The following is a 72,089-nucleotide window of genomic DNA, read 5'->3' as shown; positions in this document are numbered from 1 at the left end:
TATAGATAGATTACGACCATATACTGTCAGTGAAGTCCGGCTTCCAACACACGTTTTTGACGCGGATTTCGGGCTAAAATTTACCAACTTTCTAAGCAGTTCGTTTGTGCGGCGCGCAACATATGCGGCCTATAGTTAACGGCGCAATTTCTGTGTAACCGAGGGTCTCAGCAGCAACGTAATTAAGCTAAGCAGTCTTATTCGTTAGAGAAAGTAAATTTTGCACCTGACTAAGCCGCGCGCTTGCTCAGTGGCGCCATGTTAATGCGGCACACCGTCGAATTTTGTCAAGAATGAGAAAACGATTTTCTCTCATTTCCGGGAGGTACCGCGATGAACTTTTGCTGCTTGGTAACAGAACGCATATATGCACTTAATACAGAGCACCAAAGGCATCAAACACATCAATAGAAACAACTGACTTTCGAACCCGTGGCCACACGATGTGAACCGAGCACTCTTTCCACAAAACCAAAACATCAATAGAAACAACATGAATAGACATCAACAGAAACAACTGACTTTCGAACCCGTGGCCACACGGTGTGAAGCGAGCACTTTTACCACAAAACCAGAAACCGACACGTTGAAGAGCGATATTTATTTCAAATATGTAATCTAGGGCCAAACATTGATCGGACAGGAATGCCAAATAGAAACAACTGACTTTCGAACCCGTGGCCACACGCTGTAAAGCGAGCACTCTTTCCACAAAACCGGAAACCGACATGTTGAAGAGCGATATTTATTTTAAATATGTAATCTAGGGCCGAACATTGAACGGACAGGAATGACAGTGTCACTGTGAAATAGGCCAACATAGAATAATTACAGATAAGACACTGCAGAGAGCCATTGAAGTTCATGTATTTGCTCTGTGATGAGAAATTGGGAACAGAGAAGAATAAGAAAATTGAATCACTCATCAGACGTCCAACACGATCACGTCTTTCAAAAAAAAAATTTAAGCTTCTCGGTCCTGTCATTTTGCGGTTTATACCCCTTCTACACGGGCGTTTCGAATGCTTCCCAACCCTATGTCATTCGACTCGACTGCCGGGCTAACGCTGCTACACGAAGTTTTTCGACGGCATTCGGTTCAGGTGACATTCGCGTCGTGGAGCTCCGCGGAGACATTCCAGATTTTGAAATGCCTTCGAAACGCGAACGCAGCCCTAACCGACCAATAGCCTTCGCCGCAGCCGTCGCTTCGCCCCGCCCACAGACGCGCGACTGCTTTCGGCTCTGTGGCTGTTCATGTCGATACCCGTGGCTCGCTTTTTCTTCTTTTTGTTTAGCAAATAGCTCGTTTTCTGTCTGAAGGAGTGCTTGAGGATAATAGTACACCAATGAACATTTACCGCATGAACATAAAACTTCCACATGAGTGCGCCGATGAGGACAACTGGGGCGCTATGCCGGAAGGCCCGAGTTTGGCGCTCGTCCGAGTTTCATCCGAGTTTGCGATGACGGCAGTCAGTGAACGAAGATAGCGCGGAACGTGCGCAGGCAGCGGACAAAAAAATGTAGAGATAAAGCCGCGTAAAAGCGATTCAAGCGCACCCTGCGCGCCTGTGTCACACTTCAAACACAATATACTGCGCAATACCAGGCCGCAGCGCTATCTGAAGTTATCAGCGCCGTAACAGCAATCGCGAAATCGTGACTTCGCTTCTATCTATCTGCACACTCGCCGCTAGCTGTTTGACACGCCTTTTCGGGCGCGTCAAAGGCGTGTCTTCTCTTTCAGGCTCTATCTGTCTCTCCATTTCCGAAGACGAACAGTGCGCACTATGTGCACTCTTGTATCAACCCTTTCTCTGCTCTCGAATACGTTAAAAAGCAACAAATAATATTATGAACATTTTGTGCATTTCCAAATGTATTTTAAAATTGAATCCAATGAAGCGTTGTTGAAAAGAATAGCTTTAGGAAATTAACAAAGATTTGACACTTTCTGCCGCTAGTGGCGATAGTGAGGCCATTGCTTGCAGCGTGGCTTGCATACGAACTAGAGTGGCAGCCCACCGTGCCGAAAATGAGAGCTCCTGCGCTGACACGCCGCCGGTAGCGCTGCCTTCGACTGGAAAGATTGGGCAACTACTACACGCTGAATCTGTCTTATTTTTCGGCCATTGCCATAATATATTTTATTGTGTCGTATATCAAAATATAACAGTCATGCATCTTCTGGCTTGCATAATACACAACAGCACTGCACTGAACTGCACTGCACCCCCCCCCCCCCCCCGCGTCACTGCTGCTCTCTGCAGTGACCTCAGGTGGAGTTCTCCGCTGCTACGGCCAATGCCGCACCCCGCTATGGCCAACCATTGCTTTTAGTACGCTCTTGGCGAATCTCGGCGGTAGAAATTGGCCGTGCGAGCGGCTGTGATGCGGTGTGAGAAAAAAATTGCTGTTTGGCTGTATTCAATAATTCATTACGTATGCCTGTTGTGTGTGACGCCTCTTTAGTGCACTGCGGATGCGAAGAGCGTGCTACCCAGCGACACAACTCATCCTATGTCATCAGACGCTGACTAAAAGCTGTGAAGGTGGTGGCGCGCGTATCTGCGTAGTATTGGTTTACGTCGCGCACTTCAAGGTTTTGCGGACTGGTTTTGTCACTAACGTCGATCGCCGTTGTATACTGCAGTAACATCACAATAATATCGTTCGGGCCAGTGAGGGATCCTGTTTCTAATAATGGAATCGGACTTATAACAGAGAAAGGTGTTACGCTTGTGAAGTACGCAGTGCTTGCGTGCTGGAAATTACAAACTCTTTATTGCACTGGGTCTAGAGCAGCGACCGTTTGTCGATCCCGGATGTGTTTGACACATTGATGCTGAGCTTTATCACCGATGAAAGCACGGCCATGTTGTTGGAGTGCGACGTGCTCCAAGCACCGTTTCGTCGTCGTGGTCCGTGTTTGACGCCTTGCAAACAGGCGTGACGCGCCGTCAGCGTTGTGCTGTGTCTTAGGTGGTTGCAACAGGCTATAGTGTTGTGCAATCTTGGTATGCGAGCGAAGAAATCGGCGGCTGTCGCCATGTTGCGTGTCCTTCGCAGAGGTGCTTAGATCAATCAGCGATGACGTCCGTTTTGTCTGTTATATTTCGATGGTCAACATCGTCGATGTCTGTCAGAAATCAGCACAGCCGCGCAGCATACCTGTAGCCGGCAGGGATTTTGGGAGTGGCCCACCCATAGCGCGTACGCCTATAATTTATGTACGGCACGCCGGGGGCGTGAACAATAGTTTTGATTGACAGTTGAACTCGGAGCTAAACTCGTGAACGGTGAAGTGCCCCGAATTCATCTCGGGACTGTCATGGCGGCAATAGCAGCAGCCTGGGTCATCGCTTCCTCGGATGGCAAATGTCAGTACGGCCGGCTGGACCCGTTTACTGCCATGGCCGACGACGAATTCCAGCGACATTTTCGCCTCTCCAAAACATCGGTACGATGGTTGTGTAAAGAGTTAGGCGACGACCCACGCCTGCGGATAGTGCGTACCGGGCCTCATTCGCTTTCGGTCGAAGAGCAAGTCCTCCGCGCCCTCCGGTTGTTCGCGACCGGCAGCTTCCAGGGGAGCGTCGGCGCAGACCGCTTTATTGGACGCCACCAAAGCGCTGTGAGCCGCTGTGTGAGGGACGTCTCCGACGCGCTTATCGACGCGGCTGTGCAGAAGCGGTGGCTAGCTTTCCCCACGACTGCGGCCGAGCGTGCGTATGTTAATTAAGGAGCGTTTCCTTCTGCGCGGGGGCATCACAGACGTCGTGGGATGCGTCGACGGGATCTACATTGGCGTAAAGGCTCCTTCAAAGTCCAGCCCTGACGTGGCGAAGGCCAACTATTTCACGAGGAAGGCACATTATTTATTTATTTATTTAGAACATACTGCAGGCCTACAGTAGGCCCAAGCAGGAGGGGCGAATACATAATATATGCAAAAAAGAACAGGTTTAGCAAAATTGAAAAATGTTAAATACAAGTTGTAACACAAAATACAAAATAACACAAAAAAATTATGTATTGAACACAATGGTTCTAAGAATGCTCTGTTTTTGCTTTCATGCATGTCACAGTTAATGGTGTGTTCTCCCATTTATTAGTGATAGTGGTCCGTGTACTGTGCAGTGTCAGTGGATGGTAAGGAACCCCATGTGGTTGAAGTTATTGGTAGCCCTTACCATGGCATGCCTCATCGCTTGAGTTACTTTGGGGCATTAAACCTCAAAAACAGCTTCTGTTTATCTGTAACTGAGCAGTTTTACACAGTGTGTAGATAATTGTTTGTTTTACCTCATGTTTACGCACGTAATAGGTGCATGGATTTTTCCAGCAATTTCATGCATGCATTTTAATGGGTTTTTAAACGGTAGCATTTCTGTCATTTGGAAGATTGCATTCGTATGCAATATTCATAGTCGCAAGTCGCAATAAATGTTTCACTTTTTCTGAAATGGAAAAGCTCCTACCGTAAGCACTGGCGTCTGTAAGCCAGGAAAACTGGCAAAACTCTTGTGTTCATTTGGAGCAAGTTGAGGCTGAAGCATGGCAAAGCGATATGATTGTTGACGCTGAAATTGAACCGGTTGTCTTGACTTGAGTGGCATCGAGGAACTTGTCTGACTTCGAATTGGTGTGTAATACACATGCTACCGAGGAAAAAGAGAGGACTCATCGGCTTGCTGTGATAACCTTTGTGCGTGTGCGGGTGGAAATTTGAAATATGTGTGCATGTGGGTGTGTGTGTTGATCCGTCTACCGAGGAAATTGTAACATTTCCATCACAAATTGTAACATTTCCATCAAATCATGGCATCAAATTGTATCGGGCAGTAACTTGTAGTGTAGGTGGTGAGGTGGTCGTGTTAATAGTGTCTGTATAGAAGTAGAATTTTTAAGGGAGTGCAAATAGTACTTTTTCCAGTTAGAATACGTGTACTGGTACACGTCTTCAATGTGTGCAGTTTTTCGAAGATTAATTGCAGAAAAATACAGTGGAGCTTAATCAAGCATTGTGTCAATTATTCGAAAAGTATCTGAAAATATGAGAGCAAATTGCATTCATTTAAAATAATTTTGAACATATAATGTTTGATTCGTTGGACTAACTGAACAAAAATTTATTCAATTATGCTGTCCAAAAAGTTGGAACCTTCACAAACCCCTAAGCATTGTCCTCATTTTGTGTGTGAGGGTTGGGAATGGTATGTATGGGTGTTTGATCTTCATGTCCTGAAAAGGGATTCCTGGTTTGGTGTTGGCTTGCATTACTGTCAATCTCTGGTCGTTTTGGCATGTTATGCAGTGCCAGTGTTGAGGTAGCCAGTACTGTATGTTTTGTCCTTAATTTTTCGGAGGTGTGAATGATTTCAAGCTGGCTCTTGCTCAGATGAGTGTGAATTTGTTTCCAGTCATGTCTTTGTTAGTACATTGGTCAGGTTTTCGTTTTGTCAAATAGTGTTGTTCGATGGCTCCACATTTTTTTTTTTCAATTTTGGAGCACTTGACTGATTGTGTTGCTGTACACCCACTGCACGTGTCCTCTAATTTGTATGCACTGTGATGCATGCCACTGGCTGTTTCCAGAAAAACACATTTCTCACAAACACTGCCGGGTCAGCATTCTGTATTGTCCTGTCTCATTTATTGTTTGCTCTTTCTAAATATTTTCTCCTAGCTTTGTACAACTTTTTCTGCATTCTAACTTGACGCTCGCACAGCTTGGAACTCTTTTTACCTGGCTGCGTGAAAACCCTGCGTGAGCAGCTTCTGCTCTTCTAAGAGAGCAGGGAAATCGAGCCAAGCTGATTCTTGAGGCAGTACTATTTTCTGTCACTGTATGAATCAACACTATGTTCAAAATTTAACACTTAACACGGGAAAACAGGCCATATCGAGGTGGTGTGTGTAAAAATAATTTGACCAATCAGTTTAAATATACTGCTCTTTTGCTGCATATAAAAGCCAAGTTATAGAGCTCTCTTCAATGACAAAGGAAAACGCGCTTTGCTTAAGAACGAAAGATATCTCAACAAAAACAAAAGAATTGCCGATATGCACAAGAATGTGACACATATACAGTGAGAAAATAGGCGATTAAGAAGTCTAGAACATGTTTTCTGCGCTCTTGCACGATAAACCAGCATTCTAAATTAACAGACATCTTGCTTCTGAACTTTGCGATCAGTAAAAAATAATTGTTCTCGCCAAGTCCTTTGGGCTACTCTACAGCACAGTGCCAAAGTCGGTCCCAGACTCTTTTGGCGAAGACCGGATTAGCCGCTAACCGGTTGCACAGAACAATTCATAACATGCCAGGTACCTGAAGAGAGGCCCAGAAAAATTTGAGCTCCTCGGCAGCGGCGAAATCGAAAGTTGCAGACGGCCACTTGCTAATCGGGCCACTGCAGAGCACTCACCACTGTGCTAATTAATTAAGCCCGACGAATGAATGTCATCTTTCGCACAAACCTCTCGCTTGCATCTAAAAAGTATAATCGCAATGCTGCAGAATCGGAAAGAAAACCGCCACTGCTGACCAAAAGCGGTGCGAGCGAGCTCATTGACAACGAATTTCAGACAGCTCACATATACGCGGTATGCATCAAATGAACAGATGCATGCAGTTCATTTCAGAACACGGCATAATATTGTCACGAATATCACACAGCACACAGAGACACAAGAACTGCTCCAGTCTGCCGAGCGGTCACCAGCAAGAAGACGAACCACTTCTTCTTCCTCGTCACAAGCGAGATGGCGAAGCACTTCTTCTTCGTCCACTTCTGAGCTGTATCATTGCTCCCTCCCCTGCAGCATCGCCTCGATGCGGGCCGCTTTCACAGAGGGGAGAATGGGTTAGACACGGAAAGTGAGACACAGCTATCACGACACACAACCGGCGGCACTCAGCGTCAAGTACAATCAGCAGGACGGTCGTGGTACGGCTTCATACGAACGACGTGCACAACATCCGGATGCGGTGGTCTGCGCGAAGGGCGGCCTGGGGTTGCCGGTGAAACTTCGTACGTCACGTCGCTAATGCGGCGGAGAACTCGGTAAGGTCCGAAGTATCGGCGCAGTAATTTTTCGGACAACCCACGGCGACGAACTGGTGTCCAAACCCACACGTGGTCGCCTGGTTCGTACGTAACAAATCGCCGTCCGAGATTGTAGCGGTCAGCGTCGGCGTGCTGTTGACGGTGTATTCGCTGCCTGGCCAGTTGACGTGCTTCTTCAGCCCGCTGAACGAAAGTGGCGACGTCAAGATCTGGCTCTAGGTCACACTGAGGGTCGACGGGCAACATGGCATCCAAAGAAGTAACAACTGGACGACCGAAGACAAGCTGGAAGGGCGTGAGCCGCGTTGTCTCTTGCAGGGCCGTATTGTAAGCGAACGTTACGTATGGGAGAATTTGGTCCCATGTTTTATGCTCCACATCCACATACATGGAGAGCATGTCGGCCAGGGTTCTGTTAAGGCGCTCTACCAAACCATTTGTCTGTGGGTGGTACGCTGTTGTACGCCTATGGCTGGTGTGGGTCAGATCTAGGACTGCCTGAGTCAAGCGGGCTGTGAAAGCAGCTCCACGGTCAGTAATTATAACCGCAGGAGCGCCATGACGCAGCACGATGTTGTGTACAAAAAACGTAGCCACTTCGACAGCAGTTCCGTTTGCAAGCGCCGTTGTCTCAGCGTACCGCGTCAAATAATCCGTCGCGACAGCAATCCAACGTTTTCCAGTGGATGACTTCGGGAAAAGGCCGAGTAGGTCCATTCCCACTTGTTGGAAAGGCATCTTCGGAGGCGCTATGGGATGAAGAAATCCTGCGGGTTTGAAGGGAGGAGACTTACGGCGCTGGCAGTCGCGACAGGTTTTGACGTATGTCCGCACTGATGGAAGTAATCTTGGCCAGTAGTACCTCTGCCGAATCCTCGCTAAGGTACGACTGACCCCCAGGTGGCCGGCAGATGGTTCGTCGTGGCAAGCGCTCAAGATATCAGGTCGCAACTCGGACGGGACTACGAGCAGAAATGTTGCAGTGTTGCTCTCAAAGTTGCGCTTGTAGAGGACGCCGTTCTGCAGAGTGAAGGATTTGAGTCCACGAAGAAAAACACGAGGAATGCGGGGACCGTCGCAGCCTTCCAGGTACGCGATGAGCGGCGCTAACTCTGGGTCTTCCCTTTGAAGCTGCGCCATATCGGTTGCGCTAACAGCACCAAGGAAAGAGAAGTCTTCGGTGATTTCCGGGGAAGCAAGGTCCACTGGCGCGCGTGATAAACAATCCGCATCTTGGTGCTTCCGCCCCGACTTGTACACGACCGTTACGTCGTACTCCTGCAAACGGAGGCTCCACCTCGCCAACCGCCCAGATGGATCTTTGAGGCTGGCCAGCCAGCATAACGAGTGGTGATCACTGACAACGCGAAATGGTCTTCCGTATAGGTATGGGCGGAACTTACTGATGGCCCATACTACCGCAAGACATTCTTTCTCAGTCGTTGAATAGTTGCATTCCGAGCGCGAAAGTGTATGGCTTGCGTATGCGATGACTCGTTCGGCGCCATCCTGCCACTGTACCAGGACCGCCCCAAGGCCTACGTTGCTAGCATCAGTGTGTATGTCAGTTGCTGCGGCGTCATCGAAATGGGCGAGTATCGGTGGACGTTGCAGGCGGTGGCGGAGCTCCACGAAAGCATCCTCTTGGTCGCTTCCCCACAAGAAGGTTGTGTCGTCTCTGGTCAGCGCTGTTAAGGGTTCAGCTATTTTGGAAAAATCTTGGACGAATCGTCGATAGTAAGAGCACAGTCCCAAAAAACGTCGAAGGGTCTTTTTGTCAGTGGGACGCGGGAAACTGGAGACAGCAGCGGTCTTGTCGGGATCTGGGAGAACACCGCGCGACAACATGGTGTCCCGGTGTCGCGCGAACACCGCGCGACACCGGGAGACAACATGGCCGAGGAAACGAAGCTCCTCAAAACCGAAATAGCATTTCTCGGGCTTGATCGTAAGTTGCGCACATTGGAGCGCCCGGAGCACTGTGCGCAGCCGCTCCAAGTGTTGCTCGAAGGTGGGCGAGAAAATGACGACATCGTCCAGGTATACGAGGCACGTCTGCCACTTGAGCCCAGACAAGACAGTGTCCATCATGCGTTGGAAAGTGGCCGGCGCTGAGCATAGTCCAAACGGGAGCACCTTAAATTCGTATAGACCATCAGGCGTCACAAAAGCAGTTTTCTCGCGGTCTCGCTCGTCCACCTCTATCTGCCAGTAGCCGCTTTTGAGATCCAATGAGGAAAAGAACCTGGCATCACGTAGTCTGTCGAGTGCATCGTCAATCCTGGGGAGCGGGTAAACGTCCTTTTTCGTCACGTTGTTCAGTTTGCGGTAATCGACACAAAATCTCAGGGTGTTGTCTTTCTTTTTCACGAGGACTACCGGTGACGCCCATGGACTTGTCGACGGTTGAATGACATCGTCGGCGAGCATTTCGTCCACTTGCCTTTTAATGGCTTCGCGTTCCGTCGAAGAAACGCGGTATGGGCGTTGGCATACGGGTGGTGTAGTCTCGTTGGTGATAATGCGATGCTTTGCGACAGGCGTACGACCGACCCTGGAGCTTGTGGCAAAACAACCCGCCAAGTCGGTTAGAAGCGCCGAGAGAAGAGCCTTCTGCTCAGGCGCCAAATCGGGATTGATTCTGACGGACGGAAGGACAGGGCATGGTGGGGCCTGGTCTTCAGGGCTTGTCTCCAGGGCGCACACTTGAGGCACCACAGCGAAGTCATGCAGGAAGGCGACAGCCGTGCCCTTGGCGAGGTGCTGCAACTCGTTGGCAAAAATTTGTAAGGAGCACACTAGCACAACCGTCTTGTAGTTGGACGAGCCCGCGAGCGATGGCTACTCCTTTCTCGAGCAGCAGGGGTACGTGGCTATCAGCGACACCTTCGTAGTCGTGGAATAAATCATTCCTCACGAGAACTAGCACACTGGACCGGGGTGGCACCATTACGTCGTCGTCAACAAGTCGCAGAGCAGTGAAGCGTGAATCGTCTGTGTCAGTGCGTGCCACGGCCCGTTTCGTCGAGAACGTGACCCGTGATTCGTGGAGGTCAATGACAGCACCGTTCGTGTGGAGAAAGTCAAGACCGAGGATCAAGTCCCTCGAACACTCACGGAGGACTACAAACTCGCCGACGTACACAAAACCACGGATATCGACACGAGCTGTGCACCTGCCGGCAGGGATAATCAGGTGACCCCCAGCAGTGCGAATGCTAGGCCCCGACCACCCCGTCAATACTTTCTTCAGTTGTACGGCAAGGGCCAGGCACATGACAGAATAGTCGGCACCAGTATCCAGCAAAGCGGTCACGTCGATTCCGTCAATTTTGACGCACAAATCGGAGGTAGTGCGTCGGATGCTGTCGCTACTCGCTCCCGGAGAAACATCGTCGCATGGTAGTGGCGCAGCAGGATCTTCGCAAGTCCCGGCATCAGCGGCCTTGCCTCCAGAGGCCGCTGGAATCAGTTTTCCCGGCGTGGACTGGGAGAACGGCGTCCGGAGTAGCCTGCGGCTTGACGGGGGCTTGGAGAACGGTAGCGTCGCGGCGACGGTGATCGAGCCTCCTGGTGGCCTGACGTGATGTGGTTCTGGCGCGACGACAGATGGAATGCTATCTCCTGCGGTCGTTCCCCGTTCTGAGGGCACGGGTCGTCCGGCGCGAAACCACGCAGGCCCACGCGGCGGTATGGGCACGCCCTGTAGAGGTGACCCGCCTCGCCACAGTGATAGCAGAGGGGCCGACGATCCGGGGCACGCCACACTTCACTCATTCGCGGCCGCTGATAGGCTGGCGGAGCGTCACCACGAGGGGAGCTCGACAAGAGCACTGCTGGAGTCGCGGCAGTGACGTCGTACCCAGGGGCCTGGCGCAGGACGGACGCATACGTGGGCCTTGCATCAGGCTGGCGAGGAGCCTCGGAAATCTGGTGCTGTTGTGCTGCCAGGCGCACCTCGTCCCGGATGACTTCGCTCAGTGGCGTGAAAGATGGCGTCTCGGACGGCGTACGGAAGGCCTGCAGTTCCTCTCTGACGACGGATCGGACCAGCTCGCGTAGAAAGGCCGCGTCGATACCGGGAGGCATGGAGATGGGATCAGGCCCGAAGGTGTTGACGTCGCGATTGTACTGGCGGGCTCGCTGTTCCAGTGTCTTCTCCATAGTTGCCGCCTCGGTGAGGAACTCTGCCACAGTGCTTGGTGGGCTGCGCACGAGTCCTGCGAAGAGCTCTTGCTTGACACCCCGCATGAGGTGGCGAAGCTTCTTGTCTTCTGTCATGTTGGGATCCGCGCGCTTAAAAAGGCGAGTCATGTCCTCGTAGTACATGCGTACACTCTCGTTGTGGCGCTGGTTGCGCGAGTGTAACGCAGCTTCTGCTCGCTCTCGACGGTCTGCATTCGGAAAAGTGACTAAGATTGCGGCAGAAAGCTTCCCAGGACGTAAACGAAGCTTCATGATTTTCGAACCATGTCCGAGCCGACTCTTCAAGTGCAAAATAGACATTGTGGAGCTTACGGTTGTCACTCCAGCCGTTGTAACGGGCAACCCGTTCGAATATCTCGAGCCAATCCTCGGCGTCCTCGAACACGTCGCCATGAAACGACGGGGGTGTTCGTGGCTGATGACAGAGGATGTGCGCCGGGAGCGTGGTCTCAGTTGCCATGGCAGCTGGTGCCTCCGAAGGCCGGGGTTGCGTCGCCCTGGTTGCAGCCGGAAGGAGTCCAAATTCAGGGGACGCTCCACGGAGGCGGCGGCCGCGGCGCTGGTGAACTGGGGTGAGATCCGTATTGGTCGGTAGCCTACGCGGGTCTGGAAGCGTACCCAGCACCTCCACCAGATTTGTCACGAATATCACACAGCACACAGAGACACAAGAACTGCTCCAGTCTGCCGAGCGGTCACCAGCAAGAAGACGAACCACTTCTTCTTCCTCGTCACAAGCGAGATGGCGAAGCACTTCTTCTTCGTCCACTTCTGAGCTGTATCAATATTCAAGCGATTCTGAACAAAACGAGTTTTCTCATTCAATTCACGCGAAATTCAAGTTGCGATGAAAAAAAAACGTGCAGAAAAAAAAGTTTCACTATGTGGGATTTGAACCCACGCGCTCCCATTGCCTGTCGACTCTCCGAAGCGACGCGTTAGACCACACGGCCACAGAACAGCGCGGAGTGATACACCTCTCTTTGTTTTTTTTTTGCGGACTACTTCCGTAGCCTTCACAGCGTTGCACATGTAACTAGTCGCCATTGGCAGTCAGCTGATGAGGGGACCGTAGCGTTGGTAGCGTTCCCTCGCGGTACAAAGCAAAATTTAATAATGCATGAATCACTCTAAAGCGCTTTAAATTCAAATCTTGCAAACTATAAAATGCTTATAAAGGTGTACTAAGTGCATTATAAAATTCTACAAACCCCGTTTGTCTAATTGCACACGCAATGCACTTGGTGGAGCGACACACAAATGAAAAGTGCACCGGCGGTTGGCTCACGTGACCCGTTCTTTGTAGACCGCCCAAGAAGCCCATGAGGTGGCGCCGATGTGATGATAAAGCACGGAATATATCCAGATAACCCAATGAAGTTGGAGGCGTGACGAGGGTGGGATTTTGTCTTGCTACCATTAGTTCACTCCTCTGAGGGCGTCGCCAGAGCTCGGGAAGATTCCGAGTTTCAGCAAACTCGGGCCTTCCAGCATAGCACCCCTGCGCTCATACTGTTGTTTACATCACTACGTACGAGCAAGCTGCTCATTTGGATCACATAAAACGCAACCTGCGTTTCAGTTTTAATTTGTTCTTTTTTGCAACGTTTGTACTCGTGGTTGTCTACGCAGTGCGACAATCTGTGGGAAGCGCCGATACGATCGCTCGCCTGAGAAACACTTGATAGCTGGGTTGTTGATATAGCGTAGGACCGGCGCTTCTCGCTAATTGTCCCGGCTTCCGCCGACGTCACAAGTACTTTATTTTAAACTACTTTATACGGAAGTATGTTTAGTGACCGTTAACTAAAATGGCGCTACTTGTTATCGACAAGCTAGCTACGGCGACAACTGCTACCGGCCGTAAAGCCCGTAAAGGACTGCTCGGCAGTCTGGGTAACATCGGCGCTTCCCGTTCACGACATGCGCGTTCTACGATGTAAGCAATAGTTGATTTCAGGTCGCTGTTGTCAAAACTATACACACTCGTTGACCATTTGCATTTGCTGAAACTTGTGAATTCGTTCTTCACAACCGCCGAAATCACAGTCCGAACCCTCCGGACTCGCTAGGCCTATATTATAGCCGTCTCAGAAGGGAAGAGAGTCGTCGTTGATTAAAATTAATTTAGCACGCGCTTATTGCTGGTGAGTTTTCAAGTGCGCACTTGCGAAATGTGAAATACAGCCATTCGTTTCGCTTATTTTCAATACAGATAAGGTACAAGCCCGAATAATTCTCACCGTCGCATCATCAGCGTGTTTTCGCTCAGCCGCCGGCATGCCGAGGACATGAAGGCTGGCCGTCCGCCGATCGGGTTCGTCGGTGTCGTTGGCCGAAAAACTTCGTCCCACTGCAATCATATTACACTGCACTAGATAGTTCACTACAAACACATGCTGCTGTTGACAGTGACAGTGTCGTTGTCGGACTAGTGCGATCGCAGTGACCGCCGTCGTCGTCGTTGTAAACTGGAAACAAGCTGAGGCTTTCGAATGCGTTTAAAGTGACGTGCAGCACCGCGGGAATCCGACGAGTCCGAATGTCATTCCAAATCTCGAACGCCATTCGACTCAGATGTCAATCGAACGTACCCGTGTACCACAGGTATTACTCAAGCAATACTCGAACAAGTAAAATAGCTATCTGCAGTTGCTCAAGAGTATCACGTAGTACACTTCTTCGTTTGCGGCGGTGGTGTGCATTACCACGGATTTCTTTCCATTTTTGTATGCGCGACGTGCGTTGAGAATGTATTGTCATTTGTTTATACTATGCTCTGTTTGAGTTTTTTTACACCCCCCCCCCCTCCTGCCTAAGGCCTTAAATTAATGACTGTAGTATCTTTGACATGAATGCATAAAATGAATGAATGTGTGAAATGGAACTTCGTCAGCATGTTTCATGCGCTTCCACAAATCTGATCTCATGACGCCAGTGACGTCGTGTGTCAGGCTCCATCCATCGGAAAATTTGATAGTACAAACATGGTAGTTGACGCCGATCGCTCGCTTTTCTACAGGCTGGTGTTCAAAACATGCAATAGCGGCCAACTACTTTCCACTGCTCAGTTCGCCGGTTCATACGGAAGCATAAATGGCATGAAAACTGGAGCCGTACCAAATGCGTATTTCACACGCGAGTTGCCTGAAAAACGCGGATCATAGTTATTTAGCGCAATCACTTCCGTCCTATACGCTTCATTAGGGAGCGACACTGCCTACATATTGTGTTTATAGATGAGCGCACTGCGAAAGTCAATAATATAATTACTTTCATAAAACTGATTTGCAAATACCATACCAATGAAAGAAAATGCAATATTAATAGCTGGAGTGGCGCCATGGGGAGTGGCCGCTTTTGCCGATATAAATTGCAGACGTGGGCGTTTTGGAGCGAAAACTTTAATGGACGACTGCTTTGAAATGGTGACGGCACCTACGTTGTAATTCGCAGTTTTCCACGCTTCTAGCTTGGTAAGTAATGACGCTGTCAGGCTCTCGTTAAAACAGCATCTAAGGCCGTCTTCGTTGTTGCAGGGTGCGTCGCAGAACTCCAGCTGTAACACTGCGAAAGCGCTGCAGCATAAGCGGCATAAAAGAAGTGCTCCGGTCTTGGACTGTTCTCTTAGGTGATCAGTGGGTCCCCGAAGCTACAGTCTTTGTAAAAAAAATGGCTGAGGCTTAACTTGGTTAAGCCTGGAGAATGCGAAGCATCATCGTGTCGCGTAATTTGGAGGCGCACAACCACAGCGACGGCGCGAGGTGGGCCCCCGTTTCTCCACTGTCGTGACGTCATCAAGTCACGTGGTGTGACGTCATGTATCACGTGATTTGGAGGCGCACAACCACAGCGACGCCGCGAGGTGGACCCCCGTTTCTCCACTGTCGTGATGTCATCGTGTCACGTGGTGTGACGTCATGTATCACGTGATTTGGAGGCGCACAACCACAGCGACGGCGCGAGGTGTGCCCCCGTTTCTCCACTGCCGTGACGTCATCGTGTCACGTGATTTGGAGGCGCACAACCACAGCGACGGCGCGAGGTGGGCCCCCGTTTCTCCACTGTCGTGACGTCATCGTGTCACGTGGTGTGACGTCATGTATCACGTGATTTGGAGGCGCATAACCACGGTGAAGGGCTGAAGTGGTAGCTAAAGTAGTATGCTTCGCATAAAAGTAACCAGGCTGCATGGTTTGCTTCAAGCTCGTACAGTGGAACCCGTACAGCTTCCCTGAAGCTGAAATGGTTGTTAGAGGTAAGAACTGGAGGTCTTCTTAGCTTCCAACAACTTTTGATATTTAGGAAAGTCACAAGGGCTCCACTATACAAGCTAGAAGCAAGCCATGCAGCCTGGTTATTTTGACAAAGACTGTAAATCAGTGGCTGTAGCGTTCTACTGCTGAGCATGACTTAAACAATTCTGGTCGAGGCGCCATGCAAAAATTCTGATTCAAGCAACAGAAGAAAATATTTCTAAACTTGAGTTTTGGGACTTACAAAAAAAGCATAAGTAGTCGAAAGTAATTTACAGACATCTACACACAAATTAAATTGAAATTTTTGTGTGATACTCGTAATAGTCATGTTGAGTGCTCACGTGCATCCAGTGGCGGTCGCAGAGCGTAGTTTTAGGGGGGGGGGCGGAGGGGGGGACACATTTTCGTACTTCAAAAAAGAAAAAATTGAAATGACGATTTTTTATTTATTTTATTTACAAAAAAGTTTGTGCGCTTTGTGCTGAGAAAATATATGGCGAACGGTATAGATATTATACCATTACTCAATATTTGAATAATAACGTTTACGCGAGCAATATTCATTTGGATACCAGGGGAAACAAGCCGACGGCTGGGATATCCCGCCACGGCATGCCCACGAAGGTCAAAGCACCTGCCTGGACATTTCACCAGTGGGATTAGCGGCCTTCATTACTCAGTTCTGGGAAGTGACTTTGTTCCGCCCTCATTACTCCTCCTTCAAGGCGGCTGGTCGGCGCTCCTTGTCAAGCAAAAAAGGGATGATCCCCTCGCTGGCGTTGCTGTGTCCCATAGTGGGATAAAAACATGAATGGGTGGCTCTTCGCCGCCCGACGAGGTTGCTGGCCACCGCAACCGCAGGTGAATGGCACCGGCGTCGTCGCCGTGCCGGCGGCATGGCAAGACAACGGTGGGGGCACGGTAGGGCCACGATACTTCGACAACAGAGAGTTTGATAATTGGGGCCCAAGCGGCTTGTGGTCCCAAGCACATTGCCGGCCGCAAGTGCGCATACGCAGAACCCAAGCCAGTCTTGGACTGTTGCGTTCGTGTTAACCCGAGGCACAAAAATCGAAAACTAGCGTGGGCCCCCAAGCCGTCTTGGGTCACCCTCGCGAGTAACGAGAAATCGCGAAATCTCTGTACAGCAGATGATCGCAGAGGAAACTTGCTGTCCTTAGACTGATTTTTGCCATTTTACACAGGTGAACTCGCAGTTTTAAAGAGAATAACAAAAAAAAACACTATTTAAGAGCACTGGCTCCGATTGGCTTTGCTTGATTTAAAATCGTTTACTTAATTCGTAGTACTGAGAAAACGATTACGTTTGTGAGATTTTATTTCTCGTTCTTCTTGCTCAAAAATAAGTTCTGTTTGTTTTCACTTGCAAGAAAAGCTTTTCTTTTTTGTTGTTTTCAAGCACCTTTTTATTTTCCCCACTGCGGCGCAACGAGCGCTCGACCCAACGCTGTCTGCGTTTTACCCAATTCTCAAACTCTGCTGTTCGTCTAAACTCAAGAGCAACAACGCAACGCGGCTTGGGGGCCCAGTGCATTGGGTCTCCAATTCTAAAACTCTCTAATCACTGTGAATTGTGCTCAAGGAACTACCAACGTATAGAACGTGGAATTGAGTGAAATAAGGCAGCCGCTAACACGGTGAACGTACAAAGTAGGGGACTACTTGACGCGTCACGGAGGAAAAAGCTTTCCAGTTCTACGTCAAAAATCACATTTCGCCCTATGAGAACCCGAAAACGGACGTTCGGAAAAATGTGAAAAGGCTTTTGGGGGGGGGGGGGAACCGCCCCCCCCCCCCCCTTAGGACCGCCACTGCGTGCATCCAGGAGTGTATGATCATCATCATCATTTATTTACCCTTAAGGGTCCTTGGCTTAGGGCATTACATAAGGGGGGAAATGTCGTTTCATAATCAGTGGTCAGTAAAATCAACAAGAAATACAAAGTACAGGATACATGGTCAATATTAACATTATCAAAATATTAACATGAGAAAGACACAGCAGCTCAAGAACAACTTGAGATAAGAAAAAAAAACAAAAAAACACATGCACACACTCAAAAACACGACAAAATAACTCAGCCCTTGAAATGTGATGATAATAACTGCCTGAATTTAATGGGTTCTGTTTCATTAACTATGAAATCGGGTAAGTCATTCCACAGTGTAATGGAGCTAGGTAAAAAAGATTTATTAAATGAGTTTGTGGAGCCGTGTATGCGCTGCAGACTTAAAGAGTTAAAAAGTCGTCGTGAGGTGCGAAGCGGCGGGTGCAATACAGAGTTTCTTAGCTGTGGGAAGGTGTCGTACAATTTGTGAAACAAAAGGAGCTGTGAAATTTTTTACGCCGGAGTGCCAGGGGTTGCAAATCAAGGGATGCCTTGATAAGAGTTACACTGTGTTGTCTGCCGTACTGCGATATGATAAAACGGGCCGCGCGATTTTGGATGGCTTCAAGCATCTGATCGATTAGATATTTTTGATGGGGATTCCAGATCGCCGAGGCATGTTCGAGTTTGGAACGGATGAATGTTACGTATGCGAGTTGTCGGACAGAATGGGGTGAAAAAGCAAGGGACCGTCTGATAAACCCAAGCATTTTGGAAGCGTCTGTACAAATTTTTGCAATGTGCTCAGACCAGGTTAGTTTGTTGTTTATGATGACTCCAAGATACCTGTATGATTCAGTTTCGGAGAGTGGTGTGGAACTTAATGAATACTGATAGCTGAGGTTAATTCGCTTTCTCGATACATGCATGAACTTGCATTTCGAAATGTTCAGTTGCATGAGCCATGATGTACACCAGGTTTTTATGAGGTTTAAGTCGCGTTGAAGCAGAGTCTGATCATCGGGAGTAGATATGCGGCGGTAGAGGACACAATCGTCTGCGAAGAGACGGATACGAGATGATACGGCATTGGGAAGATCATTTATAAATATGAGAAAAAGGAGTGGTCCTAGCACCGATCCCCGAGGGACACCAGAGAGGACTGTGGTATTTGACGATCTATGGTTGCCTATTACTGTATATTGTGAGCGGTCGCGGAGAAAGCAGTCGATCCATGATAGGATTAAAGGGTCGATGTGGAGGCAGGAGAGTTTTGTCATTAAACGCCGGTGTGGAACGCGATCGAAGGCTTTGGAGAAATCCAGGTAAATGACGTCGGTTTGAAAAGAAGAATCTAAGTTTAAGTGAAGGTCTGTAGTGAATTCGAAGAGCTGGGACTCGCAAGAATGGCCTGACCTAAAACCGCGCTGTTTTTCATAAAAGAAAGCGTTATTGTCGAGGTGTGATGTGATCTGCGAATATAATATGTGCTCCAGTAGCTTGCATGGAATGGATGTTAATGAAATTGGGCGGTAATTAGAGGGGTCGGATCGGTTGCCTGCCTTAAATACTGGAGTTACTTTACTAGTTTTCCAGTCATTTGGTATTTCACCATTTGAAACCGACTGCTGAAAAATAATTTGCAAAATACGGCTAGAAATGCTCACAGTTCCCTTTAATATTTTTGCAGTTATGTTGTCTGGCCCAGGGGCGCTTGACACTTTAAGGTTGTCGATGAGTTTAGTGATGCCCTCATGGGTTATAAAAGCTGGTGGCATTTGGGAAAAACTAGTGGCAGGTATTGATGGAATATGGAGAGCAGGTTCATGCGTGAATACGGAGGAAAAATATGAATTCATGACATCTGCGCGCTCATTCTCAGGGACATGTAAGCCGTCTTGGTTAATCAACGAAATGTTTTGAGTACGGTTTTTGCAAGGAGTGACCAGATTCCAGAATTTTTTCGGGTTGACGCGCATTATGTTTCCAAGATCTTCGTGAAAAAAATTCTTTTTAGAACGCCGTAGTAAGGTAATATATTCATGTAGGCACCTGCAGTATATTTCCCATTTTTCAGCTGAATTCGTATGCTTGGCCGCACGATAGAGGCGCTTCTTTTTGTTTTCTAACTGTCGTAAGGCATTGCTATACCAGGGCTTGTTACAATCACCACGTATGCAGATAAGAGGGACATGTGTTTCGACAAGGGATAAGATTTTGTTCTTGTAGAGCAACCAGTTTTGTTCTACTGATCTAGAGGGTGCGGCTTGGTGGAAAAGGTGGAAAAAAGTTTCTAACTCGAAGTTAATAGCCCGAAAATCTGCTTTACTGTAGTCGCGAATGTACTTTAAGAAGCGTTGCTTGGTGTGGATGGGAACGGCAAAATTGAATACAAGCACCTCGTGATCGCTTAGACCGGTGATGCTTGCTAATGACTCAATTAACTCAGGTTTCGAAGCGAAAACAAGATCGAGAATGTTGTCACCACGAGTAGGCACTTTAACTGTCTGGGTAAAGTTAAACGTGAGCACTAAGTCAATAAAATTGTTCGACGGACCGGAGGGTGCTGACAAGGTTTCCCAGTCAATATCGGGAAAGTTAAAGTCTCCACAAAGTAGGAAGTTGGCATGAACAAAGCGGCAGTGCAGATCAAGTAGGACGGAGTGAAGGTCGGTAAGAAAGGAGGAGTCGCAATTAGGAGCCCGATAACATGCAACAATAATATTTGTACAGGTAGGTAGGGATAGTTTAACGCAAAGTATCTCGTGGGAGGAACTAACATGGACGGGAGATGTATGCAATTCGGATTTCGTGAGAACAAGGACACCACCACCCCTTCTTCCCTCTCTGTCGCGCCTGTAAGCAATAAAAGATTTCGTTTCGGAAAGAAGCTCTGTGTCCTCGGTATCTGAAGTCAGCCAAGATTCGGTAAAAATAGCAATATCCGCAGTGCTATCTTCAAGAAGGGATCCTACTGCTTCTTTCTTTGGGAGGTAACTGCGGATATTTGTCAGTAATAGGGTCATTTTCTTAGAAGCCCGTGCATCTCTGTTTGCTAATGACGATTGATGAGGACTGGCACGTAGACGGCGGAAAGGAGGTGTTGATGATGGCTATGACGACGACAGCTGTGTTACAGAATCGGTTGTGTCATTGTACACGTACTGCTTGCTACCAATAACAAGCTTGTTGAAACGGATCTTGAACGATGACTGAAACAGGTGAAAAAGATATAACTGGCGTGTAAGAAGGCATGCATTTTCCCCTTCATCTCAAAGCGGCCACATTTAGAATGCTATTATCTCTTAACTGCGAGAGGCCATAAAACGTTCCAGCATCCTAAGGTTATATAGGCTGTACATGCCACAGTAACGTGCAGGCATGTTGGCTGCAGAAATAAATTAATTCATATACAGACACCCTGCCGCCCTCCATACTATGCCAAAACGCCGCATATACAGCACGCCATGCATGCTTTGCTCTGCGGCTCTTATGGTTTTCTTATATCCTGAGTGGTAATTTCTCCGATTTCATTGTACTCGAAGCTTAAAGTTACTTTACAGACAACGACCTCACCGCATTAAGGAAACACTGCCCCTTAATCATATGCAGACTTTTCCAGTGTTCACTGAATGAAACACAGGACTCATTCAGATAGGTAAGGCTTGGTTACAAATATTATGCTTCAATAAGCTCACCGAAGGAAACACAGGACTCATTCAGATTGTTAACGCTTCGTCACAAATATTTTGCTTCAATATGCTGTCACCAGTATATAGCTTCTACAAAGCGTCTATGAATACGCAGAGTCGCAAATGAGCTAATTAAAAACTCAGTACAGTGTATCGATGGGCGACGTAAATGCCGAGGCAGGGAGGAAGCAGGCTGGAGCTTACGCAAGACGAGACTAAGGTATAGACATTAGGAATAGCAGGTAGGTGTACGGAGTAAAGTCCGCCGAAAGACATAATTTGCGGATCAGGAATACTTTATTCCGCAAAGGATGAACAGGAAGTGAATGTGGATTCGCCATAATGGTGAGAGTAAAAATCAAAAAGACTAATCGCTCATCCGGGCATTGTGCAGGATGCGGGCGTCCTCGGAAAGGTACGTTTGAGGGACAACAGGATGATAAGGTACTGGATTAGCACGGCGTTCAAGAGAAAAAAGAAAAAATGAGTGAAATTGAAGTCCATCAACGAGATAGCGGTAAGAGAAAAAGTAGAAGAATTAGTACGCCGCTGAAGTAGAGATATTCGGCTTTAACTGAGCATGCTGATCCTAATTTTCAACCAATAAATGATAATCTCACAACTATTATTACGGAATGAGCAGTATGAGTAGGCGGAAGGATGGTTCGACAGGATACCTAAAGCTATCTGTAGATATGAAGTATCTGATTAAGAAACGCCAAAGCAAGAAAGCGTCTAGCCTCGCAGACAGAACATAACTGGCACACCTATGAAGGTTAATCAATAAGGGCTAGGAAATCGACATAGCGAAGTTTAATACGGAGAGAATCAAATATGTTCTTAAGAACTGAGTTAGGCAAAAAACGGTGCAGAGGTACCTAGGCATAGGCAATTACCATATGTATGCGCTAAGAGACAAAGAGGCCAATGCCATGAGCAATATGGATAAGATAGCTATAAAGCAGCCGAAGATTTCGGAAGAAATTTATACAGTATCCAATGCAATCAGAGCGTTAATGAGAAATACATTAGCGCACAGCAATGCGACATCGTTGCAGAAATGAAAGAGGGAGTACAAAAAGACCCGCCGCGGTGGCTCAGCGGTAAGGCGCTCATCTACCGAGCCGGAGTGCCCGGGTTCGAACCCGACCGGGGCGCCCGCGTTTCGATGGAGGTGGAACGCAAAAGCCTCCCGTGTGCGGTGCGATGTGAATTCCCGTTAAAGATCCCCAGGTGGTCGAAATTATTCAGGAGACGTCCACTACGGCACCTCTTTCTCTCTTCTTTCACTCCCACCTTCCTCCCTTCCCTTACAGCGCAGTTCAGGTGTCCACCGAGATATGTGAGACAGATACTGCGTCATTTCCTTTCCTCAAAAACCAATTTACTAGTACATAAAACAAGGTGAAAAACATTAGTAAGGATCACGTAGCAGCATGTATGTTGAAGGTCGGAAGGAGATTGTGTTAGAAAAACTTGCCTCCCCGTATACACAATGCCTTGTGATCTGGAGCGTACCAGAACCTTGGAAAACACCACAATCAATAATTCACTTGAAAGGCGACGTCAAAGACGTGAAAAATTACATATCGACCAGCTTATACAGTCTGTTGTCCATAATGTACTTACTGGGGTAACCGCAAATATAGCCAGGGCAACGTTACACTTAACGAACAATATGACCAATCAGGCTTTCGTACAGTATACTCAAAAATAAACCGTATTCACGCAATCAACCAGGTAATAGAGAAATGCGCACAATATAACGAACTTCAATATGTAGCCTTCATGGATTACCATAAATAATTAAGCTCAGCAGTCATGCAGGCACTGCGGGTTCGAGATGCTGGAGAGCCTTATATAAAAATACTGGATGACATCTAAAACAGCCACACAGCTGCAATAGCCCTCCTTAAATCTGCAATAAATTTCCAAAAACAAAACGTGTCAGGTAAGGAGACACTATCTCGGGATTTCTATTCACCACCTGTTTACAGGAGCTGTTCGGTTGCCTGTATTCAGAACAGCTCGGGGTAAGAGTTAATAAAGAATGCCTTAGTAATCTGCGACTCGGTGATGACATTGCCTTAATAGCTCACTCAGGAAATGAACTTTCAAGCAAGATCAACGAGTTAGACAGCAGAGCGGTATGGTGGGTCCCAAATTTAATATGCAGAAAACCATATAATGTCCAACAATCTCGGAAGGGACCAAGAGTTTGCAAGTGTATAGTGGCTAACGATTAGGAAGTGGTAAGAAAATTCATCTACTTGCGGCAGGAAGTCACCGCAAATCCGTATCACGAGAATAAGATAAGTAGCATAAAAATAGGGTGGAGAGCATTTGGCAGGTTCTCTCTGATCATAAATGGATGTTTACAAATATCCCTCCAGAGAGAAGTATATAACAGCTTCATCTTACCGGTGCTGAAATGTTCGGCAGGAACATGAAAGCCAACGAAATGGGTCAATCTTAAGTTACAAGCAACGCGTCGAGCTAGGGAAAGAAAAATGATAGGCGTAATATTAACACACAGGAATAGGGTAGTGTAGGCCAGGGGTGAAACACGGGTTATTGATATCCAATTCGAAATCAAGAGGAATAAACGTGCTTGGGAAGAAGTAATGCGAAGGGAAGGTAACCAATGGACCTTAAGGGTTACGGACTGCATTCCAAGACAAGTCAAGCGAAGCAAGGGGTGGCAGAAAGCTGTCCGGATGGGTTTGAGATGTTTGCGGGGATAGGGTGGTTACAGCTGGTACTGCGAGTGAGAGTTGTAGAGATATGGGAAAGACCTTTTTTCAACAGTGGGCTTACTAAGGCTGATAATGATAGTCCTCTCACCTCTAATTCGTTAAGGAAACCCGTCAACGTCGTCACACTTAACTTTTGTGCAACTACCGGCGTACTTCTGGGCATTATCATGGCTGTACCCATTGAGGCTACACCTGAGTTTTAATATCTTTAGAACACTGCATAGAGTTCAAAGCGAAAAGTTACTTCTGTCGCGAATGTACATTCATGGAAGTGGAGTCGCGAAAAATACAAGGCATTTCAGGCTTCATTAATTATATATGAGTGCATGGGGGAGGTTGTTTCAGTAGATGACAAGTTATTTGAAGTGATCCTTGGAGCAAAGATGCTGAAGGAGAGGATTTTACAACACGCTTCTATAAAGTTAAAAGAAAGAATCCTAAAGAGAAAAATAAAAATCAAAAGTTCTATCAATAAATAAGTTCAGCCTATGCACTAAAACACATTCGCCAAATGTTTCTGTGCTGCAGATGGCTCCTCGCAGTACGCGCTTTTTCCTCTGCCGACATAGCGACAGCTCGACAGCGTCGCCAGATTTGTTTTGCTTCTGAAATTCTAAGTGCCACACACCGTCATTTTGATGTCAGTAAGAGAGCACAACGAGGAGGCACGAATAATCACAAAACGGGCGTTGATAATGGCATGCTTGACAAATTCTTGCACATTCAGAAGCTTTTAACTTTCAGAAGGTTGAATATTCAGAAGGTTTTAACATCAGAAAAAAAAATGCAGTTAGAGCAATTGCAGGTGCTACATACTTAGCACCTACGAGTACTCTATTTGAAAAATAACGCATTATGGATGCACGGGTTAAACACCACATTTTTTGCTGACCTTGCGAATCTACGGGAAAATACCGCTGTTCACAGCACAAGACACTGCGAATATTGGTGTGTACCTTGTCCACGCACAAATTACGGTTTTCAAACTCTCAGGTATGTGTTACCGTCCTTCCTTAATAGAAACACATTCACTAATCTATCCATTCTTTCCGTTTCATATAACGCTGACAGAAATATGTTCTTACATAGGGATGATTAATATCCAACTGTAAAATAAACAAAGTATCTAAGTGCTGCGATTAAATTATCATTTGCGTGTGTGTAACAGTAAAGAGACTATTCTGGTGATCTTTCATGAAGATATTGTACATATTTCTTATTTCATGCATTCTCTTGCTATTGTTTTACTGCTGTCTGTCATCGCCGTGCCAAACCGCAACGGGAGATGGGAGCTTTGTCAAGCCGCGTGCGGGGCTTTTTTTTCTTTCTCCTCAGCCACTGTACATGACTGAAATAAATGAACTGAAGAGAGAGAGAGAGAAAAAACTTTATTTACAAAGGAATTCGGGGCACGCCCCAGGGTCCCCGCACGACCCCACTGCACTCAAGTGTTTATGTTTCTGAGGTCCATAACACTGGCAGCACGGCCGGTGGCGATGGTCTGCACGGCCGGGTCCTCCGAGCGCAGCAGGGTCTCCCAGTCCTCCAGGTCTTGAGGTTCTCTAGGTCCCGCGGGGGAGGGTCCGCCGGGCAGAGGGAAAGGATGTGGAGGGAAGAAGCGAAGGGTTCTGGGCATAGGGCACATGCGGGAGTGGGAAAGGATGGATGATAGTGGGCTAGGGTAAGGGGTGAGGGGAGAGAGTGTGTCTGTAGTCTGCGCCAGAGTGTTGCGTGTTTGTTATCTAGGGAGGGGTGGGGCGGGGGGTAGAGCTGGCGTGAGGCTCTGTATGCCTGGGTCAGCTCACTGAATGAGTGCATGCGCTCCTTCGTGTATCCCCGATCCGAGGCCACCTGAGCCCGGTTTAAAGAACCTCGGGCTAAAATGAACTGAACTTAACTGAACGTGCAGAGCAGCTTTGATGTATCCACCCGCTGCGTCTCGATGAGCGCGCAAAATATGTTCGCCTTGTTTTGACAAAAGCTTGAAGGAGGGAAAGAATAAAAGCCCGGACAGCGTCGTAAAATGAAAAAAAAAAACGAAGACAGCGAGTTCGTTAAGCGGAAGAGAAAGAGGAAAGGAAAGTTAGCACCGTGCGAGCGCGCAGCTGCAGATTTCTTGCCGCCAAAATAAAATGCCTCCTAAAAAACAATAATAAATTTTATTGGCTCAAGGGAACGAACAAACCAAGACAGAAAGTTAAAACGATCGCCTTCTACTTCTACTGCTAGTTCTGCAACGCATTCCTTCTGCAAGTAGCCCGAAAAGACCAAAGCGTCGATCACGTCAGGGCTTGCGAAACAATGGCGCGTTTTTTTCTGTGCCGCGTGGGAATTACTGCGCGTCGACAGAGCGGTTCTTGATAGGATGAGAATCAGAGAGCACCGCTTTGGAACGTTTTGGTTTGTCGCTCGTAGCCGCTTCTAAGTGGGGCTGTAAGCAGTCCGCTGGAGTGTGCATCTTATACGCCCGATGTTAACAAGGACATTAATAGTGTATGGTGGGGCGTTTATCGAGATTGATGGGCGTTTTCTCATTTAAGGAGTCCACTGGCCTTGCCAGTCCGACTAACCGTGGCGAAATGAGGCCTTGTGGTCCCCCAGTCGATCGCTGGTCAGCTGTGTCGCCTACTGCTGAAATCACGAGTGTGGTGTTTTCAGGACTTTAGGTTGTAGTATTCTGCTGTAGTATTTGTAAAGCTTTAGAGCATTTTGTTGCGCTGAAGAGTACGTCCATATGCCTGGATGTGTGCGCAAGTCTGAACTGTTCGTCGTAAATGGTAACCTACGAAGCCTTTTATGATGTGTCTATACTTTTTCTCAGCGTATAAAGCACATCTTTCAATAATACGCCGTAAGGCTCTCACACGTCAAGTATGTGCTTCGGCATTCTATTCTCCGTGTCATACTGTTATGTTTATGAAGGATTGTTTTTTCCTTCTTTCGCTGTTAGTATCTGGCCCAGACAAACAGTATTTCTTTCCTTTCATATTTATCGCGTTTAAGACCCTTCACTTTATTGACATTTCCTGCCGCTGATAAGCGCAGTGTGTGCTTATACAGGGTGATCAAAAGTAACATCTACCAATTTCTTAAAACAATTAAAGCTCTGAGTGGCAAGTGAAATCTGGATCTGCACATAAACACCCTCACCCTCAGGCGCTTAGTTACTTAAATCCATATTATTTTACTTTTTAGCCTCTGCGGCTGCCATGAACGTTTATACTGGAAACATAGATGAGGTCGTATTTCTGGACTACTTCATTTCGAAGAAATTATCTAGAGCACGAGGGTAGCGAAAGATTCACCTGAAGAGATTCCACTTATTTTGCATAACTACGCATGCAAGACAGTGGAAGCTGCCAGGAAACTTCTCCCTAGTGCGACGCAGGTGTTCCCTCGGGTGTTTCTTCCCCTCAGGTTGCCTCAAGTGAAGGGGAAGCAGTTGTCAGCTTCACCGGTGGCTCTACGACGTTGGTAGACGAATAACCGCGTTTGCGCCGGAGGAAGACACTGCCCTAGGGAAGCAATTATGCGGTTCGAGATTAAAACGGGGCTAAAATTGGTTCATTGTTGAGTCTTTCAGCGTCCTGTCGTGGCTTGGGATTCTTTTCTTGTGCGTCATTATTAAAAAACGCGGTAGCTGTTAGCGCCTGCTTCAAAGCTTCATGGTCTGCTTACGCCATGAAGTGGCGGCCTGCATTATCGACCAGGCAATTTTCTCTGCCGTTGATTGGCAGTGAAATGGCAAGCGACGTGAACTTCACTGCGGACCGCAGTGCAGCCGGTACAGAGAAAGGTAGCCGGCTCATTGTTACGCCCTGAACAACTGCATCGCGCAGCTTTCTTCATGTTATTATTTTGTTCTTTTACAGAACCGAAGTCACCGTTTCTAATGTGCGTAGGCCAGTTTATCGCTTTTGTGGCCCTGCGCAACCATCGCACAATTTCTTTTCCGTTACGAAATTTCTTCCCAGAATTACTTTTCCTGCGATCTTTCAGCGAATTCTTCGAACGTGCAATCCAAAATCTCTTTACTGCTTAAAGAAGTTCTTTGTGAAGACGTTTTTGGGAACATATGTATCCATTATGAAATAACATTAACAATAATAAAAGGGCAGGGAGGTTACTGAGGGAACGATGAACCTAGTTTTTCGAAACGAGTCCGTCTCCTGGCCTTAGGAGCCAAATGGGCCTTTTCATATCGTACTTTAATTTTTATGCTTTTTGGTTCTGTGTTAGAGTTGCTTAATAAGCGAATGTCTCCACCTTTCGAAAGCTTCCTGTCACTTTACTTTCAAACAATTACTTAATCGTAGGCTAGTCAGACACTTCTCAGACTATCTATGCACTTTTTCACCACCTCTTTCGATTTAAACGTGAAATGCTTAAATTTCTTCGTCAAATCGTCTGATGCTTTGGTCGGCACAAAAGTTCGAGTGCCCCTAGATACCGTTTTTTTTTTATTCACGTCTGCCTCCAGACCCTCTTTATGCTTTTAATAGCCACCTCGAAAGCCGCACACTCTATTCAATTCAATTCAATTCATTTATTTTCAACTCGAGGTTGAAGGAACCCAGGCGAAAAAGATGTACGACAGCTTGAAAGGTGCCTGGGGGCCCTTACAAGGCAGCAGTGGTTACAGACTAAATTACAGTGTCAGTACACATCTTCAAACAATCATTCGAACAACTATAAAGTACAATAATTAGCAAAACAATCGTTGTTTATGAGAGTTTAAGGTGATCAGCGTTCTGCCTCAATTCACCATGAACATCAGAAAACATTGCGGAATTCCCATATGTCTGTCAGTTGTACTCTAATACAAAGTTAGCATGATTATTGTACACTGGTTTTTTAGTGGGTTACAAAATATTGTCGCAGTTGTTTTTTACTGTAGGTCTCGAAATATACATCCTTATTTTCATAATCGTTGAGAAGAAATGGAAGCAGGTACTGTAGGGACTGATAGAGGTAATCGGTACGCCGGTTTGGTACAAACCATTTGTCACAACTGCGAGTACGACCGTCGCTTTTTTGTTTACGTAAACTTGCGGTACACTTTAAAAACGTTTGAAGGGGATTGTTTGCGTAAAAGAAAGTATGCAGTAAGCGAAATTCTGGGTAATGTTTTGCTTTTATTATTTTATACTTCACAAACAATTCTTCTGTCGGATGGTAGTACGATGCATTAGCAATATTACGAAGACTTTTTTCTGTAGAAGGAAAATTGCGTTATTGTTACTGATCGTTGTTCTTCCCCAAACAAGACAACAATAGTTTAAAGTGATGTGAATAATGCGTGGTAAATGTGAACCTTTATTTTTTCCGGGAGATAATGTCGGCATCTGGAAAGTGCTCCCGCATCCGGTGATAGAGATTTGCGCAAGAAATCGGTGTGGTGTGTCCATTTCTTATCAGACGAGAATGTCACTCCTAAGATCATGTGCTGGTTGATAACTTCAATAGTAGCAGTACCGAGGGTTAAAAGACGATGCATTGTAGCCAGTTTGCCACTTGGTTTAAAAATTATGACTTTCGATTTTTTTGCGTTAACCTTAAGACCGTTGGCATTGGGCCAGTTGATTAGCTTTGTAATTTCAGTTTCTGCTTTAGCAATCACCTCTTGTATGTCACGACCAGAAACAAACACACTGGTATCGTCAGCGTAAAGAACATAACAAGCATCTGAATTTGGTTGAACAATATTACTGACATATACATTGACATATACAATGTGTATACATATACATTGCGCTTTTGCTCGTTTTCCTGAGGTCTCCAAGTGCTCTCGTTGCCCCGATAATGGACTCCTACGTGAGCACTCCCTCTGTATGTTTTAAGGTGAAATCTTTTAATGCCTCATACCGTCGTGACAACGACGTGTTAGCAAATATGTCCGCGTTTCGGATGCATGCCATACGTGGGCATATGCCGATCAATAACCAATCGATACTTACTCGGGTGCAATCTCTCTCCAAGTTCATCTTCGGCTGCTGTTTCTTTATTATGTTCATATTTTTGATAATGTTGATAATGCTAATGTTGACCATGAATCCTGCACTTTGTATTTCTTTTTGATGTTACCGACCACTGTATTATGTAACGACTGCTCCCCCCCCTTATGTAATGTCCTGAGCCAAGGGTCCTTAAGGGTAAATAAATAATGATGATGGTGACATCGGAACATGATATAAAGGGATTTGTTTATTATATCATTGTACCTAATGACTAAATGACTCATTGTTAATTAGTAGTAGTTAAGAAGCGGCATGCGGGACTGTGCACTGCGCCTGTACCTTAACAAACACTAATTAATCAGTGTACTAGTTAAGGTCACGTTAACTATTACTAACCATACATTAACTATTATCAAGAAATGTGCAAGTCATATGAACTATCATTGACCATAATTAATGATTAGACGTTTCTAGACATTGTGTCGAACATTCTAGACAGTTCCATCACATGACAGGTGAGTGATAGGACATGATGGATGGCATTAGAACAATGCTAAAGACCAATTAGCCTAATTAACATTTATAGTCAGACCACATAAATAAATTAAACCGAGTAGGAAATTGGTCGAGTGGGGGAATCGAACCAGGGTCTCAGGAGTGCGAGACGAGCACGCTAACCACTCCGCCATGCCAGTTCGATGGTTTGGAATGAAAAAAGGCGCGTCTAGCTAATACAGCGTCTTCATTCACTCCCATCTTCCTCCCTTCCCTTACCGCAATGTTTGGTCGTCCACCGAGATTTGCGACACAGACACATTTCCTTTCCTCAAAAACCAATTTACCGTCGAACAAGGCGTTGAACCGAATGGGCGATGGCGTTTTGTGCACTCCCTGGCAGTGTCGCAAGACGCTGTCGCGTTCCACTCTTAGAGGCGTAGCTTAACATCTTAACCACACATCAGTGACACAAGCAGAAACACTGCGCTTAAGGCTTTCGTCTCACCGCACTTTAGGTCAACAAAGTGTCCATCTGAATTTTTATGATTGTTAACTAAAAATCTTGATTCAGATTTTTGACGCATCAGTGTGTTTTTCGGTTTTGTACATGTGCTCCTGGTTGTGAAAATGAAAAGAGTATTTTTGATGTGTTTCTTTCTAATAAATTGTAGTCTTTAGTGAATGCCTGTCCTGTCTGCTGCCTCTGTTCCTTCTCTCTGCGCTCTCATTCACAGTAATTACCCACCAACGAGCTGAAGTCGCCGTCTTATTAATAATTTTTTTAAAGGATAATGTCTGCAAAGGATAATGTGCAGACATTATATCTTATTATTTATCCATATTGTTCACAAAATCTCTGGCCACAACTGAACTCCCCCATGAATGGAAAATAGGGAATGTAGTTCCAATTCATAAGAAAGGACTGAGGGACTGCGTCTCAAATTACAGACCAATTTCCTTAACTAGCGTTTCCTGTAAGACACTTGAACACATAATTTACACTAATATTTGTTCCCATCTTGATAATAACAATTTCTTTGTAGATTATCAGCATGGGTTTAGATCAGGGAGGTCGTGTGTTACCCAACTAATTGAATTTTCTGAAGACATATTTAGCTCATTCGATAATGGTTTCCAAACTGACTGCATTCTCCTTGATTTTCAGAAAGCATTCGACAAAGTTTGTCACGCTCTTCTCTTTTGCAAACTATCTGCTCTCGGTTTACCTCAGCATATTCTTTTCTGGCTGCAAAATTACCTAACTGGCCGTTCGCAGAAAGTAATCGTAAATGGAGCTGAATCTGCTACCGCTTCTGTGACATCCGGGGTACCACAGGGCTCTGTATTAGGGCCTCTTCTTTTTTTAATTTACGTTAATGACATTGGTACTGGAATAACTTCAAAAATCAGGCTCTACGCTGATGATTGTGTTTTATACAGGGAAATTAAACATGATTCAGATCGATTAGCTTTACAGTCCGACCTCCATAGAATATCCCATTGGTGTCAAAACTGGCTTATGTCTCTAAACGTTTCCAAGTGCTCTTATATCCGTTTCACCAGAAAGCGTAATTTCATGCAGTCAAATTATTACATCGATGGTCAGCCTCTCGCGTCAGTTAACGAAGCTAAATACCTAGGTGTCACATTTTCTTCAGACTTAACATGGAATCATCACGTTCAATGTATAACCCAGAAGGCAGGTCGCGTTCTGAACTTTATTAAAAGAAACTTCAAACAAGCCCCACAAAACGTTAGGGAAACACTTTACGTTACCAATGTCCGCCCTATTCTTGAATATGCCTGTATTGTGTGGGACCCTCCCACACAGCATCTTATTAACAGTATAGAAGCCATTCAGAATCGTGCCGCTCGCTTTGTAACTAGTTGTTACCAATTTCCCAGCAGCATCTCCGGTATAAAACGTCAGATTAACTGGGAGGACCTTTCCCTGCGCCGTGAACGATTTCGCCTTTTATTCTTGCGGGACGTTCTGTACAACGAAACACCGTTAGCTAAAAGTAGATATTTACAGACACCGAGTTATGTATCTGAGCGGCGAGATCACAGCCTAAAGATTAAAGAAATTTTTGCCCGCACATCTGTTTATAAGAAGTCGTTTTTTCCGTGCACTATCAGTAAATGGAACCAGCTGCGTCCTGACATTGTTGAAACTGCTGATCGTGCAAAGTTTGTCGATGCACTTAGTCATTACGCGTAACTTTCTTCATTTTTCCCCTTTGTGTCTACTGATTGATTACCCGTGTATGTTGCGTGTGTTTATTTATTACTTTGGAGCAATTATTGATTGCCCGCGTTTGTTTCTTGTATTTGTTATCACTCTGATGCTTTGAAATGGGTTTCTATCGTTCCTCAATTCTGCAATGCCCATCAGGACAATGTATTTGATGCCTGTACTGTTTACACTTTAGAACTTTGGCGCTGACAAGTGTTCCAGTTTTCTGCCTCGTCCCCCCTACTGTAATGCCCACCAGGGCGATATGTAGGTACTTGAATAAATAAATAAATAAATAAATAAGGTACAGAACATTTCGGTCGCATAAGGCCCGTGGGAATCGGCATTATGCCGTGCAGTACCCTTTAATAATTTGATAAATTTCTCAGTGGTAACGCCGAAAGATAGGCCAGGAAGTACTCCACCATAATGAAATTAGCCTTATTATCTTATATGTTGGCGTTTCAAACAGGAATCAACTAGTCCCTTTAAGAGCATATTTATATTTGTTCTCCATCAAAATTGTCGCTGTGGGGTTCGTTTCAGTTCTGAGACTGCACGAAGCAGCAGAACACATTTTGTGTGTCAAAGCACAGTCAAAAAATACTTGCCCAGACGGCGCAACGGAGCAAGCACGGCCTGGTAGCTTTCTTTGAAAAAGAGCGATTATTTTATGCTGCATTACAAGAATAAGTGTTGTGTACAATGTGCGTCCTTACTGCTGTGCGCCTATTCTCGTGTCATTACTGTATGTGTGAGAGCTGTGATCTTCTTCTCTCTCTCTTGATGGTACAGAGAGGAAAATAAAGTTTAGGGTGGTATGTAGGATGCTGGTTCGGACATTCCCAATAACTTCCCAACTTTCTCAAGATGACAATGGGAGGGTTGAGTGTTTAATTTACCTGAAAACAAATAAAGAGTACAGAAAAACAACGATACCCTATCAGAAAATCCAACAGGCTGTAGGTCTGTTGGCAATCCGTAAATTGGGACCCTGCTGGTGTCGGGCCTGCTGGTGTTGGGCCTATTGGTGTTGGACCTATTGGTGTTGGGTGTATTGCTGTCGGGCCTATTGGTGTTGGACCTAATGGTGTCGGCCTACTGGAATCGGCCTACTGGTATTGGCCTGGTGGTGTCGGCCTACTGGTATTGGCCTGCTTTTGTGCATGCCTGAAGGCCTGTTGGCCCGTGAGCATGAAGCTCACGCAGACACATGACCATGGCACCTTCACGTTGTTTCAACACACAATCCTGCTGGTATCTTTGGACAAGCTTAAAACGATTATCTGAATACTTGAAAAGGAGAACTTGGATAAACTGGAAAATTATTTCTGCATGCTGCAAATAAATGGTGCAATAACTTTTTTAGCAAAATGTGTGTCTCTAGATAACAGTCACAAAAAATTTCACAGAACACCTTTATTATGTTGCGCACTATTTGCGCTGTACATCACCCAGTTTCTGAGCAAGATGCTTGCGCACCGCTTTCAGCCGTTTTGCAGACTCCTCTGGGCTTGTGTCCCCCATGTAGAGGCGGAACAAAGCTGCAGAAAGAATAAATAATAAGGGCAATGTATGGATTGAGGGGCATTACAGAAAGATTTCCACAAGCAACTCTCAAAAGAAGAAGTAAAGCAAAGAAGCCCAATGCAGTCAAGGACTGCAGTTTCAAAAGTTGCATATAGTGCAAATGAAAAATTGCTTTGTGACTAAGGGCCAGCCCAATCTGGAACACAATAGCCACTGGTGGTTCATACAAGTGCATTGTAGCACTTTGCCTTTGGCAACATACATTTTACACAATAAACTGACAAAATAGTGGCAGCATAAAAGCACCAACATGTTACTCTGCAAGGTAGAAACTTTTTTCTGAGATGATTCGACGCGGTCAAGGGCTTTTAGGTAGTCAGTGCAGACTGCGACATATTCATGAGAAGGACTAGCTGTAGTTGCTTAGTGGTTAGGATTTCAGATACCGAGCCTGAGTATTCAGGCTCGAACCCAGTCGCAGCCACCCAATTTCGATGAAGGCAAAATGCAAAAGGCGTCCATGTGCTGGACGATGTCAGTAAAGGTTTAACACTTCTGGTGATGTAAAATTATTCCAGAACACTCTACTACAGCATCCCTCATAGGCTGAGTAACCTTGGGACGTTAAATTCCACACACCACAACAAATTTATGAGAAGCCTTCTTAAAATATATGAACTCAATCTCAAACTGCTGAGCTACATCCAGCTAGGCCAACTTCCATTTCTCCTCCGTATCTCTGTAAGCTCTGCCACGGACAAACATTTAACGCTTCAATAATAACTATGGGCAGAATAAAATGAATTCTTAGTGAAGCGCAGAAGAACAAGTTTAAGTAATACAGCTTGCTGCAGAACCAGCTTCATTAACTGCTGTGGTATAGCGCAGTGTTCTGCATTGAAAAAAATGCACACATGATAACTTTAAAAGTGAGTGAGCTGCCATTAATTACAGGACACAGCTCTGGATCTGTGAACTATAAGCAGTGTTGTCCGGTGGTGAAAATTCCTTGAACAATGGGTCTGTCATGACTTCTTAAATTTGTTTAATTCCAGTTTTATTAACATACTTTGCACGTACACGATGATGCAAATGATGATGCATTTAATGTGACCAGTTCCAGCAAACAGCTTCCTGCTTGTCTAGTGTTTGTAAATAACCTGTGGACAAGTTGTATCCTGAAGTGCAGTCATTGAAACATTTTTCCTTCTGTACCAAAACTCACAGCCCACAAGGTATGATGAGAAGTTTAGGTTCCAAATTATTGTTACGTGGCCATTTACTAACTGAGCAACGCTAGACATAAAGCAAAAGAGTCACCAAAGGGTCAACACACCTTTCAGAGAAGTCAGCTTCTGCGGCGTCAATGCAGGCTTTGGCTCTGTCTTGCCCAGAGACAGGCTTCTGTTTGAAAGCGTTCCAGTCACACTCCTGTTTTTTAACTCTTCTGTGCTCCAGTACACCTGAGCCGCCATCCGGCAGAACATCGAGTCGGATGGCGCCTGGAAGAGCCTAGTCCACACCTGTGGCTCCACCCAGGCACCGCTTCCAGCATAGACCTGCAAAATATGTGCACACAGCTGTTAATACTTTCCTGCGGCCTATTTTTTTCAGACCTCTTTCTGTGCTCTGAGGCTATAAGTACCTTGACAGAGGAGCTTTCAGTAGCACCATCAAGCATTACATAGTACTCTAGCACATGATGGCGACTTAAGGTCACTTGACAATGACGCAAAACAAAAACTGTCACGCTATTTAGCACTTTTTGCATAGTCCCCTCAAAGCCAATATGACAGGCTGGGCAACTGTTTTCTCCTGAGTCTCATGGTATGGAGCACAAAAAATGCAGAAGTCATGAATATCACAATAGTATCCATATGAAAGCAGTTCTACCACACCTTATGAGTTTTTAAAGTGTTGCATTGTCACTTTTTTCAAGCGTCACATTAGTGTATTGCCCACATAAGACTTCAAACTCCAATAACAACAGCAACGCGTAATATGACAAAACATTGCTCCAAATTCCATACTCCACAAAAGCTTGAGCTGTCAATCAGAAAGAGCTACTACGGGTTCTTTACAAAAATACGGTTCCAGTTTAGACATGAATGCAAAAACGACTGCCTAAATTTGTCTTTGAGCAATATAGTTAAGGAGAAAGTGGATTCTACATCTGGCCCCAAAATATTCAAAGCTAACACACCACTGATGATAACATGGGCTTATGCAACTTGTTCAATACATTGGATATTGTTAGCAGTTTAAGCATGATCAATGCACCTGTGTTGCGAACAGGCTTACCAGCTGCACAACTAAAGTGCCTGAGAGCAGGTTAGAAATGCAGGAGAGGCTTTTGTAAATTTACTGCTCACAAGAAACAGCAGTTCAGTATGACAAATTAACTCTCCTTGCAAGCACCCAATTAGCAGCTTGAAGTCTTCTGCCACATCAAAAAGCAGCAATTAATATGCTTGTGCTACAGGTTATTCCCTTAGAGGTGCTATCTTCCTGACCTATGCAATCTTGAAACTAAACAAAAAATTAAGCAGACTCAAAATGTTATTGAGTAGGCTTAATTTAACATAGGGTCGGATATACGGCACTCTCTTGGGGCAGCAGTCACATTTTAGCCATGTATTTCTTCGCCTTTTGTTAAAAAAAATGGTGTTCTGCATGTTTTCTTTATGTGAAATTTACCAATGCCCCACCACCTCCCTCCATAAATGCTCCCCTGAGGCTCATTTAAAATGAATACTGTAGCTGTCTGCATACCTGTTCACATCTATCTATAATAATTCAAAAAGCCTACTTTAGACCATAAGAAATTTGTCGTCCTATTTAAGCTGACAAGATATTTTATATTTTAAAGCACAGTCCTTACAGTAAAACTGGGAGCCATGGAACACCATCTCCACCAGATGTTTACATGCTTGCTTGTAAAAAAGAAAGGTGATTACTTTTCCATCATCCCTGGTAGAGCCCACTTGTATGTCAGCTTCAGTGACAGGGCAGTGGCCATGGCCTCCTTCTCCTGCCCAAAGACAAAAATTGACTTTTTGTTTTGAACACCAAAAAAAGTATAAAATGTGCATGCACAGGGATGATCAAACCATAAAATGATCAATTAACATAGCTTCTTATATACTTAACTTTTTCATGGGGGCTGGAATATTCAAACACTGCATGTGGTACCTCTACTCCGAAACTGATATAAAAAAAAGCAGTGCTCATCGTGGCTTGTACCACAGGTACACAAGTAAAAAGTAGTTGTAGAGGCGTTGCTCTTCAGTTAAAGCTTGCACTAAGGTGTGCAGATAATCTAGACAGTTGCGTGGCTATATTAGGCAAAACAACCATGGAAAGTCATTCGAGGAAATGGTAATCTTCTGAAAGCGTTCCATTTATTCTCACTCTAAAGGAGTTATAGCATTTTTTCGCACTGTATGGAGAATGCAATGGTGCTAAATAACTGAGAAATACCAAAATTATTTGACACTCATTAGCTTTTAAGCATTAAGCAAACTCTCCCAGGCAAGTCAGCTTCAGCTTATAAACACTATATTTTGAAGTGGATCAAAATTGCCAAATCACCAAACCAACAATCGAGTAATCTTACCACGTAGACCTGGGCTCTCCAGGGGACCAGCACTTGTCGAGGCTTGTCCTGCGGATGGAGTGAGTAAAAAGGAGTTCCAGATGTGTTATTCTTCCACTATTACCTGCAATAAGGCACGCAGGCACTCCAGACTGTTGCATGGCTAATGCAGGCAAAGAAGCCGTGCAAAGCCTTGGCAGTAAGACGAACAGGTAGTCTTCAGAAAGTGCTTTGATGTATTGTTGCTTTCAAAGAATTAATCATGGCATTCTTTTCGTACTGCATGGGCCGTGCAATGGTGCTAAGTAATTCTCAGCAACATCAAATTGGTCTGATGCTCATTGGCTTTCAAGCATTAAGCAAACTTTCCCAGGCGAGTCGGCTTCAGCTTATGAACACTATATTTTGAAGCAGACCAAAATTTTCAGATCACCAAACCAACACGGGAGTACAATGAGAATCTTACCAAGCAGACCTGGGCTCTCCAGGGAAGAAGTGCTCGTCAAGGCTTGTCCTGCAGGTACAGCAAGTAATAAGTTAGCCAACTACCGAGGCTTTTTTCTCCCAACATACGACTACGATCCAAAACAGCGCTAAACTGTCAGATCACTAAACCCAAAACATGAAAGAGTATCTTACCAAGCATACCTGGGCTCTGGGAAGCAGTGCTCGTTGAAGCTTGTCCTCTAGGTGCAGCAAGTACTAAGTTAGCCAACTACCGAGGCTTTTTTCTCCCAACATACGACTACGATCCAAAACAGCGCTAAACTGTCAGATCACTAAACCCAAAACATGAAAGAGTATCTTACCAAGCAGACCTGGGCTCTGGGAAGCAGTGCTCGTTGAAGCTTGTCCTGTAGGTGCAGCAAGTAATAAGTTAGCCAACTACCGAGGCTTTTTTCTCCCAACATACGACTACGATCCAAAACAGCGCTAAACTGTCAGATCACTAAACCCAAAACATGAAAGAGTATCTTACCAAGCAGACCTGGGCTCTGGGAAGCAGTGCTCGTTGAAGCTTGTCCTGTAGGTGCAACAAGTAATAAGTTAGCCAACTACCGAGGCTTTTTTCTCCCAACATACGACTACGATCCAAAACAGCGCTAAACTGTCAGATCACTAAACCCAAAACATGATAAAGTATCTTACCAAGCAGACCTGGGCTCTCCAGGGAAGCAGTGCTCGCCGAGGCTTGTCCTGCAGGAACAGCAAGTTATAAGGAGCTGCAGAGGAATTTCTCTTCCATAATTATTTGCAGTAAGGCATGCCAGTACTTCCGACTGTTGCACGGCCACATCAGACAAAGCAGCTGTGCAAAGTCTCGCCAGTGAAAGGTATACTTACGTCAGCACTTTCATTTTAGCCTCACTTTCAAGGAGTTAAGCATAGCATCTGTGTCAGCCTACATGGTAATGCAACGGTGCTCTATCATTCTGATAACTCTCAAATTGACCCGGTTCAACTAAACAGTGTTCTCTCCCTAGGTTCAAGAAGTTTACAGATTCTGCTTACAAACACACGTCCTGAAATGTCATGAAACTGCCACCAGCAAACCACATGTCAACAAACCAATACGTGTTTAGAATGTATACACCTTACCATGCTGAACTTGGCACTGTGGGGATGCAACGCTCGCCGAGGCTTGTCCTGCAGATATTACAAGTAAAGAGCTTCAGAGGCATTCAAATCAGTTTAGGAAAGTAAAAGAATGCAAGTGGACAAATAATTACTTACCATTCTTCTCCGTACTATCTAGTGCGGGCTGATACACAATATTCAGTGGAAGATCAGAGGCAGCTGCATATATCAGCCTCACTTCTGAAAAAGAAAAATAAATTTAAAAGTAATCCCTTCTTTCCCCCTTACATATCATAGCACATAAGAGTGAATAATTCGGTTTTTAAGTACATAAGTTTAGTTGCCTAAAACACTTCTGTTAATTCATTACTCCAGCTTCCTATACCTGAGGATATTAGTGCCAATCAGGTATCACATAAATTCATCAAACACAGGCCAGTGAGCTGGCACTTAATGATTTTGCTCACAGCGCAACTTAATACCGAGAAAAGATTACTGATAGCATTACCTTGTTATTTGGAAAGCCCATACAATTACTTCCAACGTCATAATTCAGTAAACATTGCCGTATCGAACAACAAATTTTCTCTGAAGTAGAGTTTAGAGAAAAGGTAAAAATTTATTGTCCCCTATGGCAATGTTCACCAGTGCCACGACACTGGAAGAAATTGTATCGGCTTTACAAACAGCAATGCAACGCTACCGATAATCTTTGCTAGGTTTCTTCATACAACTCTTTTTTTTTTACCTGTATACAAGAGTTTACTTCCACGTTATCCAGCTTGTCGCCTTCCACGATGCTATCCAAATCTCTGCTATAGTTGCAAGCAGTACCTGCGTGTCATGAAACTGAACTCCTGATGTTGGATACTGTTTGCAAACGAAATCTGCCTTGCCTACTCTGCAACACTGAGGCCGCAGGAGGGATAATTCCATGGTTCACAGGCTGCAGTACTGGTACATACTTTAGCAGAAAAGCTGCGATCTGGGTCAGCTGGTGCACTGTATTGAACAAATAACCCAGGCAAGCGCTGAAGGACAGGGAAGGGACGAGGCGCACACTGCAACTGGAACTAACAACAGTGTTCTAATGAAGCACATCCATCTCCCAAGAAAACTTGCTGCACAGTTGTTAGTTTCAGTCGCAGTGTGCACCTTGTCTCTTCCCTGTCCTTCGTCCTGTGGCTGGGTTATTTGTTCAATACAATGCTAACCTTCCTGCTTCAGTCTGGCAACTTCTATGACATACTCAGGCTTCCTGTTTATGATCAAAAGCCTAGCTATGCACATGGAAAAATCAGACCTTTTTCACTGATTTCTAATCAGCTCAGTCCTGTGACAGCCGCAGCTAGCCTATTTTAGAACATTTTTTTTTGGTGCCGGCACTGCATGGTTGTGGGCACACTGCATCTTCCAAACAACAGCACTGTAGAATGGTTACACCTTGTTTATTCTACTGCACTGCAGTTATAATGCATGAACGAGGAACAATATTCAGCACTTATAGATGTTAGTTTCATTTTTTTTTTGTAGTCTTCCTAAATTAGAAGCAAAGAAATATCTATGAGGAATATGTTAAAGGGACGCAAAACAAAAATTTAAGTTCACCTGTATCAGTACGGTAGCGTGTTCAAAACAAACTGAAAACAAAGCTTTCATAAGCTAGAACCTAGAAACGAAATACAGGTGTAGCCATCACTGGCCGTTCTCATGAATGAAGCATGTGTATCAACATCAATTTTATTGCGCGCATCTAAGAGGATATGCTAGACCATCATTAACTTCAATACGGTGGCAACCTGTCCTTTTCAGCAAAGACTTCAAAAGTTTGAATCAGCCAGTGGAAAGATTTCCAATCTGATTTTACCAGCAATAATTATGTCCTTTGCTGCCAAATTAACAACAACATACCAGTGAAGAGGCTAAGATTCAATTTTCACTGAAAACAATGCAATTGTTCTTTATACGCAATGGAAATCTGGTACTCAGCACGAAGGGCTACATAAAACACTAGATCATTTCTGTAATGCAGCTCATCAGCTTATAATGGCCTAAATAGAAGCGAAACATGCGCTTTCTTCTGAGCTCCCAACAAGAATACTGCAGATTACTGTTTCATAATGCACTAAGATTTCACTTGGCCACTTAGCAATGCGCGTCCACCATCAGCTAGCCTCCTTTTCAACTTTTGTTGACATAAGCAGTGCCGAACTGTGTGCTGGCATGCCATTAATGTGCGCTACCAAAGTCATGCATATTCGACCCTGTTTTTTTAATGTGCAGTGAAAATGAAAGCTAAGAAATTAAGGAAGCTTCCGCTAGCTAAGATATTGAATGAATGAATAGGTAGAGCATGCACTGATATATATTCTGAACGCGATGAGCACATGCAGAAACAAAAATTTCCGATGAATGAAAAAACCTGGCCTGCCTCAAAAAAGAAAAAAAGATATTAAATTCTTTTTTAATGCTTAATGATCTCCCGTTGAGTTAAAAGGCACATGATACACCGAGGGTTCTTTGCACAGACCAGCTGCCTATCCTCTTCCTGTCTTTTTGGAAACTTATAGCCAGCGAGTTAACTGGAAATTTGAGGAAGCAATCACGACAGCAACAAGCATCCCTCCACACAGCTATGATGGATTTCAGAAGTTTAGAAGTACCTGTTCCCCCCACCATCTTCACAACACATTTACAAGTGTGTGTCTGTGTGGGGGAAACAAAAAATTGTTTCACACTACACATGATTCTGTAGATGGATCTGAAAGTATGCTCTGCATCAAGACATAACAGCTGCAAAGAAGCTAACTTTTCAAGAGGATTTACCAGCATCGAAGAGCTTGGAAGTAAGGCTGCGCTGCAGTTCCATATTCAGAATACGGAGCTGTCCAACTTCGTCCTTAAGAGCTTCAAATTCAGCTGTAGCTGGCTGGTCACCCCTTGCTTGCTTCAACGCAGCCAGTTCAATCTCCAGGGCCTCTGTTTTGCGCTTCAGCTCGTTGTGCAATCCAACAGGAACCATGTCGACGGCTCCATCCACCACTGCCTCCTCAATCAACTGCAGCTCCTGTTGGCGCTGCACATCAAGCCGTAGCTTTTTTGCTGACTTTGTCACCTGCAACTGAATAGGCGCAATCAAAATTTCCTGCTGAACTGTTGAGCACACCAAAATATGCAATCCATCAGGATTAATCCTGACAGCAGCATGCCACAGCATAATGGGGAAAGTTGTGCAATGCACTAGTACAGGGGGGAGGGGGGGGGGGGGCAAACTGTAGGTCGCGAGCCACATGTGGCTCTTCACAGGTCCAAGTGCAGGTAGCAATTCTCCGATATCTGCAACTTGCAACTTCCGACGCAAGAGCTCAACTTCAAAAATTCTTTTCTCACTTTAAACAAAAATTACCTCGATTAAAATGTAAGAAATGAAAGGCAATAAATTGTTCTATGTAACCTGTCATTGTTTGTATTTTTACTTGGATCACCTCAGGGTGAAATTAACCAGTGTTTTTGGCTCAAAATGCACTTTTTTGCAACCTTAGTATTTTTCTTCCTTCAATGTACACAGTTTCATCACCTGTAACATTGGTTATAAGTTCTAGACATCTAGAGAAGCCAAACGGCTATTTCTGAATTTGCGAAAGCAGCAGAAAAAAACAGCAGAAATGGTGCATTTTCATATTTTCTTTAATTAAAAAAAAAGATTTGAGCCGTAAAAACCTATACGCTCTGATTTATGTCGAAAGCCAGAATCTGCGCAAATGTCACTGAAAAAATTGTGGAGTGTTTTCTAAAAATTTGTTTTTCATTAATCTTTTCTCTTAATTGGTTTGTTCACAGAAGGTTGTGGCCAAGTACTACCCCAGGGTGGCCAAATCCTGCTCTGGTGAGGAAGTGCGTTGTCGGTTCTGGTCACCGAGATCAGGCCGCACTTCAGGCCTGGTTATGCAGTTCCATCGACAGGCAGTTTTTTTTTGGGGGGGGGGGGGGAGACATGGGAGAGGCCTTTGCCCTGCAGTGGGCGTAGGCAGGCTGATGATGATGATTAATCTTTTCTAAATGTTATTATTTTCCAAATGTTAATATTACAGTAGAATACAACTTAAAAAAACAGCAGTTGCTAACACTGGACCGCAGTCGCCGCTTTCCAATTGGAACAGAAACAAAATCAGCCTGACTTTTGTAAACGGAACAGTAAACGAAATCAGCTTGAATGTTTGACTTTATCAAACAATCCCCATATCAAAATTCAAAAGGTCATAATTTTTTTCGTGTGATAAGCTTTTTGTTTATTTAACCAGAAACGTTTAAGCAGCGGACTACTTTTTTGTCGTGGAGGAACTCTGTGCGCGGAGGCTAAATATATGGGCGGAGCTTCACTGCAGACTTAAGTTGTATCCGACTATAAGTGTTTTTATTAAAGCCTTCTCTAAATGTTCAAACTGCACTGACCTCACAAATAAATTTTTTCAACGAAAATGTTTCAGGCTTTGATTAGACACATTGGCATAACTTGCCATGAATATTTTTGAACAAACTGTAGATGGCTGTGTGCAACGTCTGGGGTGCTTGGCATGGAATGACCCAGTAGAACTGTGTTTGGTCACTCAGAGTCAACCCCTAAGAAGGCTGCTAGCCTGGTGCACAAAGGTCAGCTGACCTTGCAAGCTGATCCAAGTTGAGCCAGGAATCACGTGGAAGAGTGTGTGGGGAAAGGAGCATACTAAATGTCAGCACGGCATCCTAGTAGGCAGTGTATTTAATGTGGAGCAGTCCGGGAATATAGATTAGCTGTCCGTTCATCTTCATGTGTACACCTTCTTCCCATGTCCATATTTTTTAACACTGCTTTCAATAAATGTAACTCACCTGCCCGACAACCTACTTAGGATCAAATATTTTACAGCTTGAAATAGAAGTGGATATCTGGAGGCAATGATCTGTCTTCAAGGCCAGTCACAAGCCCCACCTTGTGAGCTGTTCATCAAGTAGACACACACTTTTACAGTGCAAAACTGCACATTTGAAAGTAATATTACCAGCCTTTAAAAGCTATGACTTTACCTTTCCTTTTGTCCTTTTCTTCCCTTCGGGTGGTATAAGAGGTCTTCGGTGTCGTTTTTCATTGTAGATGTCCATTTCCTCCTTTGATTCTGCACAGCACATAGAAAGTTAGAAGCAATGTGCATTGATAAAAGGTTAAGAATGTATCATGGAGCTGCACTGCATATTATTTTGAATTTTTCCAATCTGATATGCACACAACCTTTACAAAATGTTCATTTTTTTTGTATTGTAATGGAACAAACCTGCATCCGCGAATTCTGTGTACAAGTTCCTCTCCGTCTACTGCAATCATACTGTATGCAGCTTATCAGATGATGATGATTGCAGATCTTACTGGTTTAAAGGCAGCTTTGTCCAAAGAGCACCATGGCACAAGGAATTTTCGTCTACTGAAGGTGCAATTAGAGACACATTTTTCGAGCATTTTACCGCACATATGCCAAACACCAGGCCAAGGGAAACCTTGCACACACTGCATCATCTCTGAGTACCTGGGGGCACTGTATGGGGATTGAACCCAACACCGCTTGCACGCAAGTTGGATGCTCAAACCAAGAGGGCACAGCTGCGGTACTTCACGCTGCATTCATATGTCCTTTGTTGAGCAAGAATTAGTTTAAGACACATTAATTAACGTCTTAAGCAGTAAAAGCCAGATTACACTTTCTAAGCCCATACACACTTCATTTTAGTGTTTGAGGTTGAGCACATATCCCCTCCTTTTGTCCTGCCTTGAGGGCAAGAACTCTGTATGGTAATAAATTATAAAACACTAAAAACAGAGAAACACATGCTCTGCTGAGCCACTATAGCAACATGTACCCCACAGCGTTTTGCCTCAAGGAGGGCATCCCTGCTGAAAAAAACTTCTATGATGCAATAACCTCATAGAGGCTTCATCATAGAATATCATGCAATCTGAATGATATATCGTACAATTTGTATGATATTCTATGACATCTCTATGATGACTATGATTTATAGAAACGTATGACATTTCTATGATAATTTTCTATGATTTGTATGATAAGTCTATGATATTTGTATGATAAACTGTATGAGTTTATTGCAACATAGAACTTTTTTCAGCAGGGATGGCAGTTAAAACTATTACCATTATTTATAAAATATACCTTAATTTAATATATATACGTGTATACATACATACTACATAAAACTTTGTATGATGATTTCACATTTGGATTTTACGCTCCGCTAGCTGCAACAGTTACTCAGTCATTAAAACTAATACCCTCATATAGTCCTCCCCGGGACATCAATAGTTAGGAAGGAAGTATACAAGTGTATAATTAGTAGTACACAAAGCCTTGTTGTGTGCAATAAAGCCATTTTTTTCTTATACATGAAGCCCAATACTCACTGAAATAAAATTAAAAACACGAGCAGAAACCCGCGAAATACACGAGGCACCGCGACCCGCGGAACCGGCGGCACCGGCACCGGGAGGCACCGGCGGGGTATCAGAAGCGCAATTCGTTGACAATGTTAGACAACTACGCATGAGAAAACAAGTCATTTTATGAACTTCGCAACCTTTCGTTATAATTATTCGCTAGAAGACAGGTGAAGATACGAGAATTACAAAAAAAAAAGAGAAATCGAAACTTTAGAGCACATGTTTTCCATTCGCCGCTTCCCGCGACCTCAACTTGCGCGCTTTGCGTGGTTCAGTTCAGTTCAGTTTTATTCCTTAAAGGCCCCCTTTTCAGGGGGTGTTACATAAGGGGTGGGAATACACTTGAAAAACAGCAATGATTAACATTGAAGATGATTTGTTACACGCGCTTGAAAAACAGATGGCGAAGCGATGACGACGATGTCATAGGGAAGGCCGTTCCAGTCTGAAGCTGTTCGCGAAAAGAGCGATGCAGAAAAAGTAGTAGTGTGCGACGATGGGCGTGCAACTTGCAGTGGATGACTGGTGCGGTGAGATATGCGTGCTGCGGCTGTGATGTACGGTGCTTGATTCAGGGAAGAATAAAAAAACTTGTGAAAAAGAGCGAGGCTAGCGATGCGGCGACGAAATGAAAGGAGTGGCAATCCGGATTTCACTTTCAAAGTTGAAACACTGGTGTCGTACGAGTATGAGGAATGAATGAACCGGACGGCACGATTTTGAACAGATTCCAATGCAGTGATTAGATATACTTGATGTGGGTTCCAGATGGCGGATGCATATTCTAATTTTGGTCTTACCAATGATTTGTACGCGAGCAGCTTTACCTCAGGTGGGGCAAGACGGAGGTGACGCTTCAGGAAACCTAGTGTTTTATTTGATGCTGAAATGATGTTACTGATATGAGCGCGCCATGAGAGATCAGGAGAGACGGTGATTCCCAGATATTTATACGATTCTGTTAGCTCAATCGGTGTATCAGAAACAGAGTAATAAAAACGATAAGGGTTGCGACGACGAGAAAAAGACATGAGTTTGCATTTAGTAGGATTAAGGGACATCAACCAATTATTGCACCAATTTAATACACTGTTAAGATCTGCCTGAAGGGTGTGTTGATCATCGCGATTGTTAAGGGTACGGTAAATGACACAATCATCGGCGAACATTCTAATGCTGCTGGAAACATGCATGGGCAAGTCGTTAATATATATTAAGAATAAAAGGGGACCAAGGACAGATCCTTGTGGGACACCGGATGTTACTGGGACGGACTTAGACAGGTGGCCGTTAACATAGACAGACTGCGAACGATTAGTTAGAAATTCTTCAATCCATTTTAAAATATTAGCGTGTAGGTTGAGCTGCGAAAGTTTTAGTAATAGTCGGCGGTGAGGGACCTTGTCAAAGGCTTTCGCAAAATCTAGAAAAATAGCATCGGTCTGCATGTTACGGTCGAGATTAGCATGTAAGTCATGAAGGAAGAGTGCTAGTTGGGTTTCGCATGAGAGGCCCTTGCGAAATCCGTGTTGTGAAGGATGGAAAAATTCGTTTGCGTCAAGGAAGTTCATGATTTGTGAGTATATGACGTGCTCCATTATTTTACACGGTACGCTAGTTAAGGAAATAGGGCGGTAATTCAAAGGTGAGTCTCTGTTACCCGATTTGTAGACTGGAACGACCTTGCCCTGTTTCCAGTCAGCTGGAATGATTCCTGAAGACAGTGACTGTGAAAAAAGAAGACATAAATAGGCTGCGCAAATAGTGTTCACGTTCTTCAAAAGTTTTGAATTAATTAGGTCTGTACCAGCTGCAGACGACAGTTTCATATTATGAATTATGGATGAGATGCCTTCTTCGCTAAAGGCGATAGCCGGCATGAAGGATTCCAAGTTAAAGGATGATAAGTGTGGAGGCGCGTCAAACTCGGTGGTGAAGACAGTTGCGAATGCATTGTTAAAAACATCTGCACAGTTGTTATCAGAAACAGGTTCATTCAAGTCATTCGTTAACGTAATATGGGAACGGTGCGTAGGATTTAGGACCTGCCAAAATTGCTTTGGGTTGCTTATTAGTAGGTTTGGTAAGTCGTGGTGATAAAATGAGTGCTTGGCATCACGAACGGAATGTAAGTATAATTTTTCGATTTGGTAATATTTTTCCCATGCGGCAGGTGTGTCTATGCGTTTGGCGGAGCGAAAAAATCGTTTCTTTTTGTTTTCTAGTCGTTTTAAGGGCCGAGCAAACCAGGGTTTATTGCGGTTAGTGTGAAAAGTAATCGTCGGGACAAACGTATCAGTTAGACTGTTTAATTTGTTCTTGAAGATTGACCAGTTTTCATGAATTGAGCGAGTGTGAAATGCGGATTCATATTCGGGAAAAAAAGTGCTAAGATCTTCAGTTATTGCGTTGTAGTTTCCTTTATCGTATAGACGTATTGTTTTTTCAGATGTCTGTTTTTTAGTAGAGTGAAATGAAAATAGAGCATGTATGACTTTGTGGTCACTGATTTCCGGAAGAAAACTGATAGATGTTAGTTTTTCGGGGCTATTGGTTAATATCAGGTCGAGTGTGTTTGCTGATTCTTGTGTCACACGGGTTGGCTGTGATACTAATTGGGTAAGGTTAAAATTTAGACACATTTCGATAAAGTTCTTTGCCTCTGCATGGCATGTTATTTCAGAGCTAGATAAGTTCTGCCAGTCGATGTCAGGGTAGTTAAAATCGCCAAACTTGTCATGCCTCAAAATATTTTCACGAGCCCTTGACGAAGCGACAAATATCTATAATATAGCCAATGGATCCCCGAAAGTGCTCCATTTTGAGCTCTCAAGACGGTTGTGTCGTTGCGTAGAGCAGCGCGCGCACAGGTGCGGAAGTCATGCATACTTAGGGCACGCGCTTGTATATACACCTTCCTAACACCGCAAAAAGTTGTTCAGCCGCAGAAAAAAAAATATAATGGATGGCCTTTTGGCGACTTACCTGTCATGTGTATGATTCTGGCATCGTAGTAACCGCCAGCGGTGAAGTCGTCGCCGCACCAGTAGACGCTGTAGTTTTTTCCCGGATCGAAATCCGCGACGTTCTTTGGTTCAAATGACTGAACTTTAGTGTGTTCAACAACAGCAGTTGTATGATCACACACGTACTCACAGTAGACGAACATTTCGGGAACAATTAAAACGAACCGCAAATGCGCACTAAGTTCGCAACGCGACGCGCCTTGATTTGGCAATGGACGCATCTCAACTACGCGGACAAAACTATAAGGCGTGCATAGGCTTTCATGCATCATGCGCAGCAAAATATAGTGCCACCATACAAGTATTTTTCCCACGTAAAACGTGCTGTTATAATTTATAGCTGTACTCGTATATACATGCGTGCTTTTATGCACAAAAAGGCAAAATGTCCAAGCAACCTTGCTCAAATAGTTTATGATTTTTTATTTCGACTTCGAAATTCATACGAAGTACATGCAGAATTCAGTGTCGCCATTTTAGCGATTTTCCCGCTAAATTAAGTGACTTTTGTTGCCTCTTAGCGGGAAAAATGTTCGTCTAGCGGCTAGCAGATTTTTTAGCGGATTTTGAATCTTTATTTCGTGGGTCTCATTGTTTTAGCGGATTTCAGGACGTGAAGTGGATCTGAACGAAATGAGCAATTCTCTTCGTAGGCTTCAGTAAAAAAATAGTGGCCGGCGGGTTATGTGCGAGGAAGGGAATTTATCAGCGGTGCCGGCCGCTGGCTCGTTGGTGTGGCCAGTTGGCGTGGGCCGTTGCATGGCAATAGTGTACTAGAATTAGTACACTATAATGGCGCGCCTCGAACAAGCCCACGGAGAGATTCGTAGCTTGCGCCTCTCCGCACCTGGCTGCTGTAGGGTTTCAGCTGATTCTATGCATGACACCATGCATCGACCCTGCGAGGCGCGGTGAAAGGCGCCTAGGCGCCTCGGTCACTTTGCTACACCCTATCTCGCAGATTACTTCGGAACCAGCATCTTAAAAAAAAAAAAAAAATCAGTCACTCTATACACTTTGAACGCTTACTCAGTGCTTCCTCCTTGCTTCTTTGAGCAGAATAAAGCAGTCCGCTTTGTATACAGGGTGTTTCACCTAAGACTTTCTGCAATTTTTAAAAATAAGCTATTTGAATTAGATGCGCGATTTTTGTGGCATAGCATTGTCAGTGGTGTACTACATCATAATGCAGCTAAGACGTGCTAACTAGCAGGCTTGTTAACCAACATTTAATAATTAACTTTTAAACTATTACCGTTGGGCTCCTTAATTATTGAGAGGCATGTAGCCCACCGTAAGTAATACCCATATCAGTTTTTAGAATTTCGAAAACGCGATTACCCTTGGCGCTGTGGCCCAACAAATTTCGCCTACATCGCGCCAAAATACATGCGGGTTGAGAAGCTTGCAGGCAAAGCAACCTCTCCAGTGAACCTAACTCGTCGAGATAGCCAAAATTTGTTGGGCCACAGCGCCGAGGATAATCGCGTTCTCGAAATTCTAAAAACGGATATGGACATTACTTACGGTGGCCTACGTGCCTCTCATTAATTAATTAAGGAGCCTAACGGTAATAGTTTAAAAGTTAACTATTAAATATTGGTTAACAAGCCTGCTAGTTAGCACGTCTTAGCTGCATTATGATGTACTACACCACTGACAATGCTATGCCAGAAAAAGCGCGCATCTAATTCAAATAGCTTATTTTTAAAAATTGCAGAAAGTCTTAGGTGAAACACCCGGCTGTATATCGGCATTGACTGTGACGCTGCGGCAGAAAATAACCTATCCCAAACGGTGCGCACGAGCATGGGAGATATCATGGCAAAAACGCCGAAAGTGAAGTACGCTCAAAAGTTTCGAGACGAATGGCTTAAAGACCGGGGTCTGAGCAGCTGGCTCCTCTGCAAGAAAACACACAATGGATTGAAGGTTGCTGAATGTAAGTTTTGCAGGTGCCAACTCGGATCCAAGTACAACGAACTGAAGGCTCACAAAGATACAAAAAAGCACCAGAATGATACTAGCATATTGGGCCCGTCAGCAGATTACATTCCCAAAAAGAACTGAAAGCAATGCCGTGAGCACAGCAGATCTCGAGGGCAGGGCCGCGTTGTTCATAGCTGAACACTGCAGCACTGCCGACCATCTGGCAGAATGCATCAAGAAATCATTCCCAGACAGTGCGGCTGCCAGAGACTGCCGAATGAAGAGGACAAAATGCGCTGCAGTGGTTAAAATGTTCTGTACCCGCACTTTAAAGAGGACCTTTCATCAGACATTGGCAACAGCAAATACAGAATCATTGTTGACGAATCAACTGACATATCAGTATCAAAATATTTGTCAATGTATGTCATTAACCACAGTGAAGCAATGTCGTCACTTGTAACAACATTCCAGTCCCTGTTCGTGCAAGGAACATGCGATGCGCGAGGCAATGTAAAAATTTCGGAAGTGTTCGCTGAAGCGCCCGGTAAAATAAACCTATGAAGAATGGCCCTTGTGGAGTACTTTTTATATGGGTTATTTCGGACTGTGTATTTGAGGAGAACAGGATTACCTTACAGCCTACTTATGTTTGGTTTTCTTTACTCACGCCTTTAAACAAAATTACTGGCAGGAACGCTCGCAGGAACGATGCGGTACAAGCTGCCCTGGACGCTGCCAACGAATGTTGCTCAAAAAATAATCTGACTGAACGCTTGAAGAAAATGCTCTTTCCTCCTAGCCACAGTTGCGGGATAAAATATGCCACCTTATCCTTGACCTCATGTTCATGGCTGGTTGTGATACGCGCACAAGCAGACGCCGCTTCAAACGGCGATGCGCATTCTGGTTTGGTTTAGTTTGGTTTATGGGGTTTAACGTGCCAAAGCGACTAGGCTATGAGAGACGCCGTAGTGAAGGGCTCCAGAAATTTCGACCAACAGGGGACCAGAGGTTCTCTAACGTGCACTGACATCGCACAGTACGCGGGCTTCTATTATATTTCGCCTCCATCGAAATTCGTGGGGTTTCGTTTTTGCTTAAGGAATCCCTTTTTTTGATCACATCAAAGGAAAGACGCAGTGCAAGTATTTTTACATCTAGCATCGCAGTACATATTAGCAGATATTTTGGTGTTTTCCAAAAATGTTTAGCGGATTATTAGCGAATTTTTGAAAACATTTTGGTGGAATGCTCGGAAATAGAGGTGGCAACACTGCACGTGGTGGCGGCATGATGGCGGGAAGATCGCTTTTGCACCATAGAGTTTCTTACTATTACCTAGAGGGAAAGCTGGCGGCGCTGCCCTTCAGCTACCATGGACGCTCAAAGCATCATGGGGCGGTGAGCTACTTGTTGCGGGGCAGTTGTAGTTTTTCGGGAACACGGAGTGGCACTACTGAGACGTTTCATTCCGAAAACGCTGTTCGTGTGTGCGCAGACGACTTTCGCGCGAACGCAGTGTGCAAAACCCATAGTAGTGAAAATGCGACGACACACGACGTCAATAAAAGGTTTCACTTTTCTGAAATGCCATTAAAAACCTCTTATAGTGTTTAAGCAAAAACATTTTTTTTTCAAAACATATTTACTTTTAAAAGGGCGCCTGTTAATTACGAAATATTAGTTTTTGTAGTGTTCATTACTGGGCCATTGGGAGAGCGAGTCGTCTCTTATTTTGGGCAAACTTTGCACTTAAACGCTTTTCTGCTCGTTTGTTGCAATCATGAGACAATATATTGAATGTTAGGACGTTTGTAGTTATCTAACAGCTTAATTTTTTATTATTTTTTGGCCATAAGTTGCAGTTCCGCAACAAGTAGCTCACCGCCCCATGATGCTTTGAGCGCCCATGGTGGCTGAAGTGGTCACGAGGGGTCGCCATGCAAACTCCCATAGACGGGCTGCCAGCTTTCCCTCTAGGTAATAGTAAGAAACTCTATGTTTTGCACGGAGCCAGGGAGTGACAGTACAGTGACGGCCGTAGCGTCTGCTGAAGATTCAACGAGCGGGAACGGTTTTCGGCACCGGGCGTATTAGCAGCCAACTTCGCGATGTCACAGAAGTCACGAAAGCGCTACAGGCAATACTTGGCACCTGGTTCAAACGGAAAAATTCCCAAACAAACCCTCTGGAACATCCGGAACAGACGCAAAAGGGGTGCCGTTAAGGTATGTATGTATAGATTATGTGCGCGCTCGTGCATGCGCGCGCGTGCTTGCGTGCGTGTGCGTGCGTGCGTGTGTGTGCGTGCGTGTGTGTGCGCGTGCGTGTGTGTATATGTGTGTGTGTGCGTGTGTGTGTGTGTGTGTGCGTGTGCGCGCGCGCGCGTGTGTGTAAGTGTGTGCGCGTGTATGCAGTGTAAGTTAGCGTCTGTATTAAAATAAGGTGCGCACAGACAGTTGAAATCGGGAACAGCGAGCATCTACTGGGTCACTGAATACTAGAGCGCGCAAAATTTTCCACACAAGCTCTGCAACATGCAGAAAAGATCGACTCAAAAAGTCTACCTATCGTATGTGCGCGTGCGTTTATCTCAGCGTTGAATTAAAGACCGAGAAGACACTTTGAAAGGGAGCAGCAAAACGAGAGAGTTAGCCTTTAGAAGTTTCCTTAGAAATGGCGCGGAGACCGCTGTGCGGTAGCTAAAGGTATGTCTTATCTGTAGATCTTCTCCAGCGGCGAATTCTTTTCTGTCCGCGTTTCATTTGATGGCTACTGTAAAAAGGTAGATGAAGAATCGCAGGGTAGCAGATATTCATTAACCCATGCCAACAGTTTATAGTATTGTTTTTCCCTTTCCTATTTTTTAGGATGACGCACCACTCATCATGAATGATCCTTCCAGGGCTTTACAGAGTGGCATTTACTGCTCAGACTGGCAAGATGGGGACATTCAAGGAAGCAGTCCCAGTCACGATTCTCCACATGTTATGGGTCCGGTAAGAAATTCTTCCAAGCTAGTTTATTCATATCTAGGAAAGTTGTCTGTTCATAAACAGGATAAGGACCAGGCAGCAAAAAAGGAAAAGCAACACCACAAGGCACAAAGTTCAAACTGCTTTTTTTTGTGGATCAAGTGAAATGACAGGTTATATAAGCAAGGAAACCCAAAATTTCTACTATGTTTACCACTCTGTCATGCTCCAAGAGTCACATTGAAGTCTCAAAACAAATAGAAAGAAAAATAAGCCCCAAAAACAGGAAACCAACTACAATGTAGTTGCTAAGCACAAAGTTTGTTTGCCTGTGGTTATCTGCTGTCTCACTACATAATATATTCAACTTAACAGACCACCAAAACAGACCACCAGTAAAGGAAAAAAAGACTGTGTGCAAGACATGAGCCATGTGCTACTGATGATGTCATTTACTTCTGCTTTATTATTAGTGTATTACCACATAAGTGGCCTTGAAAAATTCTAGGGAGTTTCGGTCTCTCTCTACTTAAAAATGTTAACTGGTAGCTGTTAGCTTCAGTGGCGGTGCTAAAGAGAGGTAAGAGGTGGTGATTTTGGTCTGAAAGTTGTCGGCCCGCATAAAAAACTTGCTGAACACTTCCTTGAGATCCTGATAAAGAGGATGAATATTGGCAATTTAGCCTTCGTTAGGCTCTCTCTCTGGTCAGTATGTGAAGCTATCGCCACTGTTTGCTGTTTTATTTTTTGTCCACGTGCACGAATGTGACAGGCATCACGCTTGTCCGAAATTTAACTTGCCACCTCTCTATGAAGATTCTGGCACAGCTTGTGGTCACTGCTGTCGTGTATTTGAATGTTACTCACAGAAAATTGCCTTGCATGGGTGCCAGCGGTGTCCTAAAGGTTTGCAGTGCACCTTTGCTTGTCTTAGTCATTTTGGCAGCCTAGCTTTCTTTCGCATCAGTTGACAGAAGAATGAAAAGTTCTCTTGCACCCCCTTTGTTGTACGTTGGGACAGGCTTGCAAACCACAGGCAGTGGCTGGTTAGGACTCGCTGTCTATCCTAATTTCACCTTCGTATGGGCCCTGCACTGCTAGAAAATCACAATTACCTGAGTAGCTTAGGTGGTAGGTTAAATAAAGCATGTGTTTACTGAGCTCAATAGACTGTAGTAGTTACATGGGCAGAATAAGGACTGTTCTTGAGCTAAACATGCCCTCACTTGTGATAATGAATATTTATATTTATTAATGCATTGGCATTAAGCGCCCTGTTTAGCAAAAAATGTGTCGTTAGTGTTGTCGACATTGTGAGCGGAAAATCACGAGAATGCCTCTGGCCGGAGGCAATCAGATTGGTGACATGGCACGGTGCTGATTGGTAGGCAGTTTGCTTGATGTCTGCAGGCTACATGATATATCGGTGTTGGAAGGAGCTGCCAACTCTGGTAGCTCTTGTGAGATGCGAGTTGAACCTGGGACCCTTAGATCCCAAGTCAGACATGTTACCCCTAGGCCAGGAAGCCGTGTTTGTACAGCTTGGTTAAGGCAGGGCTTTATAGCTATGCCGTGTCTTTTACATGATATGATATCCTTTTTTTTCTTTATTTTACAAAGATTTCCCATATGTAAAAATTGAACTGGTTCTTTTTCTTGAAATTGAAAAGATTTATTTGAGTCGTTGATGACTGCATGCTAATGAATATGTTTGAGATAATGGCAGCACAAATTAAGGGATTAGTGATTAAGCTAGCAGCAAAGTGCATGCACGTTAACAACGATCCGCAAGGGATGCCGCAGACTTGAGGCATTAACGCTATCGCGTCATGCCCTTGAAAGTGGAGCTCAAATGTCCCCCCAATTTTTTTGGTTGTGTTCTCATAGTTGCTTTTCAAACACTTGTAATGGGCATCACTACCTGCAAGAAGGCACGTGAGGATGCCCGTAGTAACAGTTCGCATTCACTTTTCTTTTTTATCTTGCATGCCAATTGTTGGTTGTGTTTGGCTTGTAATTTCTGCTTCTTTTTTATTTTTAGGATGACACTGCACTAAATGTGAGTGGTCCTCCCAGAGCTTTACAAAGTGCCGATTCATGCTCACACCTACAAAATGAGGATTTGCAAGGCAGAAGCCCCAGTCAGGATTCTCCAGATGCTGTGGGTTCATTGTCACCCAACAGCGGAGACGATGGAGCACATAACGCCAGCTGTGCTAATGTGAACATCGGTCCATGCTCTGAGAGGGAGACCAGCATACCCGAAACTGGTGCATGCTCACAACCAGAGCCCACCCAACCTCGAAGCAGTGAAGAAGACGTACCTGCTGCCGCGAACAGGAGTGAGGACAATAATGAAGAAAGTGAAGTTGATGATCCTGACGCGGAGAGATTAACCTATGACTTCCAGGAACAGTTTGAAAGATTGTCTGCTGAGACTCTGCCGCACCAAACAACAACGAAAGCAGAAGCACTCTTGTTGGTTTTAGCTTATGTTGTAAATGCAGGTCTAACATGGGCACAAGTAAGAGGTCTGCTGATTTTAATTAATGCTTTGTTTGGGTCAGAAGTTGTACCAGGCACCACTTATTTCTTCACGAAGCTGTGGAAAAATCAAAAGGAAGCACTGAAGCTACAATTTTTTTGTTCGGCATGCTATGATTACCTTGGGGCTTTGTTGAGCCTTGGAAAAAAAACAGCTGTTAAATGTAAGTCATGTGGCGTCCAAAAGATAGTGCAGACTTTAATCAACACTGGAAGCTTTTTTTTTTATGTTTGACTTGAAACAGCAAATCCTTGACTTGGTGAAGCAAACAAGTGGGCCTCTTTTTGGAAATCTCCAGCAAATAGCGACAAGATGTCACAAACCAGGAACTTATGCCGACATCACGGATGGTGACCTGTACAGGAGCACAAGAAACCACTTGAACATGACTTGGTCTGATCTCACGCTCACTTTCAACACGGATGGGGCACCAGTGTTTTAATCTAGCAAGTCTTCAATATGGCCAATCCATTTTGTAATTAACGAACTTCCATTTCAACTGAAATGGCAGAATGTGACCATTTCAGCCTTACGGTTTTCAAAAACTCACCCCCCAATGCACCTTTTTGTGAAGAGGTTTGTTGAAGAGGTTTGCAGTATTGGGAAGCTGACATGGTACCATGCTGGGACAGCTGTAAAGTCTGCAGTTCATGCTGTCACCTGCTGTGTGGACTCCCCAGCCAGAGCGGCCCTATTAAACATGAAACAATTCAACGGGTATTTTGGCTGCGGTTGGTGTTGGGAAAAAGGCACAGCTATTGACGGTGAGTGTGGATCGTATTTTTTTTTAATCAAAAACGTTTCTTTTGTAATAAATATAGTTTTTAAATGTGCCTGGGCAGCTGATGTGGCTAAGCAGTGTTTAAGGCTGAACACTCAGTTCATACTAATGCCTGCTGCTTTATAGGGGGAGAGGCGTGTTGTGGTGTTGGGCTAGCCTTTGCTTTCTGTCTGATCTTGTCAACATAACTTGCTTGAAATATGCTTGGGAAGCGTGCCCATGTGTACCTGTTTCTAATTCTTTCTTCAATACACCTCTCCCGGCCTACGTCATCAACGCACGTGTTTCTGGTCCGATGGGCAAAACATGCGCCATACCGAGGAGGCTCTCACAGGGAGAAGAAAGGCTGCCAGGCGTTTCGAATCAGGGAACAAAGCTGGTGGGCGAGCGCTCGGCACCTGAAGAACCGGTTCAGAACCGATAGTCGACGATTTTGCCCATCGGGGCACACCTTTTTGACGTCACACTGTTTACATCAGGGAGAGGTCTATTGTTTTTCTTTTATCAAAAATTTCCACTTTGGGCCCTATTGTTCGCTTCAGATCGGTTTGAGCCTGTCAATGCCAAGCAGGTGCCGGATATCGCTCGTTCTACTTCATTTTTTTATTTTGTTTTGGCTGGAGCCACTATTTTAGGGACGAGTCACTGCAGGGACCCGTTGGGAAGAAATATGGAAAATTCAATCGAAGTAAAGATAACTTGCAATCTGTCGTAATTTGCAATATAAGCAGTGTTAAAATATGCTGGGCTTACTGAAGCACTGCATTCTTTTGTTTGGCAAATGCCAGAAGTAGTCTTGAGAGATAACAATACACCAACACTGAAGCACAGTTAACAAGAACCTGCAAAAGATAGGAGTCATTTGTGTCAATGATGGCGTGGTGTGGATTCTTGGACTCGGTCAAATTTCTAACACATACCAGGTCGGACTAAGTGAAACTAGAGTTACCCATAGGGCACTGCACATTATACTGCATGGTTTGGTTGCTAGTCTATTAGCTGCTCAGGTAACTGCTTCATGGATTGGGAATTTGTCTAAACAATCATGATGGCAAATGGTTTTGTAGACCTGCTCAGCTTGCCTCGTTTCACAAGTGTGGATACGCAGCTCGATGGCAGGTGTAGAGCATCCTTTTGGCCAAAATGGCGTCATTCGAGTAGGAACTTAATCATTGCTAAGTTTGTGCCAATAGCATGCTTGATATGATACTGTTGATTGGAAATAAAACACAGTGTAGGCTTTTCATCTTGATGCGAAGACTAGAAATGTAATATTGACACGAGGATTAAGTAGAAGAAGAAAGCGATCGCAGTGGGTAGAAGTAGACGACGCTGAAGTGTAGGTCGGTTTTCTCTGGTGCCCTCTTTCAGCCGCTGCTGTTCCCTTTCAGTGTAACAACTGTTACAATATAATGGCATTCTGTTCTTAAAGTACTTTTTGATTCGGAAACTGTTACCAATTAATGCTGCCCAATGTTGCTACGGTAGTTGCCAGAAAAACCATGATATCTCAAGTACAATGAGCAGAGTTAAATAGATTGATAGCAACCTGCTCATGTAGAATCTGTGCTTGGACAGAGCTAAAGCTCTGGCTGGATAAGTGAAGCATGGTGCCTGTTGCAAATTTTACAGGTGAAGTCTAAGCAAACGTTTATATCTGGTGAATGTAGATGCAACCTGCCCTGGGAAATATGTGTGCTCAGAAAAAAAGAAAAGATAGCAAGTCGAATGAAAAATCAAACATGAAGGACAGCGTTGTATTTATTGTGACTTTCAATGGGAATTATCCGTGGATTTTTTTTCTTAATGAAAATTGGTTTTTATGAAGCAACCACATTAAACATTGCATACTATTCTATGTGCAGCAAAAAAAGGAGTTAATTTCCATCCAATTTTTTACTACAATTTTTAAAGAGCCTGTTAACAGGTGTTTTAGAGAGAAGCCTTTTTACCCAATGTTGAGCAGCAAGCAGCTCACCGATATTTATAATCCGTTGCAATTGTAACAACTTACCAGGCTTCAGAAGAGAACAGTGTGACTTTCATTACATGGTGGATTATCGCCATCATGTATAGCTGCTTGCCATGACAGCAGGTTGATTGGGAAGGCAGGATCCCCAGCTTTTTTTTTATTGAAGTGTCTAAAGATACACCCGAGCTACCCGGCCGATTCTCATTGAAGGTACGGCGAACTTCACTGCAAGTGCATGGCTAAGTCACATCTAACGCATGTCTGCATTCTGGTTGCTATCCTCACAAGTAGCTCAACCACTAAGCTTTCACAACTTTCTAGGAGGTGCAAAGAGAAGTTCACTCATGCTGACATCTTGGCATTCCCATAGTGATTCAGATCGCCCTCTTCACTCCTGATTGTGCACAGCAAGCACCCCTGTCATTCGCACACATTGCATGCAAGTGACTGTGGCAGGCAACGAGACGTCAGCAGAGATACACATATTGCCTCGCTGCTTTTGCTTCTTACTTAGTAAACAATTAGTAAACTAGAATTAAAGGAACAGTGCACACAAGGGTGCAGTTTCAACTATTTATTATGCCGTAAACTGATGTAGTGAAAGAAAAATGTATTCCAAGCTGCCTAAGCAGCCACCGTAATGACAAATGTGAATATGTTTTTGTCCAGGAACAGTGAAGTTTCCCTGTCATGGTCAGGTGGCTGCTGAGAGGACGCATGCAGGTGTGCTTAATGCGATGCTTCGGTCAACGCTGGAGAAGACTGCAATCTTTGGCATGAAAGGCCCATCTTGTCTTATGAAGCTCAAGGGTCTGGACCTTGTCTGGGGACTACCACCAGACTACATGCATTGTGTGCTGGAGGGTGTGACCAAGCAGCTGACTGAGCCGTGGCTTTCAGCCACGGGATCGGCCTTCTATATTGGCAGGCACATTAACATCTTGGATTCGAGGCTACGGTGCATAAAACCTCCAATCACATTTACAAGGATGCCACGGCCACTTTCAGAACGGGCATTCTGGAAGGCCACAGAGTGGCGGTACTGGCTACTATTTTATAGCTTGCCATGTCTTTCAGGGTTTCTTGTGCATACATATGTGTCCCATTTTGCCCTTCTTGTGAAAGCAGTTTTCTTGCTATTGAAGGATGTGGTCAATGAAAGTGATATTAGTGATGCAGAAAAGCTACTCTTCCAATTTGCTACACAAGTCACAAAACTCTATGGAGAGGCAGCAGCAACGTTTAACGTTCATCAGCTGCTTCACTTACCAAAGGCAACACGGATGTTCGGCCCACTTTGGGGCATTTCAACATTCCCCTTTGAGGATTCTAATGGCAGAGCCTTGAAGCTTGTTTCGGCTGCAAAATCTGTGCCAATGCAGGTGGCAGAAAGGTGCATCATGCATCAAACATATGGATTTTTAAGTAGAGAGTTACAACTTTCAGCCCGCCTTGCAGCTGCTAAATGTGAACTAGAATCCAAGAGCAAAAGGTGGTTTCAAACGTGTGTTCTTGGAGCTGCTCAGCCAATTCGAGAATTGTCACAGAGTCTTGAAAAACTCTTCGAGGAGAGATTTGCTTGCGTACCTAGCATTTCCAAGTATTTTCGTGCACAGGTGGGCAGCATCATCATTCATGCCGCAGACTATGTTGTACCTAAGAAGAGCTGTACATGTTATGTAAAGATGAAGGACGGCACCTACTCATATATACTTGGTATTTATGTGGCTCAGAATTCCATTTATTTTCACTGCCAACAAATGCTCATCGTGCCAAATGTGTCCCATTATGTGCCCCATATTGTGCCTTGTGTGCATCCACCGCTGTCAGAAAACCACCATTTGTTTTCTACTGAAGATGTTCTTGCACAGTGTGTGTTTGTAAACATAGATAACGTTTCATATTTGTGTGAGGTCGGAAATGAGCAAGAACGATGCTAGATGCTTTCATGGCAAATTTAGCTGTGTGCCAGTGAGTCATGAAAAATTTTGTTTGCTTTATTTGATCCTCAGACAGTGTCTAACAGGAGGCCAATGCTAAATGATAAACATCAGACAAGGCCTTGGTCCTTTGTACAAATTTGTACATCAGTGAACAACTCGGCCATTTTATTCACATTTTGAGCATTGAAATTCTTTGTTATTTTTGGTTGTCGAGTCCAGTGGAGTTTAATTGACGACTGAAAGAGATGTTGCTTTTTTCACTGCGGAATTAAGCTTATTGTGATAAGAAACTATATTGGCCAAAGGCGCGAAAGCCCATCTATTTTTATTGTTCTGTACTTTTACTCTTGATTCAGGAGACAGCTACCTCCATGTCAGCTGTCGTCACACCGTGATGTGAAAATTTAATGAGCTAGTTTGCAACTTTCAGCCGCCGCGGTGGCTCAGTGGCTATGGTGCTCGGCTGCTGGCCCGAAAGACGCGGGTTCGATCCCGGTCGCGGCGGCTGAATTTCTTTGGAGGAGAAATTCGAGGCCCGTGTACTGTGCGATGTCAGTGCACGTTAAAGAACCCCAGGTGGTCGAAATTTCCGGAGCCCTCCACTACGGCGTCTCTCATAGCCTTAGTTGCTTTGGGACGTTAAACCCCATAAACCAAACCAAACCAGTTTGCAACTTTCAGCCTGCAGTTAGGTCCATTTTTAAAGTTCTGAGGCTGCCATTTGTTTCTTATTGTATCCAAGATACAAATGCAGATTATTTATGAGGAAAGCTGTGGTACTTTTGTCAACAAATAGTATTTAAACATGACGATTGAAACATGAACAGCGAAATGAGAAGATCTCAGCAAGGGAAATCTCAATACTAGCACATCTGAATTTCACTTAGAAAGTGCCAAGATTGTGTTTCAGAAGTGGTAATCAACCTTGTTTGTACATTGTCTCTCAGAGCTGATACGTTTGCATTCTTGTCTCTGCATTTCAGTGTTGTTCACGTTTGATTACTTACTGATTGTACACTGTCCTACACTAAACATCTGAACTGTGTCATAAGAGAAAGGGTGAAGCAGGCAGTGAAACAAGGAAGAAAGAAAGGGACACCATAGTGGAGGGCTTTTGAATAATTTGGTCATTTAGGGTTCTTTAACGTGCACTGACAATGCGCAGCACACGTGTTTTCACATTTGAGTGGCACTGAGATGTGACCAGAGCAACTAGGATTTGATCCTGCAACCTTGTGCTCTACAACTGTATGCCACAGCAACTCAGCCACTGTGGGAGGTATCTTTGCCTGACTTTTGCCTCACCAAGCCATAAAATGTGACTCCTTTCATTTCAGTCAGTCAGGCAACCCGTATTATATCAACAGAGTTCAGTTTGTTTACCATCCTGTGATTTTCAGTCTTGTGTACCTTTTTAGCAAATCGTTGACCAAACGCTATCATATGGTGCCTTTGGGGATTTCGCATTATTTGTGTGCTGAATAAACAAGCTTTCTACCATGTTATATCGTACGTCACATTTTCATTGAAGCAAAACCATAGTTTGTAATGATTTGGTTGAAATTGTAAGTCCTTAATATGCTTGAGTATACAGTTCTCATTTGATTTTCCTGCTTTTGTGTTGCCCACAGAAAGGTGTTCATTTTTTTATTTGCTGTGCATCCTTTTTTTTCTTGGCTATCTGAATGATGAACAATTCCCGATTTCATTTTTCAAGCAAAAGAGGGGCTAAGCGATCTGGCATCTTTTTGATACATATAAGCCTTCTGCAGCAAAATGCATTCTGCAGCGCCGGTCTTGTGTGCAAGCAAGTTAAGGCATCTTACAGAATGAAAATTTTCATCAAACTTCCAATCCTGAAGTGAACAGTGCATAGTTGTGGCAAACCTGTGTTGTTTTCTTGTTTTGGGGGCCACATCAGTACAGGGAAGTTCCTTGTTGGCTGTTTTGGGCTGCGCCGTGTGGGTCATTAAGTATCCCTGGCCTTCCAAATCTCTAGTTGCTAAGAGGAACTTCCTCCCCTTCCAAAAGTTGGGACTTCCATGTATGCTACAAGAGCCCCATGGTTTTGAAGCAAACCTCTCAGGGTTCCAAAATTTGACAAAGGCTGTTTGTATATACCACACATATCTCTCATGAGAAGCATCATTGCTAATTTTCCCCTAAGGGCCCCTGTAGTAGGATTCAAGTCAATAACGCAGCTTTTTCCTCGTCAAAGGACCCCCTTTCAGGCAATGCTGTCTGCAGATTCTCATGGCCCTGCTAGCATGACAATGCAGGGAGTGGGACGTGGAAGGGGATTAGTCCCCCCTTCCAAGGTCAAGGGTAGTCCCCTCTCCGCATTGTCACTCTAGCAGGGTCATGAAAATCGGAGAAAGCCAACGGCTGGAAGGGGGTCCTTTGATGGAGAAAAGTTGCTGTGTTCTTGAGCTGATAATGCAATCCAGTGTTTCGCCAATGACACTGTCTTGCTAAGTCACTCAGGAGATGAGCTGCAAAGCATGATCAATGAGTTATACAAGCAGAACGGTAGGCCTGAACATGCAGAAATCAAAGTAATGTAGAGCAGTCTCGCAAGGGAAGAAGAGCAGTTCACAATTGCTAGTGAGGCGCTGGAACTGGTAAGGAAATGCGTCTACTTAGGGCAGGTAGTGGCTGCTGATCCGGATCATGAGAGGGAAATCACTAAAAGAATAAGAATGGGGTGGAATGCATATGGCAGGTTCTCTCAGATCATGAATGGTAGCTTACCAATATCCCTGAAGAGGAAAGTATGCAACAGCTGTATCTTACCAGTACCCACTTACGGGGCAGAAGCGTGGAGGCTAACGAAAAGGGTTCAGCTTAAGGACAATATAGCGAGCTATCGAAAAAAAAATGACAGGTGTAACGTTAACAGACTGGAAGCGGGCAGAGTGGGTGAGAGATTAAGCGGGTGTTAATGATGTCCTAGGCGAAATCAAGAGAAAGAAATGGGCTTGGGCAGGGAATGTAATGCGAAGGCAAGATAACCGGTGGTCCATGAGAATAACGGAGTGGATTCCAAGAGAAGGCAAGCATAGCAGGGGGCGGCAGAAAGTTAGGTGGGCGAATGAGATCAAGAAGTTTGCAGGGATATGGTGGCCGCAACTGGCAAAGGACCGGGTTAATTAAAGAAACATAGAAGAGGCCTTTGTCTTGCAGTGGGTGTAGTCAGGTTGATGGTACTGATGAAGATCACTGAGCCCGATGTGCTCCTGTGCACGGAACCTGTCACTTCAGATGACATTCTTGCGCAGGCAATGAAAATGGCAGTATTTGTTAGTTGCATTTCATAGCTAGTTTTGCATTGCACGGGGGGCTTAATCTGGCGTTGCTAGCCATTATAAGGCTAAATTTTCCTTAAAACATTATATCTTTGGTGGTACTTACATTTAATCAGATTAAATAATCAATCACAAATTATATCACTCTTTTTCTACATTATAATATTTTATTTTCTTATCCCGCCAGATGGTACTGGTCCGCAAAACCGGAAAATCAAACGAGCCAGCAACTGCGCGTAACGTGCGCGTCGACGTGAGCTGTACGTTCCTCTATGTATGTAGCCAGCGTACGCTACGCTTCAAACTAGTCCAGACATGTAATTTAGTTGTCGCATATGCGAAATGACCTCGTTGGCACGAATTACGCGGTCTGGATACGCTGTACGAAAGGATCGCGTCGATGAAGAAAAGCATATCGCATACAGGGCAAATGCATAGCTTTAATGCGAATTCGTATGATTGCTGAGCGCTTGTCAGTCGGCCGCGAACCGAAACTTGGCGTCAGATATAATCTTGCCAATATTTGTTAAAGAAATGCAATCGCGGGATTGGTTTTGACTGTTCGATGCCACCATCCGGCTGGGTCACGGTCGCTGTTTGTTACGCGTTCATATGCAATGCACATTTCACAAATGTTGGTACGTAGGAAGGAACGCATATAGCTGCGCGGCGAGCCTTAACAGCACATTGTCGGCTTGCATATTCATCGACCCACTGCAAGGAAGAATGGCGATATGCGTTAGATATGCGCACTACGATAACATCCAGTGCTATTCGCACTCTTGCAAAACACATCCAGCAGCCGTCGAATGAATTGCGTAGACGTGAAGGCAATATATGCGTGACTGAGCTCGGCGATGCATAGAGCTAATCGGCGATGTATGCATTGATCAGTGTGGTATCTACTTTGACAAACTGATTCGAGCTTGACTGCCCATTTTAACGAACACACCGCACATGCATGAAGACTCGATCGCGTTGATATGTTGAAAATCGAGCCGCGATTCTTTTCTATTAGTGCACAGAAAATTACCTATGACACGGAAGGAGACCATCCGAAGCAAAGCATGCTGACTGAATAACCGTACGGGTTGTCTTCATGGCATGCAGTGTTTAGAATATTTTGCTGCGGATACAAATTTACCTGTTTGCACGTTGCTATTGGCTACATGGCGTGTTCACCCAACAAGATTCCTGCCTGCGATTCAAGCCACTTATTGGTGTTGGCTTACTGGCGTCTTTGACCAACAGCTGTACCAGTCAGGATTTTCTTTCCAATTCAAGCCACTCTGTTGGTGTTGGCATAATTTCGCGTTCCGCCAACACGGCCCAATAAGGAATCTGTTGGTGTTGGCTTACTGGCTTGTTTGACAAACAGAGTGCCAATAGCAATTCCTGTTTGCCATTCAAGGGCCAACAAGGAGAGACTGTTGGATTTTTTGATAGGGTAACTGCTTACATATGGTTGTCTCGAAGACAGACCTGACGACACGAGGGCCCGGTTTCCTCAAAACAGCCTCTTATAATCCCAATGTCCCCGCCCTTAGTGGGCACAAGAACTAGGTGGATAAATTCCCAGACGCTCAATCAGTCAAAGATTCGGTAAGGAAGAAACAGCAAACCAAAGATATCGGTAAGACGATAAGTCTTCCCCATCCAATACTATACAAGTAAATTCATTCGGCATTAGCTTAGCCAAAAACCTTCGCTTTCCCATGCTTCCGCATATTTACGCTCATGAGAGACAAAGATAGCAAATACAGTTTCGCCGAAAACCCGTCCCTGAAGCAGACCTATTAAAATGCCTGCATTGAAAACGTCAGGGACCGTCGCATGCCCAGTCGGCCGGCGAGCACAGCCTGTCCTATGAGGAGCGTCGGCCTAAGCGTTCAGAATGGCATGCACACGAACATTAGGTCTTCGTGAGGAATTAAAAGCGGTTACAGTAACCGCCGAGGTCGATGCCACTGAAAATGGTAATGTCTTTCACAAGCCACGATACCCAAAGTGGAGGAGCGGTCATCGTCCTCTGCAGACGGCCGTAGGAGCCGACTCGTTGAAGATACGCATCCAGGAACGCTCCAAAACGCAACACCTGTATTCGTCAGCGAAGCCGTCTAGTGGGAACAAAAGTGCGCAACGCGGACGAACAGCTGCTTCCCGCTCGCGGCAGAGCTTAGGGAGGGGACATAAGCAAAGGATGCCTCCTCCCGGTTTCGTGGAATACTGCGCTCTTCCATGGCGTCTGATATACCGACAAGCGCACTGATTATCAATATCCTCAGTATGGGCTGATGTCAAACTGACAACTCAGTTTAGTCACCGAGTAAAAAAACAACAACATGCAAACACACATATGCATACCAATCGCACAAAATCGTGGCGCGCCGTCCGGCCGTACTCTGTTCGAAAAGGGAGGGGGGTGGGGTATAGCTGCACATACGACACTTCTCTTCCAAGTGTGCTGCGTACCATCTTAGAATGAAGCACACACATGCATTCAGCGATCGCCAGATTCGTAAGCGGGATTCCGACTTCTGTTTACTTTATTTTTATTTTTTAGTTATCACGGCGTCATATAAGCATTGCCAATGCCTCAATAAAACTGCTCGTAATTTCAGCACTCTGTCCCTGCTCTCTTTTTGGGTCGTATCTCTGCCCAGCACCGATACGTCGAACCAATATGAACATGTCTCGAACTTGTTCCTTTAGTTCAGTTCTTATTTGAGAGATTGCTTTCCTAGTAGAAAATAATTTTGGCCTTTTGATACGCTGAGCCATCTAGCACTGGATGCATATAGCAAACAATCTTTGTGCCAACATCGACTGTATCGATATATTGACTTGCAATGCTATTATTGTGCTACCATTGAACTGTCGTGTTAAGTCGGGGGGCGTAGCCGAACGCGCGTCTGAGTGCTGTCCGAGGAAGCAGTCTATACACCGTGATGAAAGAAGCCTCCCTTTATTATCGCACTCAACTTTTATACACTCGCGTAACGTGGCCGCAGATCCACTAATGCAGTCACAGCTTACGATGCCTGCTGACGTCACGCGTCAAGCATGAACCAACGATCCCAGCACAGAATAATGTCACATAAAAAAATTTGCTTTTCTCCAATTAGTCCTGCCGAATGTGGAAACCATGAAGCTTTTTTTTGATACTTTGAAAGACCTAGGCAAAGGCACCTGTGATTTTTTCAATGACACTGGTAGGACCACGAAATACGTGCTGAGTCAATTCTGTGTGCTTGGTTCTACTTGTATGGAATATTATGTTCGGCTCAAACCGTGCATAATAAGCCTAAAAAGTTGCTCGGTTTTTAGTGTTTAACGTCCCAAAGCGACTCAGCTTATAAAGGATTCCGTAGTTCAGGACTCCGGATAGTTTTCAACAGCTGAGTTTCTTTAACGTGCATTGATATCGGATAATACACGAGCCAGAAGCATTTCATCTCCATCGAATGCAACCGCCGCGGCCGGGATCGAACCCGCGTATTTCAGGTCAGAAGCCGTGCACCATAACAATTGAGCCTCTATGGCGGTAAGCCTATAAGGTTTAAATCTGCAGAGCATAAAAGCAGCAACATCTTTTTTTTTTTTATCACAGCTCTTAGTCGCCCATTCGTTGGTGGAGTCAAGGGGAGGAAAGCGCAAGCTACTTGCGTCCCGGCTAAATTGAGAAACCTCCGCTGAAGCTGTAACTCCGTACACCATCCGTTGGGAACGTAACTGAAGGAGGAATTAGCGCTTTTGTCTGTACTAAAGAAGAAGATCTAGCCGCAAGAAGTTTCTGAAAGCAGTTAAGGTATCTTGCTCTCTCTCTCTCTCTCTCTCTCTCACTCTCTATTCCGTTTGAATTTCTGCTCCGCGCGGCCGTTTCAACCGCCAAGCATTATTTGCGCGTATCGCGATCTCTCGTCAGGCGCGTTATCTGGGCGCTGTCGCCTGCTTTGCTGCGCCGGTCACAGGCACTTTCGCGTCGTGTTCTTTTATGTGTTAGTCATGTCAGTGCTGCTACAGGTACGTTGGTGTTTCTTTTAGTGTTCGTGACCTTTGAAACTGCGAAGAGTGCAACGAGACCCGCACGGATACGAGGGGAATCGCTACGTGCGCTTGATTTCTCGGGAGTCACCGCTGATATCGGTGTCGTGCGTGGATCATGAACAATGATTTTGTCACTGCTCTTGACGAAGCATTTATCGGGTTTGGCCCGCAAAGAGTTGGAACATCGTGCAACTGTATGCAACTATATTGTTAACTGAATTTTATAGCTGTCGGATATATTAGGACCGACTGTGAAGGCCATTGCGTGACAGTGGTTTGCTTTCACGAGTTTACATAAATACTGAAAAGTTTTTCGAAGCGGAAAGCTTCACTACGCTCGTCAACTCCGGGTCTGGCGTTCACCGTGATCAATTTTAGCCATATTTGCGCATGCGCGAGTTCGCCGCGTCACGTCACTGCAGAGGCGCACGTGGTCGGCGGAGCCGCCGCCGGTCGACCTTTGCCGTTGTTCGCGCGCTCTGCGTGTTGGTCAAATATTTAGGGGAATCCCCCAAGGTGGAGTAGATTTGTAATAAGGGAGTAATTACTCATTGGCATCCACCCAAGCGCAGCCATACGGCTACAAAGGAAAGCTATACAGCTTTCTCAGAAACTTCGTAGTTAAAGAAAAATTCGTCCTGGTCCGGGGTTCGAACCCGGAACCACCGCCACACCGGAGCAGTCGCTCTACCAATTGAGCTAACCGGGACGGCAAGCTTATGGTAGGGCGAGAGCGAATTGATCAGTAACTCGAAGTGGGAAGAGTGTTGGTCAAATATTTAGGGAAATCCCCCAAGGGGAATCCCCCAAGGAAGTACGAAGTTTCTGAGAAAGCTGTATAGCTTTCCTTTGTAGCCGTATGGCTGCGCTTGGGTGGATGCCAATGAGTAATTACTCCCTTATTGCGCTCTGCGTGTGTTTACCGAGTGTGCATTGGCGCGCGCTCGGCTTCCTAGTATGACGCCCACCGAAGCTTCTCGCTAGTAGTAGTAGTAAAAACATTTATTTATTTTTTTTTCAAAAGGAAGAGTTAGGGAGTAGGGGGATGGGGATAGATAGATGTGGAGCTACAGTGGTCGGTCTTCCCTAGTCCAGGATACCGTTGGCCTCCGCCGCTGCCTTGGCCCTCGTCACCAGCATAAGCTGAGTGCTCGGGTCGGAGTCAGCCAGGAGGGCCTCCCACTGCTCTAGACTAGGGCTATTTACCTTTGGTAGTAAAGGGCTTTTTTCGCAGCCCCAGGTGGCGTGGTACGTTGTGGCGTATCCCCCACACCACACGCACTCTTTCGCGTATCGGTTCGGCCACATTTTGTTATACATGGCTCTGCTTGGGTAGGTGTCTGTTTGTAGTCGTCTGAGCGTGGTGGCCTGCTCTCTGTCGAGGATATCCGCCGGAGCCGAGTACTTCTTGCGCGCTCCCAACAACACCTTCATTGCCTCCCCGTAAGATTCTGGCGTGCTGAAGGGTTCCACCGGCAAACCCGCCCTCCGGTTCGTGAACCCTCGGACAACGGTGTCTGCCATGAGATTTCCCTCAACCCCAGTGTCAGGGACCCAAATGATGGTGTGTTGAATGTTTGTGTTGTTTGATCCATGTCTGTGTTGTTTTTGTTCGAAGAGGATACTCGCGGCTTTTCGGCCGATCCTTCCATCTCTGTACGCCCTTGCTGCAGCCTGAGAATCCGTGGCTATCCAGTAACTCAGTCCCTGCCGATTGGCTTCAGTCAGGGCTAGAGCTATGGCGATCTCTTCCGCTGCTTGTGTTGTCCTTGTGCGCACTGATGCACCAGTAACTATATTCCCATTGGCGTTCACTACTGCTACCGCCCTAGCGTTTTCCTTCGTTCTGTACTTGGACGCGTCAACATACAGAACCATCTGTTTCTTCTTTAGGAACCTGTCCAACTCCAATGATCTCGCCGCCCGTCTTCCTTCGTGGTTCTTCGGGTCCATGTTTCTGGGCACTGGTTTAACCAAGAAAGTGCTCCTAATTTGGCTGTCAATGTCTGTCTTGTCTTCGCCCTCGTCTTCTGCCGGGTATCCTAGCTTGACCAGTAGTGCGCGGCCAGCGGCTGTTCTTTTAAGTCTTTCCATTTGAAATCTGAGCATGGTTTCGCTGTGCTCCTCATAGGTGCCGTACACCCCCACGTTCATCAGAAAGGTTGTATGAAAACCCAAGCGCGGCGCTCACAAGCGCCCAGGACAACGACACATCCTCTCACCGCCCCTAGCGGGCGCGATTTTGGACTAGCCCGCGCGTGAAACAGGTGCCAAGCGAGCAACCCTCGCGCCCGCGTTATCCGCGTGCTTCTACCGTCCGTTGTCATGGAGGTAACTCGTACACCATTCGCTATGAACGCAACTGAAGGAGGAATTGGCGCTACCGTTCGTAATTCATGGCCGCTGGGACGCATAAGATGTTTCATTCCCTTCGTTGAGCTTCGTCGGCGTCGAAGGCGCAACGAAGCGCGAGTGGAGGGAGGGGAGAGGTGCATGGGGAACGCAGTTCTGCAGTTCTGCGTTCGCATCCCAGCGCAGGGTTCCAGCCCTCATTTCTCCGAAACCTTGGAGAGGCGTCGCGCGTGGACAGACGTCGGAGAAGGTTAAACACAGGGGCGGGAGACGAACCTTACTGCGAGCTGCGGCGCCTGCTCCCTCTCTCAGCACCACCACCCACTTGTAGAGGTTTCAGATCTGGCTGTTTAAGAGCGTGTCAGCTTTTGCATACTGTTAGCAGTTCTTGGTCAGGCCCGCCAGAAGAAAGTATACATTTTCGAGATCTTTAGTGGTACCATACAGTGTTATCACTCACACAGACAGGCTTTCGCTCAGTGGGGTAAGTAATATTTTCCATAGCTTCAGCTTTCATATGTTGAATTCCAATCGCAGGCCCGGAGAGGTATGCACGCTTTATGACAGAGCGCCTGAATCCGGCGGAGAGCGCGCGACCTGAAGTTGCGATTGGAGTACACTTGCTCTAGCCAGAGCATGTAGGTGGCACTCCTGAACTGCTTGAGGAAGTACCCGTCATTCCTTGCGCTTTTCCCGTGCGCGTCATCTGCTTTTCGAGCGTAGCTGCAAGAGGTGAAGATTACTCCCGCTGCTACTGCTGCTGCTCTCCAACTCTCTGTCGTCAACAGAGCGAGCGCCAGTGCGCGATTCACATTTGAGTTCACACCGGCGGGAGATGCTGATCGTCTGCTACGGAGCGCAGAGCCGGCGCGGCGGATGCGACAAACCGCCGGAAATGGAGGGAGCCGCTAGCGCCGCTGAGAAAGAACGTCACACAAACTTCCGGTCGACACCACCGATTTCGGCGGAGCAGTCCGGACTGCTCCACGGAGCGATCTCGGCTCGGCAACCGCTCCCCATCTACGATTGGAAGACGCGATCCGTGGCTCAGATCTGCGTTTGGAATACAGTTGCCCCGAAAAAAGCAGAAAACGTTGCTCCCGAAATGCTTCAACTCTGCGTTTGGAAGGCACCATTAGTCTCAACGAGTTCTTTCTGAAGATTAACCGACGCGACCGGTGGAGTTGCTTCGTCTGCCGCTGCTCCTGAGCGAGGCGCCCAAGCAGAGGCTCAGCGCCACCGAAGTGGCCGCTAAGCGCCGTCGCCGACAGGACCCTTCTCCGCTCAGTTTACGCATTAGGGAGTATCGTAACCATCCTTAAGATTTCTTTTATATTTAGCTCAAAGACGTTCGTTCTAGGGTTTTTGGCTCTTGGCGTTTGGTAAGTTTGGCTTTTGTTCCGCTATGATGAATTATATCCTGCTATACTTTCTGAAGTACGCTGGGCCTTCAAGTGTGCACAACGGCACCTATCTATTCCAGTTCATAGATCT

The 72,089-nt window shown here is 45.3% G+C and overlaps 2 protein-coding genes across 2 annotated transcripts; one reads left to right on the top strand and one right to left on the bottom strand.

Annotated features, from left to right (window-relative positions):
- Positions 1-33,934: 33,934 nt before the first annotated feature.
- On the bottom strand, positions 33,935-48,947 carry LOC149346062 (uncharacterized). Its single transcript, XM_089541242.1, has 13 exons — positions 48,703-48,947; positions 44,298-44,386; positions 42,060-42,354; positions 39,386-39,473; positions 39,255-39,325; positions 38,805-38,852; positions 38,635-38,679; positions 38,465-38,509; positions 38,122-38,169; positions 37,677-37,724; positions 37,018-37,091; positions 35,397-35,619; positions 33,935-34,074 (listed from the first exon to the last, which is right to left on the bottom strand). Exons 1-13 carry the CDS (start codon positions 48,884-48,886, stop codon positions 33,965-33,967), a joined length of 1,368 nt encoding a protein of 455 aa, XP_089397368.1. The 5' UTR covers positions 48,887-48,947; the 3' UTR covers positions 33,935-33,964.
- Positions 48,948-59,670: 10,723 nt separating this feature from the next.
- LOC149346061 (uncharacterized) lies at positions 59,671-60,888 on the top strand. Its single transcript, XM_089585340.1, has one exon. The coding sequence runs from the start codon at positions 59,686-59,688 to the stop codon at positions 60,886-60,888; it is 1,203 nt and encodes a 400-aa protein (XP_089441466.1). The 5' UTR covers positions 59,671-59,685.
- The last annotated feature ends 11,201 nt before the right edge of the window (positions 60,889-72,089 follow it).

The sequence above is a fragment of the Amblyomma mixtum genome, chromosome 4, assembly GCF_055824585.1.
Source record: "Amblyomma mixtum isolate Tamu chromosome 4, ASM5582458v1, whole genome shotgun sequence".
Taxonomy (NCBI): Eukaryota; Metazoa; Arthropoda; class Arachnida; order Ixodida; family Ixodidae; genus Amblyomma; species Amblyomma mixtum.
The sequence above is the reverse complement of the archived record's forward strand: the minus strand, read 5'-3'. Positions and strand labels throughout refer to the sequence as shown.

Coding starts and splice junctions, on each gene's coding strand:
- LOC149346062 (XM_089541242.1), bottom strand. CDS start 48,886: ATGTTCGTCTACTGTGAGTACGTGTGTGATCATACAACTGCTGTTGTT. Junction 38,680..38,804: donor GGAGAGCCCAGGTCTGCTTG/GTAAGATACTTT, acceptor TTGCACCTACAG/GACAAGCTTCAACGAGCACT. Junction 37,092..37,676: donor GGAGAGCCCAGGTCTACGTG/GTAAGATTACTC, acceptor GTCTTTGGGCAG/GAGAAGGAGGCCATGGCCAC.
- LOC149346061 (XM_089585340.1), top strand. CDS start 59,686: ATGCTTCGGTCAACGCTGGAGAAGACTGCAATCTTTGGCATGAAAGGC.